At 44.1% G+C, this 71,317-nt stretch overlaps 1 protein-coding gene and 2 long non-coding RNA genes across 6 annotated transcripts; 1 reads left to right on the forward strand and 2 right to left on the reverse strand.

Annotated features, from left to right (window-relative positions):
* Positions 1-602: 602 nt before the first annotated feature.
* Positions 603-20,547, reverse strand: LOC116584605. 2 transcript variants are annotated; one of them, XR_004283252.1, is made up of 3 exons: positions 20,393-20,547; positions 19,811-20,279; positions 603-638 (listed from the first exon to the last, which is right to left on the reverse strand). It is a non-coding gene; the product is annotated as an uncharacterized LOC116584605 (long non-coding RNA). The 2 variants fall into 2 exon arrangements; XR_004283253.1 differs by lacking the exon at positions 603-638 and adding an exon at positions 17,937-18,453.
* LOC116584606 lies at positions 18,993-20,974 on the forward strand. The gene is made up of 2 exons (XR_004283254.1): positions 18,993-19,507; positions 20,185-20,974. It is a non-coding gene; the product is annotated as an uncharacterized LOC116584606 (long non-coding RNA).
* A 955-nt stretch (positions 20,975-21,929) lies between these two features.
* On the reverse strand, positions 21,930-41,840 carry PITX2 (paired like homeodomain 2). Of its 3 annotated transcripts, XM_032333154.1 has the most exons (5): positions 41,595-41,840; positions 37,757-37,812; positions 37,135-37,272; positions 25,690-25,895; positions 21,930-23,175 (listed from the first exon to the last, which is right to left on the reverse strand). In XM_032333154.1, the coding sequence occupies exons 2-5, from the start codon at positions 37,800-37,802 to the stop codon at positions 22,612-22,614; spliced, it is 954 nt and encodes a 317-aa protein (XP_032189045.1). In that variant the 5' UTR covers positions 37,803-37,812; positions 41,595-41,840; the 3' UTR covers positions 21,930-22,611. The 3 variants fall into 3 exon arrangements, with proteins under 3 accessions (XP_032189045.1, XP_032189046.1, XP_032189044.1); XM_032333155.1 differs by lacking the exon at positions 37,135-37,272; XM_032333153.1 differs by lacking the exons at positions 37,135-37,272; positions 37,757-37,812; positions 41,595-41,840 and adding an exon at positions 26,754-27,659.
* Positions 41,841-71,317: the final 29,477 nt, after the last annotated feature.

The raw sequence follows: 71,317 nt of genomic DNA on the forward strand, positions 1-71,317 counted from the left end.
TTTTAATATACATTATTCTAGTGGAAATACGATTACTCTCTTAATGAATTTGAGGATGAAACTGTTCTTTAAAAATATTTCACAATTACCAGTATCTTCATCTTCAAAGCACAATAGATAAGTCAAAGTTTGCATAACATTCTTATATGTTGTACATAAATATTAATCCCAATTTATGGATGGTAAAACTGAGAAAGACTTAATAACTTCAGAGACAATTGGTAAAATACTATAGTTTTGTTTTCCACATTTCTGCTTTAAAATATTATTACATTAAACACAATTATCTAATAAGTAAAGTATTACAGACACGTTTTTATAATTGTAAATATTATCGTAGCAATAATTCCTAAGATATTTTTAAGGATGAGAACATTAACTCATCTTCTGTGTATTTTATTTTTATTATTCAAAAAAATAATATAGCTCTTAGGAGACCCCCAAAACTGAATTAAGAATTAAGACTTAAGGGCGCCTGGGTGGCTCAGTTGGTTAAGCCACAGCCTTCAGCTGAGGTCATGATCCCGGAGTTCCAGGATGGAGTCCCGCATCGGGCTCCCAGCTCCATGGGGAGTCTGCTTCTCCCTCTGACTTTCTCCCCTCAGATGCTCTCTCTCTCTCAAATAAATAAATAAAATCTAAAAAAAAAAAAAAAGAATTAAGAGTTAAGAATCCTCTGCTTTTCCCCAACTCTATCATCAGTAATTATATGACTCTGATTAGCTGATTAAAAGCTTAACCCTTACATGCATGGCATGTAATGGACTCTCTAGATGAACCTCAGACAATAGATTATGAAATGGCTCCCAGTGGAGAAAATTATTTATGCTTACCTTCTTTGTATTTTATGATATGCAACTTGACTTTAAATGTTATAAATCATTCTTATCTACAGAGTTCTGCTTTAAAATGAGGCCAAAGCTGAGTCTAATAGCTTCAGAAAATACATCAATCTCAAAGAAGTCTTTTTTTTTTAATCTTCACACAAAATAAGGAGAACAAGAGGTATCTTCCTCCTGTAGTTGTCTTTCTGCTTTTTTTCCCAGATGGTCATGTAATTGAGAAAACGCTAACGACATTCCTTGGAACTGCACCGTGCTGTCCACCGTGCTACCTACGAGGAAACATCTGTAAGACTTTGAAGGTTTGTGTAAGGGAATACCGAAAAATCTGCTATTTATTGCAGATGACTAAACAAATGTATTTGAGATCAGATGGGAAAGCTGCCATTTTAAAGCATTTTGCATTTAAAGCCGTTTAAAGTCATTTTGCAAAGTTTACCTGACATTTTAGACCAGGATTTTTCTGTACTGCATTCTTTATAGTTAGCAATCTAGTCTGTGTTTCCAGTGAGGAAATCATTATTTTTTTAGAGAATTGGAAGCACCAAAGGATGCTTTCATATGCTATTTAAAATCTACCATTCTGGGGTGCCTGGGTGGCTCAGTGGGTTAAAGCCTCTGCCTTCCGCTCAGGTCATGATCCCAGGACCCTGGATCCCAGGGTCCTCTCTGCTCATCAGGAACCTGCTCCCCCCTACCCCCGCCTGCCCCTCTGCCCACTTGTGATCTCTGTCTGTCAAATAAATAAATAAATTGTTTAAAAACTAAAAATAAATTAACAAAATCTATCATTCTATAACTTTTAGCCTTTTTTTCTTTTTCTTGCCTTTGAAGGAACACAGTATATGCAGGAGGTACTCATTACATGTTTCCTGTATTACTGCTTTAAACACATGTACAGATTCTATGTCACCCCTAAGTCTACTCAGGGTATCACCACTTGTTCTCATATCCTCTTTATGTTATATTGTGTTGTTTTCACTATACTGAATGGCCTTTAGTACTCTCAGTGACTTTTCTTTCTTTTTTTTTTTTAAAGATTTTATTTATTTATTTGACAGAGAGAGACACTGCGAGAAGGGGGGAACACAAGCAGGTGGACTGAGAGAGCAAGAAGCAGGCTTCCCGCTGACCAGGGAGCCTCATGCAGGGCTCGCATTGGGTCTCAATCCCAGGACCCTGGGATCATGACCCAAGCCGAAGGCAGACACTTAACTGAGCAACCCAGGCGCCCCCTCAGTGACTTTCCCAATGGCTTTCAAAGTATGTGACTCAGACTATATACAGTATCTTAAATTGATGTAAGTCTAGAAATGGACAATCACCATAGTTGTTACGGAAACTTTATTTAATGGATGCAGTTGAAAAACATAACATTTTAAAGCAGTCAGTTCATATTACTGCCTCAGGATGAGACTGTAGTTCACTATATTAGTTACCTGTTGCTGCATAAAAATTACCTCAAAACTTAGCAGCCGAATGGGGCTCCTGGCTGGATCAGTCAATGGAGCATGTGACTCTTGATCTTGAGGTTGTAAATTTGAGCCCCACATTGTGTATAGATATTACTTAAAAATAAAATCTTAAAAGAGGCGCCTGGGTGGCTCAGTTGGTTAAGCATCCAACTCTTGGTTTCAGCTCAGGTCATGATTCATGGTTGTGAGATTGAGTCCTGTGTTGGGCTCTGTGCTCAGCACAGAGTCTACTTAAGAGTCTCCCCATCTCCCTCCACATCCCCTCTTGCCATGTGTGTGTGCTATTGCTCTTAAAAAAAAAATAAATAAATAAAAATAAATAAAATCTTAAAAAAAAAAACTTAGTGGCTGAAAATAATAACAAACATTTATTATCTTAAACGATTTCTGTGGCTGAGGAATTTGAGAATAACTTAGCTGGGTAGTCCTTGGTTCAATGTCTCTCATGAGATTATAGTTAAAATCTCATCTAGGCCTACATCCCCTGAAAATTTGGCTGGGGCTGGAGGATCTACTTCTACCACGGCCCACTTATATGGCAGTGGAGTTCATTTTGACTCAGTTCCTTACCACATGGATCTGTCCTTATGGCTCCTTGAAGCTCCTCATGACATGACATGATATCTGACTGCTCCAGAAGTGAATGATCCAAGAGACAGCAAGGCAGAAGCTGCAATATCTTTTATGTTCTTATCTTGAAAGCTACACATTGCCATTTTCATAATAGACTATCGGTTACATAGCTTAACCCAATCCAGTATGGGAGGGGTCTACACAGAGGCATGAATATCAGGAAGCAAGAGCTACTTGAGGGCCATGTCACAAACTGATACTAAAATCCATCCTCTATCCCCTAACAATTAAACTCCCTACCACAGGTAAATTAAACCCTCACCTTCTCAAGGTCACCAAACATTGCATCCCCTTACAACATCATCTCAAAGTCAAGAATCTTGATATCTTAAACCAGGCCCAAAGGTGGATGAAGCCACTGGATGGCTCTCTTGAGTCATAGCCTTAGATCTTTCCAAGGTCTTAGCAAACAAAGGATTTTACTGCTCTCCCCTCAGATTCATTTTCATACCATAATGGCCTGGTGGAGCCTGGATTTGATCTTTGTTCGGAAACCATTTCTTTGTTTTAGCATTGTTTCCTTTTCTAGCCTTGGAAGGCATATGTCATCATTTCCACAATATCTTATTAGCTATGTAAGTTAATTTTATTCATTGTGGGAGGGGATTGCAAGAAGATGTCAATTATAAGAACCTGGAATCATTGGGTTCGTGAAGCCTGGATACTACATCCACTAACATCTTGGATAAATTAATTTTTAAAAAATCCTGTTAAGCCAGCTTCATCCCTTTTGGTATTTATTGATTTTTTTAAAAATTCTAAAAATCACCCACATTTATCATTAAGTTGCCATTGTAGTTTCAATTCTATATTACAACCTTTTCAGATCTTTTTGAATTTTTTTGAAGAATTTTTTTTTTATTATTTTAGAGAGAGAGCAGGAGGAGAGAATCTCAGCAGACTTCCTTCCGAGTGTGGAACCTTGACTTGGGCTCAATCCCACGACTCTGAGATCATGACCTGAGCCAAAACCAAGAGTCAGATGCTTAATAGACTGAACCACCTAGGCACCCGATCTCTTTGAATTTTAATTCTATCATATGAACAACTCTGCACAGCTTTGAATTCTTGATAAGTATGATAGTTATGGAATTTTTAAAAAATACATTTACTGGGGGACCTGGGTGGTTCAGTTGTTAAGCGTCTGTCTTGGGCTCAGGTCACGATTCCAGGGTCCTGGGATCAAGCTCCACACTGGGCTCTCTGCTCAGCGGGAAGCTTGCTTCTCCCTCTCTCACTCCCCCGCTTCTGTTCCCTCTCTCTTTGTGTTTCTCTAACAAAAAGATAAATAAAAGTTCTCTAAAAAATACATTTATTGGGGGCACCTGTGTGGCTCAGTAGGTTAAAGCCTCTGCCTTCAGCTCAGGTCATGATCCCAGGGTCCTGGGATCGAGTCCCACATTGGGCTCTCTGCTCAGCTGGGAGCCTGCTTCCTCCTCTCTCTGCCTGCCTCTCAGCCTACTTGTGATTTCTGTCAAATAAATAAATAAAATCTTTTAAAAAATGCATGTATTGATAGAAATGTTGCTAAACATTTGTGTCTCTAGACCGATTTAGACCATTTTGTTGATAAAATAAGTACATATATCTTCACCTACACTATTCTAGAAATGACACATTAAATTCATTCTCTGTCATATATAAATAGGGGTCCATTTTTCCCATGCACATAAAAAGTAAACAGCAGGAAGCTCCAACTTCATCAGGAACTCTAATATATTTCAAAAGATTGATTAACTAAACAGGCAAAATCCTCAAGAAATGAGTACTGAAGACTACAATGTTTTAAATTCTTTAGTGTGAAAACTTGAAACATAACTTATTTACTAAGGCTTTAGACAAAATATCAGCATTTGGCAAAGTTAGGGGGTGGAATAAATTCATTATCCTTTGCTCACTCCTTAAGAATAGAAACAATGTTTTTCTCATTGTTTGTGCCCATTGGACTTAGCAAAATACTTTATGCTCATAGATCCTTAATAAATACTTTTAACTGTTGAATTGGTTGATAAATTATTGACAGATCATGAGTTCCCCCTTCTCAAATTTCTTGGTACCCAATTCCTCTTTGCCAGTGTCTGCTACACTACTGAAATCTTTCCGTAGTGTTCCAAGATGGGAATCTTTTTCAATCTTCCTCTATTCAATCAAAAGTTGACTATTTTTAATAAGAAAGAAGTTAGACAGTCTAATAACATTTAGGGACCATGGGCAATGCCTGACTCTATATTAGGGCATCTAATGATGTGGATTTCTGATAGTTAAACTAACAAATAAGTGAAAAGTTTTGGGCAAGCTTTAGGCTGCCTTACAACCATAATAGGTTACCATCAATTTGTGTTCTCAGTAAGATCAGTCTTGGTTGAACGTGTCAGTTGGTGAATTGTCTTCCAGGAAAATCTGGAATCCCTAATATTGGGATTCCAAAACTATATTCCTATGTGTTCCTTGTCATGATTCTTTTTCTCTGTCACCTAACTTAGGAATCAGTTCTTTAGATGAATAGCATCTCTCTATTTCTGTTAGTGGCTCATCATTCAGTCAATCACATAAACTCAAAAATTTTAGAAGCACCTGGGTGGATCAGTTGGTTAAGCATCTGCCTTTGGCTCATGTCATGATCCTGAAGTCCCAGGACTAAGCCCTGCATTGGGCTCCCTGCTTGACAGGGAGTCTGCTTCTCCTTCCTCCATACCCCAGTATAAACCTTTCAGTTTACCTCTCTTTATAGTTTGGTTTCACATCCTTGCATTAACCTATCAAAGTACGGCATCTATCCATTCATTATTTTGCTCAAAAACCTCACTTCCATCTACTCAGTGCCTATACAATTAACTACAAACTTCTTAGTCTGGTTTCAGTGTCTGCAACATTCTATCCACAATTTAGCTTTCCAGATTTACCTTCTACTACTTTGACACACTGTATTATTCTGTCTGCGAAACTCCTCCTACATCTACCCTTAAATCTGCCCATTTTTCAAAACCAAAATCAAGAAGTATCTTAGACATGCTTTAATCCTCCCAGCCCAGAAGTAGTCTCACTCTTTTCTGAAAGCCCAGGGTACTTTGTACTACTCCTAAGTTACTTACTGAATTCTGACTTAGGATTCAGTTATATGCTTACATGATTTATCTCTTCTTATATATTTTAAACTTCCTGAGAACATAGGTTATATCATTCCATGTATAGTAGTTAGCACATCTGCTTTACTTAGAGGTGGTTGTTCCTGAATTGGAACCATTATGAAATCAGTTGGGTAAGCATTCTACATTGGATTGTAGTGGTGAATAAGATCACAACATAGTGTAGTCAAGAGAAAAACTGTTGAAGGTCAAACAATCTCACATTTAAATTTTGTTTTACCAGTTTGTAGTTATGTGATTTGTTGCAAATTAGCTAATCTCATGGCATCTCAATTTCTTCATCTGGAAAATGGGAATGAATGCCTATTTCATAGATTTAATATCATCATTAGTGAGATGTTGGGTATAAAACACTTATTTTAATAAATCATTATTACCTTCCTATATTCTATTGTTCCTAGCATAGTATTTGATAATTTTTTTATTAAATAAATGAATTATATAGTAAACAAAACATATTATGAATTATAATTCAAACATGCATGTATATTTAATAATTAATAAAAAACATTAGAAGGACATAAAAGAAAGGATAAAAAAGGGAAGAGCAAAGTTGGGAATCAAGATACTACATTTTTTTTAAGTGAGCAAGAAATTTAATTTATGACACAGACCTATAGTCTTAACTCTACAGAATATGCTGGGAATTCCTGACAATTTTCTAATGGGAAAAACCTAATTACCTATTTTTAATTATTATAGTTAACATCTTAAATTACATATAAAAATGTTTAATACTGCAGCTTATGGGAAGCCCAGCCAGGCTCCAGATTCACAGCCACTGGGGAATTTCTGTGCCAGACCACCCACTACGAAAGTGAAAAGTTGGTACCTTTGCCAGTGTGGAAATTTCTTCAGAAAAGAGCTCTAAACTGTTGTAACCATTTCTCCCAGGAAGAAGGGGGGTGGGACAGCACATGAGAAATTACTGGATAAACACAAATTGCCCAGCTTTCAAAGTAATAATCAAAAGTGGAATTAGTGCTTTTAGCATCACAGCTCTCCTGAACTTAAGTATGTTTATATGCATTTGGGCTGACTTTTTCAGTCCGTTTCTTTGGAGGACACAAACTTAAATGAATAAAACTAGAATTTCAAGGCAAGTCACGCTATTTAGTTATAGCTCATTTGGATTTTTGTTCATTTTTTATCATCTTTCTCAAAATGTCTTTAAAAACAAGTCATTCAAATAGTAATATTGTAATAGTGTTTGCCTCTTGAAATCTTGTTTCAAGTTTCTTGGGATAACCTTTCATTATGAAAGCAAAAGAAATATCCAAATGGTGGTTAAACCTGGAGAAGTTATAAAAGGGTGCACAGGGTAGGCAAAGGGATAACTGGATGACGGACGCTAAGGAGAGCATTTGTTGTAATGAGCCCTGGATGTTATATGCAATTGATAAATCGCTAAATTCTACCCCCTGAAACTAACAGTGCACACTATATGTTAGCTAAATTGAATTTGAATTAAATATTTAAAAAAAAAAAAGGAAGGGTACACAAAATTAGTCTCTGCTCATAACTTTTCCATTTTGGAAAAATTAATATTTGACATCTTTTATCTTAAAGGTATTATCTCATCTATAAATAGGAACAGTGTGAAAATCTACTTTCTTGGACTAATGCAGAACAGATGTTTGTGAAAGTGCCTGAAATATAATAGACCTTCAATAAATATTATTGTGTTGGCAAAAAAGCTTAACAGGAGTTTGTATGTTTGTGTACACAACTCTACTTTACCCCCTCCATACTTCCCAGGTAGTATTAGCGGAGGACACCAGAAGATGAGATTTTTCTTCTGACAGCAGTGCCTTTGAGGATCTCAAAAGACGAAATCATAGTTTCAAAAGCACTTTCTTCTGCTTCTTCCAGGGGAGAAGAGTATTTATGGGGGTAGGAAAGGGACACTCTATTGAAGCAAGAACTTTTGGCTGTAAGTAACAGAAACCTGATTTTAACTACCTTGAACAAACCAGGAAATAAATATTGACCCAAGTAGCAAAATCTCAGGAAGGCCATGGACCTCAAGGATCACAGAAACAAGGACGCATGGCTAGAGTCACTCTCCATCCAACTCTAATCTGTGCTACTCTCTGAGTCAGCTTCCTGTCTTACTAGAGACTGCAACCTTCTACCCTGGAGAACCTCGCTTTAGAAATCTCTTCATGAAAAGGACTTCTCTCTAAAGTCCATTTGAAATTCCTAAAGAGGGACTGAAGGGTCAGCCCAGGTCATATCCCTCTTTTTGTGAATAGAGAGACCAATTCTATAAATGGCAGCCTCCACTAGACAATATAGTTTAAGTAAAGAGAAGAGCATTTCCTCCAAAAAGAAGACACTTCTGTTTCCAGAAGAAGGAGGGTGGTGCTGGGCAGACAAAAGAAATAGTTTTAAAATTATACTTCTAAAAACTCAGAATTTTACTTACTAGATATGAAATAAAATATATTTTTCAGTTGCTTGTTATTTTCTATAAATTTATTTTCCTCTCTCTTAGTGTTTGTCTTATATTTCTTCTATCTCGAATGTTTTTCTTAAACTGAACCACTAAGTCCTGTTCTTTCCCTCCTTCAAATCTGTGCTTAAGTTTGACTTCATTTGAGGGCCCTTATTGCATGGAGCACTGGGTGTGGTGCATAAACAATGACTCTTGGAACACTGAAAAATAAAATAAAATTAAAAAAAAAGATTCACTTCCTTGACTTCAGGTAAAATGTAGCTAATTGGATAAATTTATCTCTCTTTCCCCCCAAATGCGATTAAAATGGCAGGGGTGGGGGTGCCTGGGTGGCTCAGTGGGTTAAAGTCTCTGCCTCAGCTCAGGTCATGATCCCAGGGTCCTGGGATAGTCCCACTTTGGGCTCTCTGCTCAGTGGGGAGCCTGCTTCCTCCCCCCATCTCTCACTATCTGCCTCTCTGCCTACTTGTGATCTCTGTCTGTCAAATAAATAAATAAAATATTTTTAAAAATAATTTAAAAAAACAGAAAAAAAAAACAAAAAATGGTAGGGGGGAGGGGAGAGAGAGTAAAGAAAGAGAGGGAGAAAAAGAGAACCTTAAGTGCAAAGAATAACGGGGGACACTGCAACAGATGAAAAGTGACAAAAACTTATAGAAGTAGATACATAGTAGATTAGTTACCTATTGTAATATAACAAGTTTCTTAAAACTTATTTTCTTAAAACAACAAATATTATGTCACCCAGTTTTTGTTTTTGTTTTTGTTTTTAAGATTTTTATGTCACCCAGTTTTGAGGGGAAGGAATCTGGGAGCAGCTTAGGCGGCGGTCAAGTTGCTGGCCACAGCTGCAGTCATTCAGGGAGCTGGAGAATCCACTTCCAAGCTCACACACATGGCTGTTGGCAGGAGGCTTCGGTTTCTCACTATAAAGAAATACTTGATGCTTGTGAAATACTAACTACAATAAGAGAAAGTGTAATAGTAGAGAAGCTAGCTGACGCCACCTAAATCAAGTAAGCAATGTAACATCAGGAGATACTGTTAGAATGGACGTTGTGTGCCTAAGAACAGAGCATTGTTTCTATGTTATTCCTGAATATCACAGAAGATATGTAATTGGAAGCTAATCACATGAAAACATCACATGCACACCCCAAACTGAAAACCATTCCACAAAATACCTGACCTATAATCTTCAAATGTGTTAAGTTCATGAAAGTGTGTTATGTGTTTGGATGCGGCTATGGGAGCACACAGGAGGGGCCCCTCTATCTAATCAATGCCAAGATGTCAGGGAAGACTTTTCCAGTGTAAGGGGATATCTAAGCTGTTACTTAGGGTTAGGATAGGAAGGGACAATGGAGGGTGAGGAGAGGCAAGAAAGGAGGAGAGGCAAGAAAGGAGGAAGAAAGAAGTCATAATGTACAAGAACAAGGAAAAATCATTTCATTATATGTCAACTGATGAGTGTGTGCACTCTTTCGTTAATATTAGCAAGAGTTTGCTCCTTTTCCTGTCCAATCTAAAATGTCACATTTCAGGGGCTCAGGTGGTAGAGCATTCAACTCTATCTCAGGGTGTGAGTTCAAGTCCCACATTGGGGGTAGAGATTATTTAAAAAAATAAAATAAAAAATAAAATGTCACATTTCAAATTAGCTTCTGAGGTTATGCCTATTACTTTAGTCTAAGAAATGTGTCTTGAGACACATGTGAAAGAGTAGAACAAATTTGCCATTGATTGTCTCAGTTACTATAATCATTTCTTTTTCAAGCACTAATCAATCATCTAATAAACTGACTAGGCAACATTATTTTCAGAGCAGTTTTAATATATTTCCTTTATATGTCTTTCATGAATGGCATTTTCTAATTGTGTCAACAAAAGTGATACAGAAGACTAAATTCTTTCACACTGGCCGTTTATTTAGTGGTTGAGAGAACAAACCTCTTGTCAGATTGTGTCTCATTTGAGTCCCATTCTAGACCTGACTCTGCCCCATTGGCTGGTAACCTGAAGCAAGTCCCCTCTGAGCATCAGTTTTCTTATCTGTCAAAAACAGACAAACAAACAAAAAACAGAAACAAACAGACAAACAAAAAAACCAGTATCTATTTTATAGGATGGTTGTGAGAACAGATTGAAATATGTGAGCATGGGGTGCTTGGGTAGCTCAGTGGGTTAAGCCTCTGCCTTTGGCTCAGGTCATGATCTCAGGGTTCTGGGATCTAGTCTCACATCGGGCTCTCTGCTCAACAGAGAGCCGGCTTCCCCGTCTCTCTCTGCCTGCCTCTCTGCCTACTTGTGATTTCTCTCTGTGTGTGACAAATATATAAATAAAATCTTAAAAAAAAAAAAATACGTGAACAGCATTTATCAAAGTGCTTGGCACATAGAAAGATTCAATACATCAAATCTTTGCATCACCCTATAGTTATGTTTAGAAAAGATAATGCATAAAATCAGGTCTAATATAATGGCAAAATATATTTAGAGTGCTGTGAAAAGAATAATGGCCTGTTGTTTCTTGAGTTTGTAGATGATTTTCTAATTGATGATTACAGTGCCTGAACCAGTCAAACATAATTTGTCTACTCTATCTCATCTTGCAATTTCCCAGTCATCTTTCCCTTTGATTTTTTGAATCCCCAGCCTTATATAGAGGGGATTCTAAAAAACGGCAAAGCCAGGACGAATGCTTCTTCCAGAAGAGATGGGATTTTGAAAACCATATAGGCACTGCAAAACTCACCTAATTATAACTCAACCATTTCAGCTCCTGCATATATATACTTGTTCGTATAAGTATTCATATGTTTACTTAACATAATAAAGTAAAGCATCTTTTCTGGTATATAACAAGACTGATTAAATGTTCCATACATGTCTCACCAAAAGTAATATCAATCTTCCCTTTGTTCTGGTGAAATGTGTTTATTGTTTATGACAGCCTCTGGAAAGTGGGAGTGGAGAAGGTAAATGATCTAAGGAATATTTTGCTACCAGTAAATTAATCAAAAATATTTGAAGTTTGGGGCACGTGGGTGGCTCAGTGGGTTAAAGCCTCTGCCTTCGGCTCAGGTCATAATCCCAGGGTCCTGGGATCGAGCCCCACATCGGGCTCTCTGTTCCACGGGGAGCCTGCTTCCTCCTCTCTCTGCTTCTGCCTGCATCTCTGCCTACTTGGGATCTCTGTCTGTCAAGTAAATAAATAAAATCTTTAAAAAAAAATTTGAGGTTTATGGGGCAACAATTAGCACAAGTAAAAATAACCATGGTTTGTTTGGTCTATGACTTTACTCAAAGTCTGATTGGGTTAGTACTTTTTTGTTTTTTAATTTTTCACATGAAATGAAAAAAAAATTGTTCATCATTTGTTGTGAAGCACTATATTTTGCTGTTTATTATGAATAGTTAAATTGTTAGGAATGTAAAATTATGGTGAAGATTAGAGGTCTCTTAACTAGTAGAATGGTCCTAGGTTCTGACATTATAAACTTGGAACTTTTGTCATCTACGTGCCCCCATCCTCCAACCACCATGTACATGTCTCTTTCCTGTCTCTCTCACCACACACATTCTCCAAGCTACCAAGAAACGTTAAAATATGTCCAGTACCATATGAACCTAATCATCACCCTAAAAATGATATGATTATCTTAAAAGTGCTCTGATATTTTTAAAAAAATGATGGCAGTGACATCTGCTATGGAATTCTTTTACATAACTGATTTGTTGAGAGGAATTTAGGAAAACATTAGAATTAATCTGAGATTCAATTCATGCCAATTTGATAGATTTTAATATCTTAGGCCTTTGATTTTTGTGAACAATGTTTTTAATTATACCATTTGATCAACAGGCATTTATTGAACACGTACTACTTAGCAAGTGTGGTTCCAGGCTCCAACAAAAAAAACTTAAAATGAACCCAAAATCTTAACTCATGGTAAAACATCCCACAGGGTAACTGACAAGGGAGTAATATAGATTAAAAAAAAAAAAAAGTTTTCAGTTATGGAAACACCGAGTGTCCAGAAATGAAATTTTAAAAGTAAAAAAGAGAGAATCATGAGGGTAGAATTATCTCTAAAAAAGATGTTGGAAGAAGTTAGAAAGGAAAAGGAATCAATGAGGGTTGGAAATAGGGAAACTCTTCTGTGGAGGAAGATATCTTTCTACTAAATTCTAATCTGAAAATGCAGGATGACAATGAAGGTGTTTTCTAACCATGAAAGGAACAGAAATCACCATAAAATACTGCTGACTGAATAACAATAGGATATAACACAAGAAAAATAAGTAGCTTTGTTTGGAGAGATGCAGAAAGGAATTCATATTAGCACATAAATTCTACATAGGACTGTATCTGGGTTCTTTTAGAATATATAATTTTGACAATATGCGTAAGTGGTAGTTTCAGGCAAAAGGAACTTCCAAACTGAGAACAGTACACTGAACTGAGATGTCCCACTTTGGTGGTCATAATACCAAGGGCAACACCGCCTGGGATGAAAAGTTTGCTATTCACTGACCCCTCCTGGACATCCTGTTTCCAGCATAGCTTTATTAAAAGAATGTTCGCAGTCCCTCTGTTGCTGTGAAAAAGCATATTCCAATGTTGCATGCTTTACTGACACCTTTACTGGCCACGCAAGCACTCCATATTTATGAATACAAATGGTTTACAAGTAGACTGGATAAAGCAACTTTTCATATCTGGAAGAGTAAACACTAGGAAGCCTTAGTTCAAAAGAGGGGACAAAAGGAGGATAATCCAGCAGCAGCCAAAACTCTGGGGAGAATCTCCTGAGGTGAAGAAGAGCCCACAGAAAAGGAAGAAATGGGATGGCAGGAAATGAAGGGAAGGTAAAGAAGAGGGATGCAAAGAGAGAGACATAACTTTCTCCCATCCATGAAGTTGTGTTGGCAACAGCTCTTCCGAACCCTCTGTCCTCGACAAGGCGTGTAGGCATTGCACGTGACTACAGAGTCCAGCAGAGTCCTGGCTTGGCAGCTGCTCCAGCCTCTATGGCCTCATCTTCTCTCCACTTCCACGGTGGCACCTCACCCAGATTCCTTTCTTGTCAAACTTGTTTCCAATCACCCAAGCCCTCTAGTCTGTGACCTCTTGGTCAAACTGTCTGTTACACAGGACGCAAATAGGTTGAGAATGTCAGATAACATGGTAATTTTGTGGGGGGAGAAGACAGAGTGAGCACTGCAAGACCCTTTATCTAATCCCTTTCCCCAGCTACCTGCACCTTTAATAGTAAAGGCCCTTTCCCCACCTGTGTTTCTCTGAGTCTCTAAGTCACTGCAGGGCAACTGAGTGTGACTCATGTCTCTTTTTATTTGCGTTGATGTGTTCATTCCCTCTGGGGAGCTAACTGGTAGAACATTTGAGTCAATTCTATTTTTCCAAGGGAAGTGGAGTAACACAAAGTTGGGTGATGACAAAAGTGGGTTGTATTGCTCTACAGTGATCACATAAAAATACTGTGTGCTCTGAACTTAGGGCACTGACACTACTTGAAGTGATGAATATTCCGTAACCACATCTTACCCTCAAAGTCCTTTCTCCTAGAACTGATTAATATTCAACTATTACAAATACACCACATGCCTGATACCTGCTGAGGCTCTGGAACATTGTTCCCTGAATGTCCCTGCTGCCCTCCTCTACCTCCCACCAGAAATTCTCACAATCAGTTTACAGGCTGCAAACACGCTGGAGAAGTGGTTTCTGAAGAAGCTATGACATGACCATGAGAGTAATGGAATGCTGCACAGCTCACACCAAGTGCATAAGCCACACCAGATGCAAAAGTCACTTTCTCACACCCCTGAGTACAAAGATTTGGGTGAAGGTTTTCGGTAAAAATTATGCTGCTTCGGGGTGCCTGGGTGGCTCAGTGGGTTAAGCCTCTTTCTTAGGCTCAGGTCATGATCTCAGGGTCCTGGGATCCAGCCCTGCATAAGGCTCTCTGCTCAGCAGGGAGCCTGCTTTCCCCTCACTCTCTAGCTGCCTCTCTGCCTACTTGTGATATCTCTCTCTCTCTCCCCCTGTCAAATAAATAAAATCTTTTTAAAAAAAAAAATTATGCTGCTTCAATGACCAGGTCATAGATAGAGTCCAAGGAGGGGAGTCAGGGTGTTGCCTGGTCAATAAATCTTTACTAGAAGGTTATTATGGTCCAGGCACTGTGTTTTGAGTAAAGCAACTATTGTGGATAGAAATAAGCCAATCTGCCTTAGAAGTAGGAGAATTACTCTGCAGGTTGGTTGGCAGCTCCTGAAAGCTTTATATAACATTACATCGTTCTCTTGCTAGCACCTTCTTTATCTCTTTCCTTGAATAGGGGAGAGGGGAAGGGAGAGGTTCGACAAAGGGTGTGAGAGATTTGGAAACAGAATGACCTTTCTATTCAGGGATTTGCTGAACACCACGACATGCTAATGTTTCCAGGTAAGGGCAAAAGAACTCAGGAGGTGCACTAAACTTGAATTCTTTCCCAGTAGTTACCTTTTCATAAATTCTGTATATTTGACGGGGCAAGTGGGTCTAGCCAGTACTTACGTTTAAAGAAATAAATCAGAGTGGGAAACAGGCTGGACCCAGGAGAGGGGAGTCGGGGTGGGACCTGAGGTTCGGATTTCCGTAGGACCGTGCGTAAGGGTTCAGCCCGGGGGAGGAGCAGCCCCCACCCACTCCCCTTGCACCGCCCACCTTGCGCCTCCACTCAGGCTCCAGCCTGACTTGCAGAGGGCTCCCGCTCCACACACGTCCCACCCAGCTCTGCCTCCCAGGGTCCATCCAATGCGCCAGGGGTGGTGGTGGATTCCCGGAGTCGACCCATCAGCTTGGGTTCTTGACCATGTAGGCGGCCTCTCCTAGAACTTCAGCTACTCTCGCTAATTTTAAGATACGAAAGGCTGTTCCAGGACTTTCTGTGTACCTCAGGTGTGAAAGGAAAGGAAATTCGCTTGCGTTTGAAAGCTCAAACATCAGGTTACTCAAGGAGAACGGCTGGTTCGATGACCCCCATCTCCCCCGCCTCCACCTAAGCTCACGGGCCGGCAGGCGAATGATCCCTAGGAAGTGGATGCCAGAAGGGTCTGTGCATTGGGCCGGGGACATTGCCAGGGCAGCTCTTGGCGCAGAGCTCGCTATAGGTCGTCTCTCCCAGGATCGGATAGATGATTCATTTTTATATGTAACGTTTTACTCCACTCTATAGCTCTGGCTGGTTAATGTTCAACCCTAGGGCTTCGAGAGGCAGCTCTCGGGAGGCAGGCAGGGATGACCCATTCAAGGTATATGGCCGCTCGGGAATGAAGGCACAGAAGCCCGAGAGAGGGTGAGGAGGGTTGTGGCGGGGAGTCGGCGGGTGGGGCGGGGCGCTGCTCCGGCCTGGGCCTCCCTGGGCCGACTTCCGAGACTGCGGAGAAACCAAGCTCTCCGGGGCCCGGGCCGGCAGGCGCCCCTGAGGCACAGCCAACAAGCAAAGCTCAGCCTGGGCCCCGACCGCCCACGACGCCGCAGCCTGAGCCGAGAGCGGCGCGTGCGGGGGGCGAAGAGAGCGCGGACGCGGGGGCGGGTGCTTCGCCCCAGAGCGACCTCAGGGCGGCTCTGTGCTGCCCCAGCGACCCGGTGGCGATGCTAGCCTGGCGCTTCGGCTCGGGGACGCCGGAGGGAGGTGGGCGCGCGGCGGCAGCTGAGGATTAGGTTCGGGTGTTATCGCCCCGAGGGACGTGCAAACGCTAGTGCGGGGACACGAAAGGGGTCCTCGGAGGTGCGTGGGTTGCCTTCTGGGCCGCCACTTCTCCGGGCGCCTCTGAAAATAGCGTCAGGGTAATGCGAAGCAGCACGTCTTGCCATCGCCCTTCTCCCTCGTTGCCCGGCCAAAAAAAAAAAAAAAAAAATGTACATTAAGATAAAGCAGCTGTTCTGGTCAGTAGAAGGCGGTAGGACAGGAGTGTGCCCCAGCCACAGTTCAGTGAGGCCGAAGGCCAGGCAAGTTCAGGTGGAACGGCCGCACCCTGGGTCCTTCTAAGAGTTGGGCCGCGTGGCTCCCGCAGAACCGCTGGGTCCGGAAGATCCTGGTCAGATGTCCAGATTGAGGTCCCCTAGAGCTGGGAAGTTGAGAAGGCGGGGGTTGGGGGGATGCTGCAAGGGAAAAGAAGATTCCGGGCTGAGGAGGGGAGCTTCACGCCGCTGAGCAGCAGCCTAGAATTCGCAGGCGGGACTTTTTCTTTCCCCTTCTTCTTTCTTTCTTTCTTTCTCTCTCTCTTTTTTTTTTCTGTCGAAGAAACAAACAAGACCCTGCCTCATCAGATAAGACTGGCTCCTACGATTTCAAGGACTTTAAGCGAGGGCTGGAGGCGCTGAGGTTAGTAGAATAATGTGAATGAACATTGCCTGAGGCCCGCAGAAGGGTTTTATTTTACTTTCTTTTGTTTGATACTATATTATTTTCTAACAAAGTGACCTGTCGTCTGTAGCGTTGGGCTCCTGCAGGCAAAGCCCCTTCCTCGGCACTGGGAATGGCCTGCAGGGTCTCTGCCTCTGTCCACATCAGGGACCCCACCCCGTGCCAGCACACTGCCGCGTGAAATCACACACGCCGGTCATCAACCAAACGCAGGCAGTCGCGTTAAGTGAAGCCAGAGAAGGCCCGGCTAGTCCATCCCAGAGGACAGAGAAAGATACCATGAAGCTTCTACTGGGTGCAGCAACCCTCCCCAGATACCCAGAGAAGCAGAGTTGAGGGGGCTATTGACGCAAGCAGAATGGGGTAAGAGTTCAAGAATTGGGTTGTCACTAGTCTGGGAGCCAAGTGCCGTTTAACATGCTGCCCCACTGCCTTCTCGGGAACAGCTGAGACGGTTCTAGGTCTCACCTTCACAGAGTGAAGATAAATGTTCCTGCCCGGGATTGCGTGGGAGGGGTCCAGCACGGCTGCAAACTGTCGATGAAGACAGGAAGGCTTTGCTACTTCTGGATAGAGGAAGCATTGGTAGAGAGAGTCTTAGGGGCTCTAAGGAAACCACCTCAAACAAGCCTTAGCCCTGGTATATGAGGTCCCAGCATAAGCCGACCATTTTCTAAGCTGATAGAACAGGGGGGGGGAAATAAACCACCCCAAACCAAAAAACCAGAACAAACTAAGAACAAACAAAAAAGCTTTGGTGTTGATAAAGAAAACAGGAGAGGGGGAAGATATGAGGGGAAAGAGACAGGGCAAAGTGGAAGGAGGGGAGCACCTTAAACATGTTTGCAGGAAGAATGGTAGAACTAGGTCTGGAAAGATCCATCAAAGTCAAAGGGTGCAGACACATACCCTGTTCAGTGAGGGCACAATGAGTCTCAACTTAGCCCTTCAGAGAGAAGAAAAAAAAAATGCAGTCCCTCACACAGCTCTCAGAAATTAACACCTTTACCACACATTTATTAATTTTTTAAATATTTCTAAAAAGAAATTTATATAGTTCTTTTAGTCATTTTTTGACAGGAATTTAAGCTTCAACTCTCTCTTGTTTTCCAGTTGCCACTGAACTGTTAATATATTGTTACAAAACAAATAGCAATGATTTTTTAACGCAATTAAGTAGAATTAAATACAACTTTGATGGTCCTTTTATGTTTTCCAGGCCTTCTCTATTCTTCAAAATCTAAAATCAACATTTACATAAAATACATAAAATACTCAGCAAGAAATGAATGAAGTTATACATCCCACGCACAATAAATTCTGGATTCTATCTTTTCAGATAGAATGTCAACAACCAGAAAGCCTCTCTTCATGGGGGGCGGGGAAGAGGTGTTTGAGAAGCAGAGTGACAAATAAACTTTTAAGATTAGAGTAAAATTTCTCTGGTTTCTCTGCTAAAACCTGAAAAGGAAAATAAGGTTTCTATGTAACACATTCTTCTTCTTTTTTTTTTTTAAATCTCTTCTTCAGTTGTCACTTTCTCAAGTTCAGTGAAAATGCAATTGTCAGATTAGGGACGCTGGGGGACGAAAGGTCGTCTTAAAATATTTCTTTTGAAAATCTGCTATAAGAAACTTCTCCCGTTTATTTCTCCTCCATCAGCCACGTTTCTTGGTTCCCCATGTGCTTAGTTAACTGCTGCCTGCGGGGGTGGGGGGGTGGCGCTGGGGAGGGTGTTAATAAATCAATCAATAGAGACTATATTCATAAAGGCCTCTGATCTGATTACACCCCCTCTTTTTTTGGTTCCTCTCTAAAAAATTTACCTCGGCGAGCCAGGGACTCCCAGCGCAGCCCGCGTCAACGGAGAGCTTCGGGCGGGAGGCTGGGGAGCCCCGGCGACGGCGGCGAAGGCGCCCGTGGATTACGATGTGGATTGCAGGGCAGACCTTTGTTTGGTCACATTCGCGACGCCGGGCGGGGGGTGGGGGTGGGGGGGTGGGCGGGGGGCTCAGCAGTTTCTCCTCCTTCGACACCGCGCCAGGTTTTTATAGACTTGCCTTAAAAAGAGTTCTCTGCTCTTCTCAGGGTTAATTTATGGGGCTTTCGAGGAATACTGGGACTTTTAAGATGCTCTTCATTTTCCCCCCATTATTTTTGTTGTTGTTACACTCCTAAAGGCACTCCCGCGTTTCAGCACCTCACAGGACAAGGGTGGGGGTGGAAGAAAGAGCAGGGCCGGGAGGCGAAGGGAGGATTTGTCTCCTAATCAAACCGCCCACATGGCTCAGGTTGCCCAACATCGTTTTTAAAATTAAATTTCTAGCCAAGTTAAGGGCAGTAAAACTCAGATTTAGGAACTGGGAGGAAATTGAGACACAGGTGGGCCACATACACCTTTTCCCAGGTCTCCACCAATTTGAATTCTCTATTAGGGGAATGAAGAGTTTGAGGACTTAAGGGTTTTAAAAGTCTAAAAACCGGGGACAGGCGAGAGAAAGGATTAGAGCAACAGGTGAGGGGTGACTGGGGTGGGGTGGGGTGGGGAGAAAGCCCTTAGACCGCACATTGTGCGGGATTCCTGGTCCAGCACCCCCGCCCCAGCCTCTGGGCACGCAGAAGTGGGGGGCAGAGCACTGAGGCCTAGCCTAGGCTCCTGGGGGCCCGACCTCCGGCTCGCCATCTTTGATCCCAGGCGGGGGAGGTTGGTGTCCATGCTATAGATTACCTTAAAGGTTCCTTTAAGCACTTTAATACACAACTAGCTCAGAAATCATTAAGAGACCTAGAGAAGGAGAAAAAATACCCTCACACTCACCGGTAATAAGTGTTGACATGCAGCAAAAATCGATTGAGTGGAACCGAGGTGGTGGCAGTAGCGATGGCTGAAGAGGGGGACCCGCGTGGGAGCGGGAGGGGCGAGAGGACCGACTCCACTGGCTCGGGAATTAGGCTTTTCTCGCTTGAAAGGAAAAAGAGGGGCAGAAAAGTGTCGGCGGCCACGCGGGGATGGGTATGGGGAACAAGGGGGCTGAAGAGGGTAATTCTTCCTTCTGGAAGTCCAGGGAAAGGAGCTGAGGTGGGAAAAAGGGCTTCTCATCAGTCCCGAGTCTCCGCCCCCAGCCCGCACCACTCAAGTTGGGGATGAGACAACTCTTCCCAAACCTCGACTTCCATTTTTGTTTTCTGCAGATTGATTGATTGCCTCGAAATAGAGTTCTATTCCAGCCAGCAAACTAGGCCGAGGTCCGCCTCCTGGAGCCAGCTCTCCCAAGTCACTCTTGGACCTGCAGGAGAGGCAAATCCTCCCAGCAGGTCTCATTAGTGTTTCCAGCCCCCATCCCCAAATCCCCTCTCCCAGTCCCCTCCCTCCCCTCCCCTGCCGCCCCTCCCCCCATACCAGGCGGAGCTCGGGGAGGCCCGGACCGCTGGGCTCCGCGGCTCCAGAAGCCAAAGTCCGCCCGTGGGGACCGTTTTCCTCTCCACTGCTCTCAAGTGAACAACAAGGACGGAGGTGACCCTCGGCCAAAGGACTTTTATCTGCCCCCCACTGCCGCGTGATCCCTCCGTAGGTTAGAGGCAGAGCTTAAAAAAGAAAGAAAGAAAGAAAGTTAATGTGCATTGAGCACTGATCTTAAATCGGGGACATTATCTGCGATCTCTTTAAGTGGCAGCGGCAGTCCCATGCAGAACAAAGACTCAGTGTTTGAGCCTCAAAAGCTTATAGGTAAAGTTTCAGCCAGATAAAAGTAACCTAAGCGCAAAAACACAGGTTTTCTCGGCTCCAGAAAACTGCTGGCTTCTTTTCGCTCCCTACTCCCCAGGGTGTGTTTGTCCTCGCCCACTGGGGGGAGGAGGGTGACCAGAATAGCAAAGGACCTCAGAATTTACCCTTCATACCCCCTCCCCCAGCGCCTCGGTAATGAATTCCTTCGGACTAAGTCGTATTTGCTACAATTTGTTACGAAATCAAATTTCACATAAAAAAAAAAAAAAGAAAGCTGAAAACCACCAACAAAGGAAGAGCGGGTGCTTAAAGTTCTTTTAAACACTCACACCGACCTCATTCCCCGTTTAGATGTCAGAGGATGGGAGGGAGGGCCAGGGCTGTAATTCATCTTGATTTGCTTCATTGTCCCGCAGTTTGCAAACCATAATCCTGTATAATTTCAGGAACAAGCAGGTTTAGAATTAATGGGTCAATATTATTTAAAACAAAACACGGGGATCATGACCTTTGCCTCAACTACATATTGCTCTACAAGACTCAGGAAACTCCACTCTAACCTCTCAACCCCTGGGCTCTTTGGGAAACTGAAGGGCTGTAGTTATTAGAAATGGTCTTTGTTTCTTTTAATGTCTCGAAAGGATTTGGAAATAGAATGCAATATAACATGAAGAATCTCTCTACTTAAGCCTGAAAGATAAACGTGGCGGCCTAAATATTTTGAACTGGAGGTGTTTCCTTGTAAATTTATTATAGATGTATGCCTCTTGAGAGGAATGTATATAAACTGTACATGTATACATACACACATAATTCTCCAGAACAATTTACTGGATTTGGAGACCCCCCTCCCCAAAGAAGTCATTCCAAGCTGACATACTTTCTAAATTTCTCTCTCCTTTCTTCTTTTTCTCTTATATTATTTGCTAGCAATAATGGAATCCTCTGGTTTTAAGCCAAAGAAAAATCTGGGAGACAAGACCAGACTTTGCAGCCTCCCCCCCCCCCGCCCCGAGTGGCTTTTCTTATTTTCTTTTTAGTTTCTGATGAATGACTATAATTTATTTCTACCAAATTTAAATAAGTCCTGCTGCTGCCTTATGTGTTTAACTAGGCAGGCAGAGGGAACTGGTTTGTTTAGGAAGCAGTGACTGAGAAACCCTGGCCAGGCGACAGAGGAGGGCAGAAAGAATCCAGACCAAATTGTACGTAGTATATTTTACTCCCATGAAATAAAACACATTTTTCATATTTGCTGAAAAGTAAAACAATAATATTGTACGAAATGTTATACACAGGGTAGGTTGTACATAGCAGTTTCAGAAACATCATTGCATCCACCAGAGAAACTATTCTAAAACTGATATTCACACATTTTTTATAATAATAATATGTTAGAAACATACAGTGTGGCATTTAGTATATACATTCCTTTGCTCACAAGCGAAAAACCCTAATCGCTTCTGTATAACATGCTTTATTTTAAAGCCTAACCTTTAAAAACACTGTTGTGATAGTACTAACAACTGCTTTTTATAAAATTAATTTGACATTTCGATATATATACATCCTTTCAGTCATTTTAATGTTAACAATGCTAAACTTAAAAAATAACAAGCTTATAGTAATGTTAAAATGTCATATCCAGTCAAACATTTGTGTGTGTCCTTGCAACTGTTGGAAATACTTTTAGTGAAAGATGTCAGACATTGAGGAAATTCCTTTGAAATCAAAGGAGCTCTCTTTAATTCAGTGGTTTCCTTTTCTCTTTATATCTTCTCTTTCTCTCCCTTTCTTGAGTGCCCACGACCTTCTCGCGTAACTCCCAGTCTTTCAAGGGCAGAGCTGCCCCAGCCAGCACGGTCCTAGGATCCGGGTGCCGTGGGCGAGACTCACACCGGCCGGTCCACCGCATACTGGCAAGCACTCAGGTTGGACGCCGGGTTCTGCACGCTGGCGTAGCCGAAGCTGGAGTGCTGCTTTGCTTTCAGTCTCAGGCTGGCCAGGCTCGAGTTACACGTGTCCCTGTAAACGTACGGAGGAGTCGGCGGCGCGTAAGGACAGGCCGGCGTTGGCACCGCGGAATTCAGCGACGGGCTGCTCAGGTTGTTCAAGTTATTCAGGCTATTGAGGCTGGAGCCCGGGACGCCGGTCACAGCTGAGGGCACCATGCTGGACGACATGCTCATGGAGGAGATGGAATTGGGTGGGGAGAACATGCTCTGTGATGACAGGGGGTTGACGTTCATAGAGTTGAAGAAAGGGAAGCTCTTGGTGGACAGAGAGGCTGACGTGAGACCCTTGGCGGCCCAGTTGTTGTAGGAATAGCCCGGGTACATGTCGTCGTAGGGCTGCATAAGGCCGTTGAACTGCGGCCCAAAGCCATTCTTGCACAGCTCGGCCTGCTGGTTCCGCTCCCGCTTTCTCCATTTGGCCCGGCGATTCTTGAACCAAACCTGAGGGTGGAGGGTAAGGGGGCAAATAGATGCCACAGAGCGGATTAGTAAAACCTCGATCCCAGAAAGCACCAGAGGCCACCACCTCTGAGAGACAGAGACACATGTATGTGCGCATGCACGCATGCACACACCCCGGCCCCCCAAATTCTCCCCAACTGCCTACTGCCTCTGGGGCCCCAGCTGCCTGAGCCCTGTCCAAGCAAGAGAAGCCTGGCAGGGTGAGGCCTGAGAGCCCAGGCTCTGAGCTGTACCACAAACCCCAGTCCAACACCTGGCGGCCTGGCCTGTGGGCGGCTTGTTCACTAACCCAGGCCCTCCTCAAGATCCAAAAACACTTACTGTAAAATAAACGGGGGGCAGCGGCGTTTTTCGCCCAACCCTTACCCAGCGGCCTTGCAAACTTGCTTCCCTTCCAAAGCCACAGACACAGTGAAGAGGATAAGGAGCTCAGAGGGCACCAGAGGCCCAGGCTCTCTTTCACACAGCTCCTCCCTCCGTCTCAGACCTCCCCTGCCGCCCCCCCACTGCACAGAACGTGCTTTCACAACTGGTGCCAGCCCTTGACCCCCATCCTTACCTAGCAAAATAAGGTATCAAAAAGCAAAAGATCACCTTCCCTATGGTCTCATATACTCCTCGAGCTTGGCTGGCAAATCTCTGGGAACCCAAAATGGGCCGCTCTGTAGCCTCTCCCTCCCTTCGCCCACTCCAGGCTAGGCCCCTGTGCCCCGGTGGTGCTCCTGCTGGGCCCAGACCTTTTGCTCCGCTTTGCAAGCAGCCTCCTAACCCGGTCAGCCCCCACCCGCGTCCGGTGGCCCCGACACAACCCTTCTCTCAATCCACATCGGCCCGCCCGTCCCCGCAGACTGTGGCTTTTGTGTATTGGAGCGGGGCCTGGCCCCAGATTTCAGAGCTGACACCGGTGATGTTTCACATTACACATCTCAGCCAGGCCCAGCCGCCTAATCCTCTTTTTTTCCCCCCTTTTTCCTTTCATTCTCGATTTCCTTTTTATCCCCCTTCCTCTTTGCACCCGCCTGCTATAAAAAAGCACGCTTCACTCCTACTTGAAGGGACACACAGCGGGCCTGGATGGAGGCAGCCAGAGGGAGCGACAGCCCAGCATGGTAGTGACAGGGAACTTGGGAGGGATTGCAAAAAATCGGAGGGGGTGGAGGAAAGAGGTCTTTTCCGAAGGATTCCAGAGAACCTACTGATTGTGTTTTCATCTTCGTTACTTGCAATTTCCACCCTAGGCCGTCTAAACTTTGCCCAGGCAAGAAGAGTACGTGCAAGTCCCGTTCCCCAGATGCGCAGGAGAGCTAATGAAAGACTGACCTTGCGCAAAACCACGCAGTTGGAGAGCCAGAGTTCTAGCTCTGAGCAGTTAAACTAAAACCATTTTCAACTTCATCCCAGCTGTTATCCACCAGCATAGCCTCATATCCTACACAAATGCCACCCAGAAAGTCCTTCATTTCCTCTGCTTTGGGAAAACATTTTGGTCTTTTTTTTTTTTTTTCATCGTTATTGTTGTATAGTGTTTTCTTCTTTCTTCTCTGCTCTAACTGGGGGCTCTATTTTTCTATCCAGAGCTTTTTTTTTTTTTTTTTTTTTTCCTCCCTTAACAGCAAAGCCTCTGGATCCTGCTATGTGTGTTTCTGCTTCCAGAATCCTAACGCATTTGGAGTTACCCACTGACCAGCATAAACCAGGATGTTGCTACTGGGTAATTTATTTAAGTTCACTTTTGCCAATCCATAAAGTACAGATTTGCTACAAAGGTAAGCCACCCCTACCTTTAAGAAAACAAAACAAAACAAAACTATTATCATTGGGAAGAAAGATAATGAGTAACAATCTCCTAAGAAAAGATAAATAAACCAAACAGAAAAGTCTTTCTTCTTTTTTTTCTAAGAGGACTAACAGGATGGTAGATGGTGTATCAAAACTGCTTCCGTAGATCACAAAGACTAAGGGATATGGTGTGGGAGAGACCTGAATGACCCAAAACCCTCAAAGACTATGTAAGGAGGATGAGCCGAGTAGAGAGAGAGAAGTCCGGGGTTGGGCTGCCCGAGTTTAAGTCCCAAGGAGGACCAAATCTTGCATGTCTCTGGCGGTTATTTCTTGTTAAAAGCGCACAGGTCGGAGCCTGTTCTCGCCTCCCGGCCTGGGAGGGATTTTATTAGCGCTCATCTGGCGACTGCAAGCCGGGAACACAATGCCCTGCGCAGGGGAATGCCACGCGGCCCAGTTCGGGAGGGCCTGGGGTGGCGGCGCCGTGAGCGGGTGTCGCCCCGGGCGCCCGCGCCAGCCTTACCGCGAATCTCGTAAGGGGGAGCAGTAAGATCCCCACTGGAGCCGCCGAGAGGCCTTCTGCCTCTGCAAAGGCACACCACCCGCGCCCGCCGGGGGACGCCGCTTTCCACACTCCCTCAGCGTCTACGCGGCCGGCATCTCTACAATGGCTTCCTTCCCAGCCTTCCCAGGCTCCGCGAGGGGTCCTACCCGAACTCGGGCTTCCGTAAGGTTGGTCCACACGGCGATTTCCTCGCGCGTGGACATGTCCGGGTAGCGGTTCCGCTGGAAAGTGGCCTCCAGTTCCTGCAGCTGCTGGCTGGTGAAGTGAGTGCGCTGCCGCCGTTGCCGCTTCTTCTTGGACGGGTCTTCGGTGCCCACGTCCTCATTCTTTCCCGGCTGGCTCTTATCTTTCTCTGAAAACGAAACACACAAAGGTTCCCGTCAACATGTCCACCTGCTACCCGCGAACTCCGGCTGGACCGGGCGGCAGAGGCCGGGGGAGAAATGGGCTGCCATGCAGGGGAGGAGTGTGTGCGTGGCCTCTCCGGGCCGCGGGGAGCGCTGCGACTGTAGGGTGTGCAGACGTGAGTGTGGGTGTGAGCGCCCCATCTCCTCCCCTCCCCCAGCGCCGCACGTTTTATTTACATGTTTATCTCAGAGCAAAGGCACCTTCATTTTTATAGCCTCTGCTTTCAAGTATATTTACACGCCTCTGCGCAGACACAGCAAATCTCCCCAGACACCCGCACGCGCGCCTTTTACAGAGCCCCCGCGGATCTCGATGCGGTTTCGGAAGGCCAGTAAAGGTAGATTTGGGGATTCCGCCACCCACCCAAGTTCTTCCACGCTTTAGAAATACCGCTTCTTCTGCGGCGTAATTTCGGAAATACTTTTCTAACAGGCGCAGCTTCTCGGGAGCTGAAAGCCGAGAGAACAGGGACCGGGTTGGGGGTTTGGGGGACGGCCTCTGACCGTCTTCGAGTGGAGATGCTGGGATTTTTGTGACCCAGGAAAGCTCGGGAGGCCAGGATGGGAATAGGGAAGAGTAGAAGAATGGCTCGCGTCGTTCGCGCCACCTCGGGCGGTCGAAGTGGAGCGAAAGGAACGCGGGGCCAAAAGAATCCTGGCTCCGGAAGTTCTGCGGGAAGCAAACTAAACGACCACTCCCACCACGCCTCCCCCAGGAGGGGCCGACTTCCTTGGGGGCGAGAAAGGCCGAGTGGCAAGGGGCGGCTGGACCCGAGTATCTGCGGGGCCGCGCGGCGCCTTACCTGCGGCCTCGGGGCTGGAGGTGTCAGAGATGGTGTGCACCTCCAGCCTGTGCTTGGAAGAGTCCAGGGAGCGGGTCTGACCGGGAGCCAGGACTGAAGCCATGGCCAGTGGCTGGGGATGGTGACAGGAGGAAGACGAGGAGGTGGCCAACAGCTTGGTCCCTACTGCTCGGTGCTCCAAGTGCAGCGGGCCTTTCATGCAGTTCATGGACGAAGGAGCGCGCCGCCCTACGAGTCCCGGGTTGCCGCCCGGCCGAAACCCCGTGGCCGCCGCCGCCTGCTCCGCTTTGCGCTCTGGGCGCGGAGTTTCCCTGCTGTGGCCGCCGCGGGCCAAGCCAGGGAGCACAACCCCCGCTGAGTCTTTGAACCAAGCCGCCCCCGTCTCCTTCAGAAGGCTCTAGCGAAAGGGTCCGGCAGCGAAAAGTCAGCGGGCAAACGGAGACATGGGGATGTGGGTAGGAGGGTACAGCTCGGAGCGTCTTTGGGCAGCAGGCTTCCAAGCTCCAAAGCGAAACCAGAGTGGGCAAAGACCCCTTTCTTCCCTCCCTCCCTCCCCCAAGTACCCCTCCAATAAGGAAAGCTAACGGCGTTCGCGATCTGCCCGCCCCCCGCGCGGCAGCCCTGACAGCGAAGTGTCAAGAGTGACAGGGACAGGTAGCTGATATTAGATCCCCCGCAGCGGCGGCAGCGGCTGCGGCAGCGGCGCGGGCCTCTGGGCGCACCCTCCGCTGCGCGCACACGCACAACCCCTCGGGCCGTCGAGCCCGAGCACGGACTCGCAGCAGCTCAACTCCCGGCACCTAGGCGAGCGACGGACCAGCTCTGCGGCTCCGAGCTTCCCTGTTGGCCTAACATCTTAAAACCAGAGGCGGGCTTCCTGGTGTCCAGACGTCACTTTGCCGAGGCCCTCCCAGCCCTCCCAGCCCTCCCAACCCTCCCCGCCTCCGCCTCCTCCTCCGCCTCCTCCCAGACCCTTCGCCCAGCGGGAGTGACGTGGCTCCGCACCAATCAAGAGACCCTGAGCCGCGGCGGAGGGGCAGCCCTGTCTGCACCTATCAGCTTTGTGGGGCCGGGCTAATACCTCACTGCGCCCACCAAGTCTACACCGGCCGGCTCCCGGGAATTCGGCTCTGACCCCGGCCGAAACTCTTTTAGTTCAGCCGGGGAGGTAAGAAAGGCAAGGCTGGGAGTAAAAGGCTCTGGAGAAAGAAGCGGAAAGGTCGAGGGCTGAAAGGTACAAGGATCAACAAGCCTCCCCACCCCTTTCTTTTGTATCTCGCTACATCCAAGTCCAATTGAGAGATGTTTTTCTCTTCCTGGATGGAAAGGAGACATGCTACTTAAACCCAGAATATTTAAAAAACAGCAACAAATCACCTCTACAAGCTTAAATTTTCCAAACAGCCTGTCAAGTGAATGCTGCGCTAATCTGAAGAAGCTTTGCTTTAATTGCAAAGAAGACAAAGCCCTGAGAAGGCAGGCTAATAAATTAGAAATCGAGAAGCAAATGGACCCGTCAAAAGAAAATTACCTTGACTTTAAACGAACAACTGTTTGGTGGTTCACTCTGGATTTATACAAGAATAAAAAATCGCCTCAGATCACGTTTTCTGTAATGGTTATTAGTCCCCAGACAGAAAATACACAACAGAATAGAAACCCTAACCCAGCATTTTCAAAATGCTGAAAGCTTATCCATTCTACTTAGCGTTGATTAAGACACATATCCTAGATCTTTCAAATTCCTTGTACACTGTATTAAGCTTGTCCTAACCCTAGAGAGAGCCCGCTTTAAATTCGACTCTCTTGTTTACTTTATTATCAATCAGATTCAAATCCATAAAGCCTGCAGAATCAACAACCTTGAGCTAATTATATATAAAATATGCTTTAATGAATTTCCATACAATTAAGAATGTTGCCAAATAACCAATTTCAAGGATAACTTCTAAGTCATTTTCGTTTCCTAGGGAACTCAAGGCTGTTGAATCTTTAAAGTCCAAGCAGGCAGAGGCAGTGGGGTAGGGGCGAAGGGCAAAAGCCTAGGAGAGCACTCAGCTAGGAAAAGCAAATTCTTATTCATTTATTTTTTAAAAAGAAAAAAAAAAAACCCACACCTTTGGGGACATCCAACTCTTTACAATACTGCTTCAAAAAACTTAAATTTCCAAATAAATTAAAGAAATACAAATGTATCATTCAAAATAATTTTTGGAAGTTCTTTTGTCCTCTGCTTAGGTCATCAAGAGAGCACAAACTAATCTCCTTTGGATTTTTGCACTGGTGATTGCTTTATTGTGGAGTTAGTGTTATCATCCCTGAATGTGTATTTGTTTGACATTACAGTCAATGATTTGTAACACCAGTATGAGGTATCTTCAGAAAACTCCCCCCTTGTCCTTGTTCACAGGATTGGGAAACGTATGCAGTTTGGGGCAGAGTGGATGAAACAGAAGACGAGCACGTTTTGCCTGGCTCTCCCTGCCAAACCCTATCTGCAACTCCTTCCCCCGTTTTAAACACGCTTGAGAGCCATCCAGAGAACCAAATGAGAATTGTTCTTCAGTCTCTCCCCAGAAGAATCATCCCACTTTAAGAAAAATACAGCTGCAAGAAGGAATTTTCTTTATAGTAAGGTTTAAATCGGCATTTCTGGTTTTAACCTTTTATTCCAGTTCACCCCATTTCAAGCATACACACACCTGCTCAGTTCAGAACACATCCCCATGTGACAGGTCTGCATTAGCTAAGGCTCATACAACCAGCTATATTAGGTCCTGCAATCTTATCACTAAATTATACATATTACACCAGCAGCCTGTTGGTAAAGAAGGTTAAATTAATTTACATTCTGCTCATTATCTGGTGCTTAAATGACGCATTTTATCCCTGAGATTTGGCGGAGAATCTCCTCAGACCCCACAGCGTTTCACCGAAGACAATGCTCTTACATTTGTAGTGGTTTTTAATCTGATAAGACTCTAATTTGCTTAAGTCTTTTAAATAAGGGTTTTAAATGTTTCTAGCCGTTTTCTTATTGAATTTCCTCTGATTCCCCCAAGATCATAAAGTATATGTGTAAAGTAAATATTTCCTCCCATTGCACTGCCAGCCGATGACCTATAACTAAGTCAATATGAATCCAGCTCTTTTCTGCCCAATGTGTTTACTAATCATATTCCAGTTTCTTCTTTTTAAATCTCAGCATAGCTGCGATCCACAAAATACCAAACCCATAAGGCTTCATTTCATGAGGAAACTCCATTGCATGAAAGAACGAAAAACTCCCCACCATAGTGAGCATACTTTCTTTCTTAGTATTGGTTTCTTTGAGAATCAAACCCGGGAGTTGCAATTTTTGGCGGAGGCTCTTGGTGTTTCTCAAAACTCCTTACTCAGGAGAGCTGAGAAGCTCCACAGAGCGATATAGATATTGAAGCTCATCTCTCATTAAATCTACAGAATTTTAAATTCTGTGGCTCTGTTGACTAACCGAACTCACATCATGGGCAAATACACATATGAAAGACCTAGCCTCCAAATCAGCTTCCAAAGTAGTTGAAAAACTCAAGGGCAAGTGACAGCTCTTCATAGTACCAAATTGTGGGAGATACTGGAAGTACTGGTGATCTCCAGGCAGCCTAAAAGCCTAAAGAGTTGAAGAATCTTAAATTGCATCTATCCATTGCAAAGTCAAGTGGAAAATAAAGACAATTATCTGGAGATCTCTGGTTAAAGTGAGAACATAACCATATCTAACAATCAATCAGTCATCTATCTAGATATGCACATACATAATATATAATGCCTCCCCCCAACCATCAACTTAGCTGGAAAGACATTTCTTTGCAGTTTTCCAGAGTTTCAACTCTCTCCGGATGTCCTAATCATTTCACACTTGGCGAGCCTGGCTGACTCCCTTCTCAGGCCCAACAGAATCCATTCCACGGATGGTGGGAATACGCCAACATGAAAAGTCTAGATGGCAAAAACCGACTAGGAGGAAACCAAGAAACACTTTTCGATGGGAATTGTGGTGGTGGTGGTGGGCAACTTTGGAGACTTAATCTACAAAAACCTTGTGAGTGCACAGATATTGGTAGTAGAGACAAGGAAGGGGTTGAAAGCAATCCTTTGTATTTTACAGGTTGAGCACTACCCTTGCTTCCTCACGCACCCTTTCTTCTTTGACTGGTTCTAGAAATTTCTAAGATTTCCTAGACTCCGTCACTGAAATTTCCAATCCAGACAAAAAATCAGGATGCTCAGTTCAGGGAAACTGGAGGTACGCTGTAAGGCCTCCATGGAAGGAAGCCCAGTGCAGGTTTGAGTTTTCAAATCAAAAGACATTCAAGAATTCTCAGTTGGGTTTTCTTGCTTATTCTTTCAAGGCAAGACCCTTGAGGAGAGAAATGTGTGACACAGGGTCAGGTGTGTTTTGAGCTGCTGGTATTTGCCACCGATTACCAGTCTTAAGGTCTTATTTAATTTCACACTCTTTAGTGGTAGTTGCGCAAAGCCTGGTTGGCCCTTGCGGCAAAATTGGTTGGACGGCGAGGCCAAACTCTGGTGCAGTGGCCCAAGTATGGGCTGATATCCAACCAATTGAGCCACAACTTTTGGGAAAAAAAAATCTGTCCTCAAAGCTCACACGCAAGATGGCTCAATTAAGTGTCTCCTTTGGCTGTTAGGTCATATAGGGGTGGGGGTCTTGCTCTGGTTCAGGCCAGCTCAAGGCCTTGGCCTGCCCAAAGTCAGGTCAGAGAGTCCCGTGAAGGGCATGATTGTGTGTGCGTGCGCATGTGGTGTAAGGCACAGAGGTCAGATGGAGACCTTGCCCCCTGCCCAAGAAGTGGCCTTTCCTCCCCTCCTACTTCTGCCTGCCCTGTCTTCACACACAAATAGAGCTGGAAAGACCCTTTAGTTGCACCTCCGCCCCACCCGCTCCAGCCACAAAGTGGAAACACCCAGAAATTAAAAACTTTACTGTGACTGATCCCCCTCCCCAAACCATTCTCTAAATGGATTAATAAAGTGCTGGTTTGTGAAAAGGGGCAGATTCTTTTCTGAATCATAAATCTGTGCATGTACTGAGCAACACCCACATTCTCTGGGTCCCTGCAAACGGCATCCATATTTTTTTAGTCTTACACACTCAGTCACTTAAGGTTTGGAGTAACTGGCTGGGGGTGCTCAGGGTGGCAGGGGGAGGTACCCCCACAATAGCGCCTGAAGAGAAAAGCAGGGATTAGACGAGGCAGGATGGGTGGGGGGCATGCCTCTGAAACCATGAAACCCACATGCTATATGCCTTTTCACATTAGTTTGTTAACTCCGCAGCTTTATCATTTAATCTCAGAAAACAGCTAGCTGTGTAAAAGTCAAATAAAGGGAAGGGTATAAATTTGTGTAAGCCGAAGGGGGAAAGATAGGGATAGATGGGGGGCAGAGAGAGAAAGAGAGAGAGAGAGAGAGAGCGAGCGGTAAAAGAAAATGAGATAGACATTAATATCCAGGTCCAGAGAGGAGAACTGGAGAGGGACTGGCTAAAGTCACTTTTAAAAATTGGATTAAAACGCGCCTCTTTTTCTCTTTTCTGTGTTTCTCCCCTCTAGTTCTTATCCGTCTCCTTTTTCTATTTCTCTTGCTCTCCCTTCTTTCTGTCTTCCCTCTCCCAGACATGCTGGTAGCTAACATTCAGCATTAGTTGTCATGGTGACCATAAATCACATAAATCCAAAAATACCCACCTATAATCTGAGATGAAGCTTTTATTTCCCTAGCGAAATAATATTTTAAAAGCTGTCAGCTGACAAAAAAAAAAAAAAAGGAACCCACCTCATCATAGTAACCCAAGTAATATATTACTTCTAAAGGTTTAAATTAAAATGTCAGCCTGTTAAAAACATGCCGCAAGAATTTTGGGCACTCTTCCTGTCAGATTCTTACAATGAAGTTGACTCCACCACTCCTGATCACTCTTTAACACACATACACCATTTTGCTGCTCATTTTCCTTCTATTAATTTCTTTCCTCCCCTCCCACCTATCTTAGTCTGTCCAGACTCTGCCTTAGCTTGTAAAAGAAGGGAGTCTCCGTCTGGATCAGAAAGAGGTTGAATCCTCTGCCCGATCCTTTTGAGGACCTCGTGTGTTGGTCCTTTCATCAATCACTTCCCCAAACGAAAGATGGGGTTTGGGGGAAGAAAAGGTTATCGTCGGGATCCAAATGGGGGTGAATCCATAGAGGAACTGAGAAGAAAGAAATGCAGAGAGGGGGACTAGGGGTGTGGGGGCAGGGGCAGACAGTGTGGTGAACTGACCTGGACGACCAGTTTCTGCGGTTAAGTCTAGCCTAGGAAAGAAAGGTACTTATATTCTCTCACTCCTGCCTTTTTTCTCCTAGGAGGAAACTTTCCTATTTGGAGACCCTGGTGGGGGAGGGGGGTGACGGCCACAGTTGGGCCTTTTGTCTTCTACCTTGGGCTTGTTGTCTTTTGCCTATCTTTGGATTATAGGGTATTCGCCTAGATGAAGAGCCATTAATTACCCATTCAGTCAATATTAGGAAGACGACAAAGCTTTTTACATAGGATTAAGAAGACATCAGATTGTTCCATTAGTATATTCCTGCTCACGAATAAGCTTTCGTTATACATTTCCTTTTCCCTCCCGAGTCGCTCTAACAACTGCTGCATATATTAACAGCGGGCGGTGAGAAGTAACAGCCCAACCAGCCTCGAGAAAAACTTTGAGCTCGCCTGGTGTCGGTAGCAAGGAACACGACGACCTGTAAAGCCTACCTCCGCGGGCGGGGATCCGCAGGGACTGACTACCTATTGCACAACTGGTACAATTTCCCCCGACGGGGAAAAAAACCCACAAAACGCAGAGGCAGCGTCTACCAATAAGCTAGAGTTGGCGCGGGGTGGGGTGGGGTGGGGTGGGGCGGTAGTAAGGAAAATGGAAATCTCTTCATAACCCTCTTCCTCTCTCTGGTCGCTTCTGCCTCAGATTCATGCCCCTTCCGCTTGCCCCGGTCGCCTGCTCGGGCCTCACCTCTAAGAGCCCTGGACCCTCTGAACATCCCCCTTCTTTCAGACCACGCTCTGGCCCCGGGCACTGCAGCCTGTCCCACCATTTCGCGTTTCTCTAGAGATGATCCGGGCTGCGCTCTCGCTTGGATCCTTGTTAGCATGAAAGCTGCTTCACGATGGCGAAGGGAAACCCTCTTATTTGCTTTCAGGGGGTACATTAGGAATCCACGTAGTATGTGCTCGGCAAACATTTGCTGATTGAATGAATGCAGGCTTTGCGGCCGCCGAGGCGGCGGGGGTTAGCCCGGGTCCTCTGAAGAAGACTGGGATCTAGCTGCTTGCTGAGGGTGTGTGTGTCGCAGCTGGGGGCGCCACAAGGGGCCTTGGAATCCCCCTCCCAAGGGAAGGAGGTCTGAACACACCAGAGACTTGGGTGAGACTCTTGGCAGCTTCCACTGAACCAAAGCTATTTAAAAATTAATGGCGTCTCTGGGGAAGGCCCGGCCAAGGTACCCGCCCACGTATGGTCGCGGAACCTGGGCGCCGGGACCGTGGGGCGGCAGCTCTGTCCGATTTCAGCCAGCAAACCAGAGCCACCGCCCCGAAACTTTAAGGGTTACTGACAGGGGAGGATCACTCCCTCCCCTTCCTGAAAGTCAAGAGCACTCTTCGACTTCAGCGAGGAGGCTTCTTTCCACCCAAAGCAAGAAGTCAAGGATCTCCGTTCCTTGACTCCTAGGGGACGTTCTCAGCAGACTCCCGCCCCTTCTTTCTGGGGGTACAGTTTAACTTGCCAACTCTCCCTCCCTCCACCTGGGTGCCTAGCCATTCCTCTTTCAACCCTCTCTCCTCACCGTGACCTTAAGGGTCTCCGCAGACCTCATGCCTCCTCTAGTTTTAGGGTTCCAGCCAGGCTGTGGGTCAGCTGAATGGCTACTAAGGGGACGAGGGTTCCCTTGGGAAGGAAGGCAGAGTTGGAGCCTTCCAGAGGTTAACCTTGTCTACTTAGAGACCGTTTTCAGTCTTCAACGAGGACACACTGGTTTTGGGGGGTTGAGGAGAGGGTTATGCCAATATAAAGTGTCATAATTCCTTTTGAAAACTGCATATCATTGCAAACATTTTTTTCTTTTTGAAAGCAAAAAAAAAAGTTTATAAAAAATAAAGGAGAAAACATTTTCTTTTAAAAGCAGGTTGTGTCCAGTAGTTTGCATATCACATAAGTTAAACTTACTTGTATTCAGTAGAGGGGACTCTGGCAACCTTCCTTGTGAGGCACTGTAGTTTTGGCTATTCGTGTGTGACTTTTTTTTTGTCTACCACATCCCTAAAAGCCAATAAAATCAAGATTTTCGGCATTTCTCCCTATCACATGCCTCTTCTTAATTAATGGCATTAAACATGTTTAGGCAGCAATTTCCCTCTTTGGCCCAAAAGGTAGAAAACAGATTGTTGCCAGTGTAGAGCCTTTCATTTACACTAAAATAATCCTGGCCTGAAAGTAATGGTTAAAAAAACAATCGTTCACTATTTCTAGTTCTTTATTTACCTGCTAATTATCAAAAGTGGATGCCCAGTGGCCCGAGTGGGAACTGTGACAGAAGTAGAAAAGAGCAGCTTTCCGCAGCTTCTTGCCCACCTAGGTGGCCCCCCCATCCCATTTCAAGCCTCTCCTCCAACAGGCCCTACCTCCCTAGTTTAGGTGGAGACCACCTGTCCTCAGAAACCATGCCTGGGCTCTAGAAGCCCTGGGTTGGGGTAGGGATAGAAGACATTCTGTATCATTCCCGCTCCCAGTGCGTCAGGAAACATCAGTCTCAGCTTGGAGGCTTCCAGCCCACCCTATGCAAAGTGCAATTGGGGAGCTCCCCCAGTCTGGCCAGAGCCAGGACTGAACCCGCACAAAATATTTCCCTGAGGGGAGACATTGCTGTTCTTGATTTTTAACCATATCCCAAACATACTTCGGTCTAATAATTTATTTTTATGACCGATTATCAAACAGAGGAAGAATTTAACACAATCTTAATGACAGAAATCACCCGACGTTATCTCTGCATGGCCCCATTTAACCCCATGGGGTTAATCCCAGACAAGTGAGCGTTTAACTGGCCCAGCAGGAGGACTCCCGATATTGTGGTGTCCGGAGTGCTCTGCTCCAGACCACTTTAGAAGTTTTATTTAGACAAATGATAATTTTCTCAGATTTACTGGGAAGCCTGAATGTAGGGCCTTTGTTTTCTTCTTAGTAATATGGTTTGTTTACTTGGCGGGGGTCCCAATTCGCCCCGCTCCGGCACACATTACATTTGTATCCTTACACTTTAATCCGGAAAGAGGGTGTTAGGGGCTGAGGGTGATGGGGGGCTTTATCTCCTCACACTATCAAAGGTCAACAACTCCCTAAGGCTAGGCACTTATTATTATAGTAACCTGGAAAATCCGGAGAATAGCAGAACAGTTAAGTTTAAGTTTCTCATGAATTCTGAGGGAAAGCGTGTCCCCTCATACACACACACACACACACACACACACACACCTAAGTTTCAGTCCAGCAAAGATCTGTGCAGGGGTTGTTTCAGTCCAGCAAAGGTCTGTGCAGGGGTTGGAGACGTTTTAACTTTTACACAAGTTTTAACTTTTAACGTTTTAACTTTTACACAAGCCTGCAGACTTTGAGCAGCAGTGTCCCTTGACTCGTCCACAACGAAACCAGCTAATTCAGCAAGGACACCACCAAGACCCGAGGCCTTGCAACCTGCACAACAGGTAAGTTCGCGTCGACAGGGGCACACATTTCAGCACACCCTTGACTGCTGCGCACAGTCTCTGCCCTCAGGCTCAGCGGGGCTCCAGTGAGCTCTTCCACCCCTCGGCCAGGCGAATCTTTGCCAACACAAGCCTCCGGTGCTTGCCTTCCGCGGTAAACCCCGCACCCACAAGCCTGGGCGGGGCTCGGCTAAGAGCCGCAGGGGCGGGGTGGACCCTTGGTGGTGCTGCACGCAGTGGGACATGGCCGGCGACAGAGGTCGCTGTTGGACTACTTTTCGGCGCCAGCTCGAGGCACAGAAGTAGGTTGGGGTGTGGGCAGGAGATCAGGCCGCAAGGAGAGAACGAGAAAGAGCAAGAGGAGAGGTGTTGGGTCTCAGGAGTGCAGTATAATTTTGGGAAAGGAATTAACGTCCTTGGGACGGCTATTTCCCGTCCCACCCAGAGTCCAAGTGTCTAAGTCAAGGAGCAGGCACGCCGAGTCAGGCGGCCTCGCCAGCGTGCGCCTTACCCGAAGCCTAGAGGCCCGGAGGCGGGTGCCCTGCGCGCGGCCTGCGCTTCGCTCCCGGCCTTACCAGTGGCGCCGGGATGCTGCCGCGGGAAGAGCTTGCTGCTGGCCGCCTCTTTCCGGCTCTCGGGAGAGTCTGTGAACTCGACCTTTTTGATTTCGGAGTCTTTGGAGAAGAGGCATTCAACGGCCGCCGGCTGCACGCCTGGGCCACGCGCGCCCGCCCCACAAGCGGGTAGAGAGACGCCCGGAACCGCCGCGGAAAGAAGCGGGGTTGTGGGGAGGTGGGGCAGGAGCAGGACGAAGAAGAGAAAGAGGGACAAAGAGCAAAGACCCAGTTAGAGGAAAGGGCAGAGGGCACTCCCCTCTCCCGGACCCTCTGGCAACCCGACCCAGGGCAGCGTACTGTTCTCTGCGCCTCCCTGGGGCTGCCAGCGGCTCCCTCCGGGAGAAGTAGGCCGCGGGCGTCGGGACGCAGCGAGCAGCTCCCTCCCTATCCGCAACGGCCCGTCACCCCCATACCCCGGGAGAGGCCACCGGCGTCCCGGTTCTGATTCCCTTTCTGTCCCGGCCGGCCCCTCCTGGAAGAGCCCCTAGCCGCTGCCTCGCCAAGCGGCCAGTGCCCTCTCGCCGCCCTCGCGCGGTGCGGTCTCCCGTCGGGTGCCCGGGGCAGGAGGAGCGACTCTTACCTAATTGCACACACGCCGACACTAGTTTGCGGCAGTTGGTCTCCATTCCCCGTTATCTGCAAAATAAAGGAGGAGGGCGGTGAGAAGCGGCGGTCGCCAGGCGCGCCGGGCTCCGCGGAGCGAGGCTACCTGTGGGGCGGACAACCTCAAATTCGCTGTTAAGTGCCCACTCGGTGCTGGGTTTCAGGCGTGTTTCTCTGACCTGACAGCCTCTGGCTGCCCAGCCTCAGCCCTACCCTAGCCCCTGGCCCAGGACATCTGGATGGACCTTAGGGGGACATCGCCCTCCAGAGTTGCGGTGAATGGGCCCAGGCCCTCTTGAGGGATAAATCCATCGTGTTCTGGGGAACTTTGGCTGTGCAGGATCTTACAAGATGTTTGTGTCAGGCCTTAAGAGCCCTTCGGAACACGGGGCGAAACTTAGATAAAATTTGGGGGTGAGTGAAGAGGACTTGCCCTTTGAGGAAGTTGTGTGGAAGGCCACCTTTAAGCACGGCGCTTTCCGTGAGTAGGAGCTTAGTGAACCTTTGTAGAATATCAGCGTCAACTTGTAACTATCCTATACAACAGGCTGTTCTCGATTTTCTCTAATTCTGAAATGAACGGGACTCTAAGGTTCTTGGCCCAGGGTGCTCCAGGAGCCAGCTGGCTTCGGGCCTCTCATCCATCAGGAGCCACTTTTCCATATTTAGCCACACTTTTCCCTGGAGATACTTACCCGGCCATTTATTTACCCTAAAGTAAGATTTAAGATCGCAGAGGAGGGAAACGGTGGTGGATTGAGACAGAGGGGAACAGGGCAAAAGTCCGGAGGGTTTTCTTTCCACCAAGGATGTAGAAATAACTCGTAGAGAACGGCTCCCCCGATTCTCCCCGGAGAACCAAATCTTTTTCAAATTCCAACCACAGCGCAGCGAGCCAAGCCTTTAACGCGCGCCCCCTTTCCCGCCACAGGCAAACCCGGAGAGGTGGATGGCGAGAGACCCTGTCGGGGTGGGTAGAAGAGCCGCGGCTGCTTTAAAGACCGAAGAAAAGAAAGAAGGTCTCGGGCTCCCCAGGCCCTTCGGATCTTGGCGCCTGCCTCTCTTCACACTAACCAGGGTACGCCGGCGGCGGGAGGGCCCACTTCGCTCGGGTCCCGGGCTAAGGGTAGGAGCGGGCGTTGCCTCTTTGGCCCAAGTGCTGAGGCGGGGCAGGGAGCTGCCGGTCTGGCTCTAGTCTGGGTCGTATTTCCCGGCTCCTCTGCCTCTCCTGGAACAAGCCGGGCCTCGGGGGCCTCTGGCCAAGGTCGCTGCTTAGAGGAGGGGCTGCCCAGCGCGGCCTCGTGGGGATCCAGGGGTTCCCCCCACCCGCTAGCTGGGACGTGGGCGGGGGCTCTGCGGATCCTTGCAGGCCCGGGGGCCCAGAAGTAGCAGTTTGGCGGCTCCAGATTTAGTGATTCTGCAGTAAAATCACAGGATTAGTCCCTGATTGAGATGTCTGTTCGTGAGATATTACAAAATTCATTATCACAGCTTTCTACTAACTCGATATGAAGTAACACAGATGGGATTTTATTAGTCCAGACTTCAAATGTTTACTTATGATAATTTCAGGGGAAATTTGCATGTCATCATCAATTCGATAATCTTTTTTTTTTTTTTTTTTAACATCTGAACTGGCTGCATTATTAACGGGTAGCCGAAGCATTGCAGATGGTAACTGCAAATCATTTTTATTTATTTATTTTTTAAGGAATGAAATATACAAAAGAAAAAGATGGGGTCGCTCAGTGTAAAGTCAGTGAATTATTACACATTCTCCCCCCACTCCCAAGCTTCAGTGCTGAAGACCAAACAAAGCAATACAAAACAAATCTTCAAGAACTCTGTTCTAAGGACTGAAAAGAAGGTCAAGGCGTGTTCCTTAGCTCACTCCTAAGTGTCCTTGTGACTTGGGGATTTATTTTGCAGTCAAAATGAGCCATGAGACCTGCATTATTTATTTATTTATTTTGCTTCATGTAATTACCAGGCCTACTAGATGAATTGAATCTGACTAACTAGGGAAGATAGTTTTTAAAAATAACCTCCAATACCCGCTTGCTGATCCTTAAACCTGCCCTGTCAAGGAAGACAAGTCTTACTAGACAAATTTGGCTGTAGGATTTAGGGACTAGCTTCCACTGCTAATCTCACAAATTAAGATGCACAACTTTTTTTGATGGGAAGTTGTTCTCACCCCAAAAGTTCATGTCCTGGTCTTAATGTTTATGCCAGGCAATCTTGTTTTGGCCAAGTTGAGTTTTCTATTGTGAGTGTGCTAAAAAGCACCATATAGTTAATGAAGCACACTGAAGCACACTGGCCAAGACAGGCAGTAAAGCCGTAAGAAATAAAACAATTTTCTTAAAAATAATTTCTGATTGTAATAATTGGAAGTTGCAGGATAAAATAGAGTTCTAATAATTCCAAATCCTTTCACAATTCTCCCCTTTCCATTTATTTTGTTACCCCATAACAAAATCTTTAATGGAAAGTTTAAAAATAAACAGCACAAGAACATATGTTTTAAATGAACTAAATTGGTGAGATTAGCCAGTAAATTAATTTGCAGTGGGTAATCATTTAAGGAAATTAAAATACTGCTTAACACAGTTCTGTATTTTACCAGTTTAAGCCTTCTTTTAAACCAATTAATATTGATGCTTTAGGAACACTTGAAGACAAACATGCTCAACTTGAGGAACAAAGCACCTGAATAATTTAAGTGGAGTTTTGCTGAGGTAAAGTAAAACATTCCATAAATGAAGTAGCTATTTAATTTTTAGGGAATGTTTGATTATTAAAATCTTGTATGCTTATTTTATGTTACACCAATAAAAATCTTTAATCTATTTTACTTATGTGCTTTGTTTCCTTGACATAACTGGTATTGGAATTTTAGATAAATTTCTCCCCAAATTATATTAAAACCATGTTTAATTCTTATTACTGGCCAAAAAGTGCACGGGAATCTCTTTAAATCAGATAATTTTTTTTTCATACAAATATTTTAGAATGTATGCGTGACTGTTTTTATTTTAATTCATAATAGTAAAAGTTTTTTTCATTTAGTTTACTTTAGTAAGACATAATACTCACCCACAAAAAAATAGTAAATAACATATTACCCTATGATTTCTAAATTACTTAGGAAAGTAAAGTCACTGAATTGGAATTAAAAGAGAACCGTATGTCCCAGCTTTAGAAACATAATTTTTTTCTTATTCGACACTTGGAAAAATAGTCCTCTCCTCTTTACCATTTAAAACCTATCTCCTCAAGTGCAAGATTGGAGTTGACTGGTGATCAATTTAAAGGATTTATAATCCGAAGTAATTGTGTGAGCTTGGCATCCAGGCCTGGCTCCCAGGTAATTCGCTTGGGCCTGAGAGGTCACTAACTGCCAGTTAAGATGGAATCTTTTTTCCAATTGGTAACAATGGGAAGGGGGCTAATCTTCCAGTAGCTGAAACTTTGTACCCGGCCCTTTATCTTGAGAATGCTAATCCTCAGCCTGAGGATTTGTCCCCGCAGTGTTGGCACCGAGATTTAAGAGAAGATACTTCGTTTTAAATGCCAGCCGTGGTCTTGCTTCCCACTCGACTTCGGCAACCCCATAGATTGTAATGTCAGCGACTGGGGACAAGAGGAACGGGGCTTTGCAAGGTCTGTTAGCTAACTGAGTTACTTCGAGGGGTGGGGGGAAGGCAGCCCCAAGAACCACAAATCACCTACGGTGAAGATTCTCCAAAGTGGAACAAATTTCCAAACTCGCATTATCTCACACCCCTGCGGAAGAGACGGCCTCCACTTACCGGCTACCGGGAGAGAGCTGCTGTCTCTGCGCCCCACCGCTTCCCGGGGAGATTTCCAGCGAGCCGAGGCGCAGGCTGCACCGCAAGCGCCTGAAAACCGAGCCCGAGAGGACTGCGGGGCTCCCGAGGGTGCCAAGTTCCGAGGGAGTCCACGGGTGCGCGGTGGCCGCAGGAATCTAGCCGTCACTGGCAGTTTCTTTCTGCTCCTCTCCAGCTTTCTCGCTGTCTCGCACTCTCTCTCCCCTCCCTCGCTCTCATCCCTCTCTCTTCCCTCAGCTCGGTCTCCGTGTGGGGAGTGACGTGACGTCAGCAGAGATTCCACCAAACTCCACTGCACAGTGGCGGGCGGGCGGGCAGCCGAGCCCGGCAGCGCGGCGGGCGTTCAAGGAGCGAGCAAAGCGTTCGGGCGAGCGCGGGGGGGAGCGGGCAGGGGCGACGAGAAGCGAGTCAGGGCAGGGAGGTGAGGCCGCCAGGCCGGAGAGTCGGGAGCCGAAGGAAATGCCCCGAGAGCGAAAGAGGGGCAGGGAGCCGGGCAGGGCTCTGAGACGGGAGCAGAGGAGTAGCAGGCACAAGCAATCCCACTGTGGAAAGGAGGACAGGAGGGGAGGATGGGGTGGAGGAGAAGAAAAAGGAATCTGCGCCGGACCGGGAGCTCTAATAATCAGAGGGGGAGGACCAGGGCGTCCGGGAGACGGGAACGTACTCCTGGGGAGCAAACCAGGACGGAGGAGAAGGAAGGGACAGGGAAAGTGGCCCAAGAAATGGAACAAAGGACAGAGTGCATGTGCATGGGTTTGTTTGGGGCGAGGCATGTGGGGTGTGAGTATGAGAGTGCCTGTATGTGACCTTCTTGCAGGCCTGCAGGATTGAGAGAAGAGGTCACGGAAACGAGGGGTGGCGGAGTGGGGGTGATGGGGACGTAAGGGGCTCACAGGAGGCTGGAGCGAAAGTAGGCGGAGTGGGGGGTGAGAGAGGATGACTGAAGAGAAATCTGGAAAAGTGGGGCGAGCGGGGGAAGGGTGGGGAAGAGGGTCGGGAGGGCGACAGCCGGGGCGAGCGAGACTAGTTAACCGGAGGAGGCCGAGATGCCTGGCCCAGCACTGCCTGCCGGGACACCGCGCCCGAGGTCAAGGCGGGTGGACCAAGCACGCTGTCCCTGCGCAGGTGGGAACGGTCGCGCACTGACCAGCATACACGAAAGGATTGCGCTGGGCAAGCCTTGGGCGCTCATTGAGTCTAGAATTTCCTCTGCTGTACCTACACTCAACAAGTTCACCCCGGGTCACGGATATCTCATTTTTTAAAATGACGAGGTTAAGGTTCTTGGCGAGCATGGTATTAAATTGCAAAGGATGGTGGTGGGGGTGGGAAGGGAAGCTACCCTCAAACCCACATTTGCTCCTGAAAATCGAAGAGCACGTGAAGTTAGAGGAGTCATGTTCATTCGAAAAGTGTGCCTTACTTCTAAACCCTGATTTTCCGATTTCTTCACCGGAGCAAGGGCGTGTAGTTTGGTAGCCAGCAGGATATTTTTGCTCTGTCCTGCCTTCGGGTATAAGGACTATAAATATGATTCGTCTGGAAGGCTAGGTGTGAAGGCTTCTGCCAGGCATACTAGACCACGTTCTTTCAATTTCAAGGGCATCCTGTTAATGTATGTTTTTGGAAAGCCGCGGAAAGCAGTCATATCCTCCGGTTTGGTTTTCCCATCAATATTAATTTCTGCATAGGAACAACACTCTCCCAGGCCCGCCATTAAAGAGCCCTCTCCTTTGGTCTTCAATGGAGAATAAAGTTCCCTCTAAAAGTTGTATTGCTCTTCCTAAATCAGTATACCAGTTCTCTCAGTTTTAGGAAAAGATAATGACTTGTTGGGAGAATCTGTGAGAAATACATGCATTACAAAAAACATGGTGTTTAAAATAACCCAGGTCACCACATAGGTGCTGGGCTTTCCCTACATTTGGGGGCTGTCTGGAACATGTTATGTGTTTTCTTGAATTACTCCGTGTTTTGAATTCATTTGAGTTAGCAGTAAAAACAGGCAAACAAACTTGCTCAATTTGTTTTGAGTGCTAAATCCCTTCACTTTGAAATAGCTAACAGTCGACAGATGGACTCATTTTATGGAAAGGGTTAGCCTCTTCAGCCACGAAGAAAACTGAGAGATCCACATTTTAAAGCCATTTCTAACTTCCACCTAACATCTATGAAAACTCGAACTTTCTCTCTTTACCCATTGGAAATTCAAGACAATTATATTTAAGGGAGAGAAAGGGGGGGGATTCCCAAGTACTGTTTTTATTTTTATTTCCCCTCTGTTCCTGAGAATTGTTATTTCTGGTTTTTGAAATCGTGCTGAATCAAGACAATCAAATTTCTTCAACAAGACCCACAACTGAAATCTAATGTCATAGCAAACCAGAGAATGTAGTCAGAGAAAGACATTTTCGTCTCTCTCCATCATCGAATTTTCTGTCTCCCCATCCCCTGAGTATTGGGTTAATGCCTTCCCCCCTTTTTTTCTTTTCATTTTATAGAGATTAAGAGACGCTCATAGCAGAACGACCTCCATTCATCTGGTGGCGAGGATGAGGAATCTCATGGAAAAGTGGGAAAAGAGTGAGAAAAATCAGAGACAGGGAGATTCAGAGACTCGCGGAGAGACACGGGAAAGAGAAAGGGGTAGCGCTGGAGAGACGCGCAGATAAGCGCGTGCAACCCCCTCCCCCTTTCAAGATTCAGAGGTTTGCAAACCCGGGCAGGGATGAAGGGGCTCCTGGAAGCTCACGTTCCCCTCACCCCACCTTCTGTCTGGAGTCTCGTCCGCCGGGGGCCGGTTAACCCCAGTCCCGGCCGCCTCAGACATCGCGCTGAGCTTTTGGGTCTTCGCCTCGCCCAGCGCCAGTGCAGCTGAAGTGAGCAGCTGGTGGGAAATGCTAATGGCTCCTGGAGAAATAGAAGATACAGAATGATTCTCATTCCCTCCTCGAGTGTGTGGAAGGAGCTGGACATACGTTTCACGCTCCTAATCCTTCTTTTACATTTTTAGTCATACTCCTATTAAACAACTAATTAATGCCCAGAACCACTAGGGAATACATTAGGCATGCAGCGGAGAGGCAGGGTGCTGGGGGGCTACAAACCACCGAGCTGATTTAAGACATGGATTTCAGGTTTTTCCCTCGTCAGAGCAGAAATGGAAGAGTGGGCCGTGGCGATTGTATTTAGATTCCGATTACTTCAAATTAGAAGGGGGTGGAGGGAGCGTCCAACCAAAGCAAGCAATTCCCTGCCCTGCAGATGTAAACAAGATTGTAGCATCAAAGGTACCAGCTCCTTAAGGGCCAGATCGCCTGGGCTGGGAGCCTGGGGGTGGGGAGACACTGACCTTATGTATCTGTGAATTTCAAGGATGTTACACTTTTACGTAAACAACTCCGGTGGATCTTCTGGTAATCCCCAGTGAGACTCACTGTTCTAGAATATCTCAAATTTTTGTTTTCCCCGGAAGAATACATTCTCTTTATGTTTCCCAAATTTTAAGCTATGTCTAAAGATAATAACCTTCCAGTAAGCCAGTGCACTGGATCATTTCCCACAGTCCTTTTTTTTCCCTGTCTTTTTGGTTATCTAATTTAATGTGTGGGAGGACACAGGGAATTAAACATGACCCCCTCCCCCCATCAACATAAGAAGAGCGGTGCTGGCTAAATGGGTTCAGAGAATTTTTAGGGAGATTCTGAGTTATACCCCTCCCTCTAATATTTTGAAGCAGGTGACAACTGTTAGTACAGGAATCAAGTTGTGGAGCTTGGGGAGGACATACAATTTTGTGATTAAAGCGGGGCAAACCCGAGAACGAATGTGGAGTGACCTCCACCAACTCACTCTCACCCAAAAGTCAGCATTTGGGAAAGGTACAGTATTATTTTAGAGCCCGCCACAACGAGGTGCGTCCTATCATTTACTTTCTTCACTCTGGATTATGATCTCAACCCTGGCAAGCAATTTCCCCAGCTCCTTATCTGACAACAAGCTGAGTATGTAAATACCAATGGCTAGAGATGTTTAACTGCCTCAAACATTATTGATTTGTTGGCTGTTCTAAAATTTCTCCCTAGTCCAGGTCCGGTTTCCGAATTGTCCATTCGGGCGCTTTGATCTGTGTCCTCAATGCTACCATACAGTCATTGTTTTTTTAATTTTGTTTTTTTTTTTTTTAAAGGCATTAAGATGAACCAATTGATTTGCATATAAATTAAAATTATTGTGCGTTGCCTATTCCGGTGTTTTATAATCATTTCGAAATTAGTACTTAACCACTCGAGCTAAAAGAATATATAAATGTCTGTATTGACTCACTAATGAATTACCTAATTAAAACATCCCGGGGATGTTGGGCTCTGGAAAGATTGTTAAATCGAGACATACTCGGGGAGGGATGAATATTGGAAGGGTAACAGAGCGGAGTCTGGAACTCAGAACGGAGTTTCCTGTGATTCCGAGCGTTAATTTTGGAGCATTGATTCTTTCCTGTTGTTAATGATTTTGTGCTTGCTTGTAAATAAATGAAAGAGCAGGAGCGCTCTGGTGGCGGCGGTCGCTCAGGCCCTTTGCTCTAGCAGAGACCGTTGGGGTATAAACCCGCAGCGTTAAATCGCGGGAGAAGCTGGGCCAGGCCCGGAGGTGTGCGGCCCCCCTGACAGCCTGGCCAGTCTTCCCCTCTCCTCCTGCCTCGCCGGCCGGCGGACGAGCTGCGGCCGCGCTTTCTCGGCGCGCGCGGGGAGCGGGAACTAGAGCCGACATTTAATAGATATGCTAACTGAGCACTTACCTTCGTCCTGAGAATAGGAATAAAAGGTAGCTCTTCTTAAGAGAGGCGGTGCAAAGGCACGCTAGGAGTTCAGAAACGGCTGGCGGCGGGAAATCTGTAGCCTGGGGGCTCGCCAACAACCCCTTTCATTTCAAGCACTTATTGATTTGCTGTTGTCATCTTTGGCGACGCAGAAGGACACTTGAAAGAATTTCTGATGGGGCTCTGATCTGAGAAAGGAGGTGACCTGCCCAGGCTCTCACCAAATTCTTAATTACCACATCAACTGCTTTTTTTTATCCCCCACCCCACCTCCTTCCCCCATGGCAACTGAGTTTGCTTATTCTTAACTTTTTAATTATTCAGAAACTTCCTTTCCTCTCATTGGCTTCCCTTTTGTAGCGATTTTCTATTCTTATCTTCCTCTACCTCCTTCCACGGTTAAGGTCTGTATATTGATCCCTCTGACCTTTGGCACATCTGGGCCTTCCAAAATCTCTCAGTCTTTTTAGATTTGAGGATGGAAGACTCCCCCCTCTCCACAGTGTGCACACACTCAGAGATACCAAGACTTACACAGACTGCCCTCCAACCCAGGGGATCTAACAGATGTTCCCTTTTCAGTTGTCTCTTGAAATCTGAAATGCCTGCCTGATTTTTAACTTGGATACCCACTCTTTTGCCCATTCCATTTGCAAAGCAGTTTGAACATGTGTGCAGCTGGGCCCACAGCATCTTTACCTGCATTCTTTACCAAACTGTGAATCAAGAGAAACTAATGTAGTGGATATAGATTGCATCAGGATTTAGAATCCCCAATTTCAGGATTTCTCAATCAGCCCTGGCCGTAGTCTGCACTGAGTCATCGCAAGTGGGAGGCCCACAGGTAATGCCACAGTAAAAAGCAGAATAATTTCAGGATCATTTCATTCAAATGCAAATTATGTCTTAGGGTTTGTTTTGTAACCGCCTAGTTTTAGTACAAGCAGAATTAGGCAGGAAAGGATATGTCAACATGGTTATTGGCATTAGGGAGAGTAAATACCTTGGGATCATCAGTGAAAAGAAGACCCCCAATGTCCACAGTGGTTTAGCTTCATTTATAATAGTGGGAATTAAGACACAAGCTACTTTATCTATTTCATGTGGTTTGACCAATCTAAGTTTTCATTATAAGTAGCTATACAGAGGGGCACCTGGGTGGTTCAGTTATTGGACGTCTGCCTTCAGCTCTGGTCATAGTCTCAGGGTCCTGGGATCAAGCCCCATATTGGGCTCCCTGCCAGCGGGAAGCCTGCTTCTCCTTCTCCCACTCCCACTGCTTGTGTTCTCTCTATCACTGTGTCTCTTTCTGTCAAATAAATAAAATCTTTTTTAAAAAAGTAGCTCTACAGAATTTAATTTCTGATGGCAACTTCAGAAAGTAAAGCCACAGAGACACCCTGAACTGGGTAAACCCCTTAAGCTGACAGTTCCCGTAAGTTCAGGAGTATAGTATTGGTTCTGTTTTGGTTTTGGATAAACTGTGAGGGTTTGCAAATCTTTACCAGACTCGACATCATTGTCTATCTACATTGTTATAGGAAAAGCTCAACCTTCTTTTTTTTTTTTTAAGATTTTATTTATTTATCTGATAGACAGAGATCACAAGTAGGCAGAGAAGCAGGCAGAGAGTGAGGAGGAAGCAGGCTCCCTGCTGAGCAGAGAGCCCCATGGGGGGCTCCATCCCAGGACCCTGTGATGATGATCTGAGCCCAAGGCAGAGGCTTTAACACACTGAGCCACCCAGGCGCCCCCCCCTTTTTTAAAAAAAAATATTTTATTTATTTATTTGACAGACAGAGATCACAAGTCAACAGGCAGATAGAGAGGAGGAAGCAAGCTCCCTCCTGAGCAGAGAGCCCTACGTGGGGCTTGATCCCAGGACCCTGAGACCATGACCTGAGCCAAAGGCAGAGGATTTAACCCACTGAGCACCCCAAAAGTTCAACTTTCTGAGCTGATTTCAAAATGGTCTTTCTGCCAGCATAATCTTGATTTTCAAATAATAACAAAAACAATTTAATTTAATATACAGCTCCCAATTTTCACTTCAGAACTTCCATTTTGATTGTTACAAGTAATAATTTGTAGTACTATATCTGTTCCCTTTACTTTTGGGGGAAATGGGGTGGGTTTCATCAACACCACCACCTCAAACAACAAAATCGAAAAGATAAGTTTTTCCTTGTCTCATAACTGGTGCTTGAAATGCTTGACTCCACATCATCCCATAAATGTACCTGGTAAACTTTCTGGGAATTCCTAGCAAGAGTTTGCACCAACTGGCACAGCTTCTCTCACAGAAAGTATTCTCTTTGTTGGGCTCTCATTTGTGGAGGAATGGACTTTGAGGGAGGAGACTTTGGAAGTTGTTGCTGAAACTAGCCAGAGTGAGTGAACTGACTGATGCTGTGGTCAGATCTCCCACCCGGGGTCTCGCCTTAATTAAAGCCTGCCTCCCCCACTGTGGGATCCCGAAGCACTTGAAGGATGTGTCGATTCTCCCACTGTGGTCTTCACCATGTGGTTTTATATAGAAAGTCTCTGGTTCAATGATATTTTGTAGTTGCAGGTCTCTTACTTATTATCATAATCTCAGCGTTTAGGTTTTGGTGTATTTAGGTGAAGGCTGCTCAGTTCATAAGCTGTAGCACACAGAAGAGATGGGCCAAGAGAAGACCTGTGAAAACTCAGATTCAGATGTGTTTAAATGGCTCTGACTGTGTTAAAGTCTGGCCAGGCTTGGAGCTCTCCCAAATTTCTACTCTAAACTTCATGTGGACCATGAGGGAAAGCCTCTGGCTAATGAGGTATGATGAAGTCTGGGTTTAAGAAATAATAGCATTTGTATCGAGGACAAAGTAAAGATAGGAAACTTGGTATACACATTATGGATCTACATTAGTAATAATGGTAATAATGAATATCTATAGGGTGCTTAGTTTGTTTAGCAGTCATGCTAAACAGTTTTGTATTGATCATCATGTTTATTCTTTACATCAACGTTATAAGGTAGGCACTGTCACTTTACAAATAGGGGCAGTAAGATTTGGGGTGATTATGTCACTGGCCCATGGTCACCTAGCTTTTAACCACTGGAGTGCAGAGTGAGTGGAAATTACTTCAGATCACATAGACGTTAAGTGGCACAGTGGGAATTTGAATCTAGATCTGTCTATCTCCGAAGTGCCAAATGTTAATTAGCACACTGAACGGATGGCGACCATAACGAGGGTTAGAATCCTCTGGGGGAAAGAAATAGAGAACTTCCATGTAGAACATTTGAAAACACAAAAGGAAAATGCAAAGATAAGAAAAGCAAATATATTACATGGGGGACAGAGAAAGTCAGAACCGTTTTCTGTGCTAGAGAGGTGGGAAAAAGAAACGATTGAATTGAAGAGAACAGAAAAACCAATCTCTACTATTTGTCCTGTGCAGGTCATTCTAGGAAAGAGACAGATAAGTTCAGGGATATTTCTGAACAGTAGGAATATTAGTGCTCAGATTGTCAGGTTGACCTAAGCCTAGTATATGATCTCAGAAAACTGGTTTACAAGAACTCTTTCCTATATATTCCAAGGGAGAAAAAAAATGTCGAAATTGAAGGTTGAGTAGTTTTATCCTAAAACCAAAGAGAAATGCAAGTAAGGACTGAGTAATAGGGACATCCACATTGCAAGAACATGCACATGGAGTGGGGCAGGGTAATGTAGAAAAACCTGTTAGGAATCTGGTTATTGGTGCCAAACCATGCCAAACTCAAGGGAGAAATGAGATTTTACCTATCATTACCCACCTTACCTATCATTACATTACTTACCTACCTGTCCAGTTTGCACCCTAATACCTTTATTACTGCAGTAAAATCATTTGAAATTTTAAGGAAGTTGACTCCCTGTGCTGAAGAAGAAACCTTGGGCAGATGCGAGTCAGGAGACAAATGAGGGGGAAAGGTAATGATCTCAAGGACACAGTCATCTGTGGGCACCAGTGCAGGTCCATAGACTGGTTGTGTGGCAGAATGTGAGCCATGAGAGAAGGCCAGTGAGCCATCTACAAGGTCCGTTTCATCACAGCAGAATGCATACTGGCCTACAAGGTTGTTCCCAATTCAAGTTTGTTCCATTATCAAAAGTGACTTAAAATGGGCTCATTGTAACCTTTTCCAGAAGGGATAGATAAATGTAAGTGTATGTGTGGCTTCCCAATTTTAAGAAGCACAGGAGAAGAAGAAGATGAGTAGATGAGTACAGTTAGATGAGTAGAGTTTCCTGTTTCCTGGTGAAAATTCTCTCATTCCTTTGATCTGTGTGTAAAGGAAGGTGAAGTGAGGAGAGGTTCATCTAATGAAAACCGGTAGCTGAGTTTATTTCAAAGGGGATCCCCACCTGTCCTGTCACAGAAATCCAGACTATCCCTTGCAAATTTTGTGATAGAGTTTGAGGGCAAGCATAGTCTTATTTTCCATTTCTATCTTGTGGGTCTCTTAGTCAGCATTTTTCTAAATGGGCAAGAGAAATTAGGATCCGTAGACAGCAAGAACTGGAAAGGATCTAGAGGGTGACCTCCTCAGCTTACATTTCAAATTACTCCCAGAAATATAGCCAGTCACCCTTTTCAGCAAAGGACCTTCTAAGGTCCCTTTACAATGCATTCTGATGCTTGATTGTCGTATATACACTGCATCTCTATTTTTTTTAAGTTTTTAAATTTTTATTAACATATAATGTATTATTGGCCCCAGGGGTACAAGTCTGTGAATCACCAGGTTACACACTTCACAGTACTCACCAGAGCACACACCTTCCCCAATGTCCATAACCCCACCACCCTCTCCCTACCACACTGCATCTCTATTGGCTGAACTCCAGTTACTGAAGAAAATCATGTCCTATCAAAAAGCTCCAATTAATAGAGGGCATTTCTCCCAGAGTCTTTCAAATATTTCCTATGTGTTTTACCCTCAAAAAAAAAAAAAACCAAAACTACATGAAATATTATTAGCCTCATTTAAACAATGAAAAATAGTGTCCTAGAGACTTTTAAAGACTTATCTTCAGTTATGCAGCATGACCCTGTGAGAACTAAATTGAAAACAAGGTCCGAGAATTCTACGTTCAAGGCTGTCCTAGCAGACCCGCCACTTTTTGGGGCTAGTTATTATCTTTCCGTCTGAGTAAAGTGCACGTTTGATTGTAACTCTATCTGTCCTTCTGTTTGTTGGCCTGTGAGTAGTTTATCTTTTAATCCATCAGTTTAACTCCTTGCTAGTTTTCTAATACACCATAAGTTAACCAATGTTGATAAAATTTCACCCTTACCATGAAAGCTACTTGAGCAGGTTGAAAGCTATTTGAGCTGGTTGAGACGGTTGTCATATTTTTCAAATATTACCTGTAACTAACACTGCTGCTACTGTTCAAATGCCATGATTTCATACTTATCTGGGAATTGTATGCATACCACACCTTCTGTCTCGAGGGTGCTGCCTCCGCTCATTAGCGCTTCTGATATTTAACACTGTCTCTTGGGAGGATGGTGATCATTTTGTCTCTGTGAGGTTATAAAAACTGCCTTTCTGCTCAGCAGTGTGTTTTCTCACAGGTATGTTCAGTACGTTTCCCGAAGTCTGATTTCAAGAAACTGAAATCACTGATTCACTGAAAGATGTTTATATGTCCTGAAAGAACATGTTGGAGTAATCCCGGAGCAAGTATGATTTTCCATTATTGTCCTTATCTGTGTGTAAATGTCTATCTCCTTTCAAATCCTCGTAGTCCAACATTTTTTGCTAGACGATGTGAAAAAGTTCTCTTTCCTGAATGTAATGTATGAATCAGAAACAATAGGATTCTTACTCTTTTTTTTTTTTTTTTTTTTTTTTGACGTTTGCTCTCCTCATTCTCCCCTGAAGTATCAACTTTATTTTCTAAGAGATGTATTTATGGAGAACATTTTGTACTCTTTTTTTAAGTTAAATTTTTTTTAAGATTTTATTTATTTATTTGATAGAGAGAGATCACAAGTAGACAGAGAGGCAGGCAGAGAGAGAGGAAGGGAAGCAGGCTCCCTGCTGAGCAGAGAGCCCGATGCAGGGCTCGATCCCAGGACCCTGAGACCATGACCTGAGCCGAAGGCAGAGGCTTTAATCCACTGAGCCACCCAGGCGCCCTATGTTAAATTTTTAAAAATTTATTTATTTGACACAGAGAGAGAGAGCACAAGCAGTGAGAGCAGCAGGCAGAGGGAGAAGCAGGCTCCCCACTGAGCAGGAAGACTGATGTGGGGCTAGATCCCAGGACCCTCATAACTGGAGCTAAAGACAGATGCCCAACTGGCTGAGCCACCCAGGCATCCCAACATTTTGTATTCTTTCCCTCTCCCATTGGAGAGCAGCTGCTAATTGTAGGCATTAAAGCTGTATCCTGTAGTTCTTTATCCTTTTCACTACAGTTGACAACTCATTCCTTTTTTCCAAAAGCATTAATGTCATTCTACTGGTTTCTGATTTACAAAAATCAAATAGGATCTGCAAAAATCAGTAAGAAAGAAAGAATGCTTTTTATCTTGAAATATTTATTTATTGTCTTCTTATGTGTTAAAAGGGCATACACAAATCATAAATGCTTTCCTTATTCTCTACCTTTGCCAAGTGCACATGACTGTGTTGAATAGAGGGGAAAAAATCAAGAAAGGAAAAGGAATGACAGAACTAAAATGAGAAGAAAAAGGCAGACTCAAGGTCTAGAATTGCGGTTCAACCAGGTGATTCAGTTAATTTAGTAGATTTACCTTGCAGTAGTGTGTGAAGCTGAGTTCTGGGTGATAGAAACAATATTTCTAGATCTTCAATGAGCATAAACTGAATTTAAAAAAAAAAAGACTAACCAAATCTTTTAATTATATGCAAATGATCACAGAAAAAGGAAAGAAAAAAGGGATGGTTGTGCTGATGTGGTAGGATGCAGGGCTGGGGAAGATGAGAGAGTAGGGAGCAGAATGGTTTGCAGATTGACTTTAGAAGACTGTTCTTTGAAGCTTTTGTTGTCCAGATTGAATTTAAAGAATATTATATTTTTAAATTGAAAATTTACTTTTAACCACAGGTGAAGTTAACTTCTCACCTCCCCAATCATTTTGTTATAATGATTTATATTGTAAGAAATACTGTGATTTAGCTTTAATGTTGCTCTCTTAGTTTTTTCCTTTAAACATATCTTTAGGAAGTTTGGAAAAACTGGGCAAGAACATTATCTCCAGGACCCTCCAAGGATTATTTCATTGAAAAACTCTAAACCAGTCAGTGAGCTTCTCCTGATCAGAGTCAAATCCTGACACCTAGGACTTGAAGGAATGCAAGGATGAGGATTTAAATCAGGTTTAAGGCTGCTCTCACTTTGCTTTACCACCAAACCAGCAACCAGGAATCTCCCACAGGTAAGGACATTTGTGAGAGTTCCTCAAAAGAGGCTACATCCTAGAAGTTCCAAGTTGGGTGGTCATACAACTCACGTAGACTGAGGAGCCTGCTAGGATGGAGGAACTGGAGCCACAGTTGCTGGAGTAGAAACAACGGAGCCCTCCAATTATCCCTCTATAACCGCGTGATAAAGTCCTTGCTGCCCCCCAGGAACCTACTTCTATATTCTATTTATTACTGAGTCATTGGCCTCTGCCAGCTTGCCTATGACCTATAGATAGTGAAAGACAAAGACATAATATGTGGAGTTGAGGAATAGGTAGAAACAACAAAAAACAACATTTCTTTGTGAATTGCAAACCTTTAATAATCTCTAAGATGATGAATTACTGATTTGGGTAAATTTCATTGATTTTAATTGATTTCATATGTCTGACTTCCTACCAGATATCTGAAAACTATGACACTGATACGAATCTAGACCTTCAAAACAACTGATAACCAAGGGGACTATGATATAATAGTTACAAATTTTTTTTTTTTAAACTATTCGGTGTTAGTTGATAAACATTACTGTTGAGCTGAAAAATAACCCATTGTTTTGGAAGTTATTGATTGTGGTTTTCATTTTTATTTTGAACAATGGATTTTTTTTGAGGGTTTTATTCTTGTCAGATTTTTATTCTTTATATTTGGTTCATACCTATTTTAAAAAAGCTTATAACAAGTCATCATAAGCTAAATCAGAGCTACTTACTTAGAAGTAAAATAATTAAGCTTTATGATAGTGTTTTGTTTCATTTAATTTTCCACCCTTTTTAATGAAGAAAGACAGTTTAAAAGAGTCTTGTAATTATGAATATATTCTATCTATATTGTTTTCCAGATATAGAGAAATTAGTACTGTATTTCTTTTTTTTTTAAACATTCTAGATTTTTTTTTCTAAGATTTTATTTAATTATTTGACAGATAGAGATCACAAGTAGGCAGAGAGGCAGGCAGAGAGAGAGGGGAGGAAGCAGGCTCCATCCCAGGACCCTGAGATCATGACCTGAGCTGAAGGCAGAGGCTTTCACCCACTGAGCCACCCAGGCGCCCCAGTATTATATTTCAATATTCCCAATAGGAGGTCCATGTAAAGCATTACGATTTTAGATAGGTCACCCTGTATAAATGTGTGGATAAATATTTATGCACATATATACATATTCTGTATATCAACATTTCCTGTAAGTTCTATCTGCTTATAATTTTGACAACCAAAACAAATAAAGAATAGGATAAATAATAACCTCTCCAACTTATATAGAGGACTGAAATGTAAATCCTTTAAATACTTCTAATTTATTTACCAAAGATGTTTTCTCATTCCCTAGTGAGCTCAGGAAGACCTTAAGCTCTGGCACCAAGTTTAACAGCACACTAAATTCGCTATAGGATAATACTTAAAACGTCAAAACAACGCTTTATATTTTTACGAAGTGTGCTCTGAACTGTTGATGAATTGTTAAGAATAAGCAATTCAGTTCAGACTCTCCCTGCCTCTCCTACCCCTAATCTCCTCATTCATAGAGGTGATTTTCCTATAATAGTAATAGCTAGTTAGAATATATTTAATAAAGGATTGACTCTTAATTTAAATAAGAGCAAAGTCCCCATGGTAAGATTCTTAGTAAGGGTTATGAGGGAGCTTTTTATTTTTTCTCCCCAAGAATACCTTGGCATGGTTACACATAATTAAAAAAGTATATGGCTTTATCTGAAGCTGACTCTTCTTTGGAATAATGTTGGTAAGAGTTAATGAAAACCTCCTTGCCTCAGACCAATTAAAAAAAATAAGTGACATAGTCTTAGTAGCATAAAATGACGCACTAAAATGTTTTTAGATGACATATCCTGTGCCAGTTCTAATCACTAGATTGTTTTGGCCCTGGGAAGGTAAAAATAATCCCTTTTCATTCATCTAGTACTTGATGTCAGAAGGACTGGCTAATTATGTTACTGTATTGAAACTGTATTGAAAATACAACAAATTTAGAATTTATGAAAAATTTTTTTCCTTATGAATGCAGTGTTCCATATAAACATTAACTGGTCTGAATTATATTCAGTATCTTTTGCCACTTGCTTTTTAAATGTATTTATATGGGGTGTCCAGGTGGCTCAGTTGTTAGGCTTCTGCCTTTGGCTCAGGTCATGATCTCAGGATCCTGGGATCGAGCCCTGCATTGGGCTTCCTGCTTGTCAGGAAGCCTGCTTCTCCCTCTCCCACTCTCCCTTCTTGTGTCCCCCCCTTTCACTGTGTCTCTCTCTGTCAAATAAATAAATAAAATCTTTAAAAAAAATAAATGTATTTATATGAAAAGAAACAAGAAATCTGATTTATTGTCCTCTTGGATAAGAGCTGTGGGGAAGGTTTGGGCATTAAAAAACTTATCAGATATTAACACGACCTAAGTTTCTTTCAGAAAACATTCATTATATGTCTTGATATCTTGGGGGAAAAGGAAATGGTCTCAATAAGCAAATGTGGGGAAGGTGAATGTGACAAGCTATAGGCTTCTTATTCTTATGAATATGTACTGTCATTATTTTATTTAAATCATAACAGATTAGAATGAGTTTCTAGCTCTCAGACTGACTTCATAAGCAAGAGGGGAGTCTATGTGCTACTGCATTTAGTCCTTGTGTGCGGTTCTAAAATATCAAAGCGAGAGTCCTCTTTTGGGTCAACCAGGGTCCGAGTTTCATTTCAGAGGACTTCAGAATCTGCCTCTCTGCTCCCACACCCTGAGCTGTCACCTTCTTGCTCACATCCAAACATTCCACAATTAGAGACAAAATAACTGGAAGTCTGCTACAGGTAGCATTTTGGTATAATTTCAGATCGTCCAATAAACATGGATAAATGACAAATTCCTTGCCTGGAAGGGTTACCATGAAGAGGGAAAAGACAAGTACAGGCAAGCAGGTGAAAGTGAACTTCAAACACTTTACAGCTTTGTTTAAGGTCAGATCTGTTTACTCTCTCCTGGGCAGGGCAAACAGAAGGAAACAGCACATGCTGGGCAGCTGCCTCTGAATGACTTCCATACCTTCTCCACTTGGTGTTCTCACTATTTCCCCCATGGCATTCTTGTGGTTTCCCCCATTTTCCACATTTCCCCCATCTCCCCCATTTTCCACAGATCCGGGAAGGCTAAATGACTTTTTCAAGATCTCACAGAATTGGGATCCCTTTCAGATTGAACTAAATCTCCAGAATGCACGCATTTTCTTTTCCAGCACACTGTCTCCCCAGCTTGGAACAAAATCAGGTATGCCTAGGGAAAGCCAGGCAGCTTTGCCTCCGATTAGTTATCCTAAGTCTTTTCTTCTTGTCCTTCTTCCTCCCACTCCTTCTCCTCCTCCTCTTCTTTCTTTTCTTTTGGGTAAGAGAGATTTTGTATAAAACAGTTTAATTTTGTGGGGGCTTGTTGATTTTAACATTACCGAGATTCCGGTGATTGTTTTAGTTAGTGCAATAGCTTAGGTATTGATGTACCGAGGCCTCTTCCTTTTCCTGGCACAGAGAAGGCAGTCAGAGCATTTGCTGAATGAGAACATTACTTTTCTCTGTATTTTTTAGCAGTGTGCATGTGTGGAATTTCTTGTAGGATCATAAGATGTTGAGATTGGAAGACACTCAAGGAGCATCCAAACAACCTCTCTTCTACAGATTAGAAAACTGAGGCCCTGAAAGCGTAAATGAATCATCTAAGATCACACTCCTGGTGGTTAAAATTGTTGGGACAGGTCCCCAGTGCTCTTTTCTGGGAGGCTATTTGGAGCATTGCTGTATGATCTCTCATTTTAGTATTTTTCTCGATGAGGTGGCTGGGGGACTGGAGGGAAGGGGCGAGGTTCTAAAATAGTGTACTCCTCCATTTATTTCCCCATTTTTATCCCCACTTGTTCCTCTGTTGGAATATAGTAGGCTGAATGGTAGTCCCCTGAAATATATGGCTCCATCTTAATCCCTGGAAGCTGTGAATGTCAATTTTAGTTGGAAAAAATGGTCTTTGCAGATGTAATTAAGTTAAAAAAAAAATCTGGAGATGATGAAATCATCCTTGATTATCTGGGTAGATCCTTAGGCTAATAAAGTGGCTTTGTCAGAAAGGCAGAAAAAAACAAACAAACCTGAGACTGAGTGAAGAGGAGAAGACATAGCGGAGAATTTGGTATGAACATGGAGACAGAGATTGGAGTGGTGTGGCCAGAAGCCAAGGAAGCAAAGGAATGCATACAGCTTCCAGAAGCTGGGAGAGGTGAGGAAGGATCCTCTGCTAGAGCCTCTGGAGGGGTATGTATGGTCTTGCCAACACCTTGGTTTCTGACTTTCGGTTCTGAAACTGTGAGAAAATAAATTTCTGTTCAAGCCATAATAATAATTTGTTATAGCAGCCACAGGAAACTAATACAATGAAGGGAAGAACTGGTATTATAAAACTGATGTTATACACACACACACGTATTTTACATATATTTAAAAATATATATATCCCATCAGAGAACTGATGTCTTTTCTGTCATTTTTTTAAAAAAGATTTTTATTTATTCATTTGATAGACAGATATCACAAGCAGGCGGAGAGGCAGGCAGAGAGAGAGAGAGAGAGAGGAGGAAGCAGGCTCCCCACTGAGCAGAGAGCCTGATGTGGGGCTCGATCCCAGGAACCTGGGATCATGACCTGAGCCGAAGGCAGAGGCTTAACCCACTGAGACACCCAGGCACCCCCTTTTCTGTTATTTCTGACTTCATAGACTCTCAGGGTGTCTGGTGGTGGCAGTGGACAGTTGAAGAGTTTCAAGGACAAGTGAATGTTCTCATTCTATAGCAATAGATAAATCAACCTTTTGGCAAATGATAGGGATTTTATAAGAAAATTTCCCCCTCAAAAAGCTTGGGAACATCAAGTCAAATAAAGTGAAGGTATGAGAAAGGCGACCATTCCCTGTTTTGTGTTTACGGTCTCAATCTTGGTGGCCTCACCACTGCCTCCTGGACACCTGTGAGCCCTTCTCACTGAGCTCCCCAGCCTGGGAACTGTCTTTCCTTCTTCTCACCCTTCTTCAACCCATCTCCTTTCCTCAGGAATCTTTTCCTAGAGCTAATCCCCACCTTCATGTTAATATGTTGCAAGGAGATAAAGGCTGATTGTAACTTACTGTCGCCTCGTTGTAATCATGCTTATTTTTTTACAACAGGTTTTGGATGCATTAACCCCCAACAGAGAAGTCAGTGGGGACTTCCTGCAGGTTCCACATCGGCCTAAGGGGGAAACATTTTGAAGAGAGAACAATTCCTCCTGTCCTTCCTGTCATACACATTGAGGCCAGCCCAGTTCAGGAGTAGCACTGTGTGTCCGGATTTTCTTAGCCATGGCTGTATTGGGAATAGAATCCCTAAACATAGAAGAAAAGAAACTTTTCCATCTGGGCTGGACGATCTATGAATTTTTATAGGTGATATAATGTTGCTTTTCCTCCCAGTGAGCCTTCTATTTGGATATAATTTTCTTTTCTCTCATTCAGTTACTTAACCTTTCTGTGCCTCAGTTTCCTCATCTGTAGAATGGAGATGACAATGGTACTTTCCTTATAGAAAAACCTTGTTATGAGGCTCAAATGAGTTAATTTACATAAAGCCTTTAGAGTAGTACCTAGCACACAGTGATAACTCAATAAATGTAAGCGATTAGTATTTCTTAAAGAGAAATATCTCCTTTGATTCCTGCTTTCTGTGAGGAGTGATCATCTCTATGTACTCCAAACCTTTAGACCAATTCCTTCCTCCTCTGATGATGTGGTTGCCTAGTGATATCCGTTACTCAAATTTCCTTGATTATGGGAACTATTCTATTAAAAGTCTTCAGCGTGAGGGGGGCTGGTATCTTTCCTTTCACTCTCCACTTGGAGCAGTGTAGACAGTGACTGGGGTAAGTGCATCTTTCTCATGGTCTCACATTTTCCTTCAGGTGGGCTGTTCTGAAAACAAGGCTGAACGCTGGGAACAAACAAACTCATTTTGTTCTCACAGTAAGCTAAGTCATCTTACCGAGTCTGCATCAGTAACAAAGTTGGTATTTTTGGTCATTAGCTGACTCTTTTGTCTTACTCCTTGGTTTAGCACTCAAGTTGAGAGCTCTCAGAAAAACCAACGTGATTATTATTGTCAGGAAAATCTTAGGCCAAGGTGGATGGGGTCTTGTTTGAGGGGAAAAAAATCCGTGTCTCAGTATGTACTTCAAGTGCTTCTCAGCGTTTGAGGGCACAGTGCAAGGCTGAGGAGCCATGCTTCCCTCTTCTGCCAATTCCTCCACAGAGCTAACTTGTTCTCTTGTCTTTCTGAAACTTGCTAACTTAATCAGCAGTGAAAGAACAACTGAAGTCATTCCTTATTTAAGCCTGTGTGCGCCCCTGAAAGAAGCCTTTAAAGACACACCAACAATTCCATGCTGTGGAATGAGAAAACCGTGCAGTGGAGGGATCACAAACAGAAGATTTTTATTCCTGAGCAAGCAAAATGAAAATTCAGCAAACAAATCAAAGAATCAAGATAAAGACCCAAAAGATGAAATGGGAACACGAACTATATAACAATGAACATAAAACAAAATCCTCTCAACACTCTGGCAATTACACTGGCCCTGTGGTGAGTCAGAGTCCGCAAAATACTCCTAGAGGAAAGTGTTCATTCTTGTAGAAATATGAACATCTTGCATCTGTATATTACATTGTCCTGAACCAAATGCCCTCACATCTGTTTCCTTATATGATTTTTATCTGAACTCTGTGGTGTTTGTAGGGGATTTGCGACCCTTATTATAGATGTGAGGAAAAAAGGACATTCGGGAAGGAAAAAATCATCTGACCTACAGCTGGTCAGATGACGTGTGTTTGATCCACGAGAAGGCTGTTCTCTTTAATCACACAACCATTTTTTTACCACTTTGGGTGATGGCTGGAATGGTACTTAAGCTATTTTTCCATTATTTTTATTTTTAAAATTTTATTTAATTAATTTATTTTTAAAAAGATTGTATTTATTTATTTATTTATTTATTTATTTGACAGACAGCGAGAGTACAAGTAGGCAGAGCAGCAGGCAGAGGGAGAGGGAGAAGCAGGCTCCCCACTGAGCAGAGACCCTGGAGTGTGGCTCAAGCGCAGGGCCCTGGGATTATGACTTGAGCCAAAGGCAGCCACTTAACTGACTGAGCTGCCCAGTTGTTCCTACTTTTTCTTTTTTATGAAATCTGCCTTCCAAATTATGACACTGAAAAACATCTTTCATTCTCTACCGCTTGGGAAACACATGAATTCTTCTCCCAGTGCCTGCATTCAGAGGATTTCCCTTCATAGGTTTATAGATGGGAGATATGGATTTTCTCAATTTAGTAGTGATTCAGAAGAAGAGGATTGTCTCTCTAATTAGACCTAAGGGAATAATAAAAAATGATTTCATTGGTAAGTGCAGAAGTTATATACCTAGGAACGGAAAAATTAAATATCTGAAATGATTTAGCTATTGGTTTTATTACAAAAACAACCTTATTTTTAGGATGAACACTGGAGTCCTTGGATGTAGGTCCATGAAGAAAGGAATATACTACATTAAACACAAAAGTATATGTATTTGAGAAAGTAGTAGTTAATTTTTGTCTCGTTGGGACTTGTCCTCACTATTGGTAAATGGATGTCACCAGCAGGTTGTGCTGGAACTTCTCCTATTAAGGTATTAAGACATGTTTTCCTCACTTACTACTTGGCAAATATCCTCTGCTTGCTTGTTCCTGCGGGCAGAGTTCCAGAGGATACTGTATTCTGTGGCTGTGGTTGGCAATACCTGACAAGAGTTTTCTGAATCTATCTTTGGTAGAGCCTTCTGACAGTCTGTCTCCCCACTTCCCAGTTCTTTTTAAATGAAAAAAAATTTTTTTTTTAATTTTATTTACTTATTTGACAGAGAGAGAGATCACAAGCAGGCAGAGAGGCAGACAGAGAGAGAGGAGGGGAGAAGCAGGCTCTTTGCTGAGCAGAGAGCCTGATGCGGCGCTCCATCCCAGGACCCTGAGATCATGACCTGAGCTGAAGGCAGAGGCTTAACCCACTGAGCCACCCAGGTGCCCCTCCCAGTTCTTTTTAATTTCTGAATTTCTTTGTCTTAGCTTTTTGGTGTCTAGTAGGGATTTAGGGCAACCTACTACCCTGGCTGGCTTACTGGGATTTGTTTCTGATCTCATTCGAGTACATTCTATTTTGTAGAATAGATTTACCTCCTCTACCCCATTTAGATTACATGAAGCTAACTCCCCCAGTTAATGCCATGGTCTGTAATTCACTCTGATTGTTACCATTATAGGAGCTCCTGAAGCATTTCTTTCTTCCGTCATCCCAGATGAGATGTCCCCTTACCACTCCCATTGCCAGTCCTAAGTTTCTATCGTTGGAAAGTTGTTCATCTTTTGGTGCTGTTGGCCACCTTTGGAGATGAAATGAACTGTTTATTTCCTGTTGGGATGGAAGCTACTGCTGCTTCTTTTTTTTCCCCAGCAAGTCCACTTATTTCCTTCTTTAGGATGCAACCTCCTATTACTTGAGTCATGCTCCTTTGCTTTCATTCATGCCATTTTTGATAGTTACTCCAACTAGATATAGGGGGATAGTACCTCAATAAAGGATTAGCAATCAAGGGAATTGGATAATTGTAATAACTTCTTAACTGGTAAATTTGGTGGAGACATCACAGCGTTCTATGGAGATCAAACAAGCAAATAGGTAGTAATTATGGAAAAAATACAAAATAAAGGGGAACTATTATAAAATGTGATCATTTTAGAGATAAGAGTAAATCTGGGTTCTATGTAGGCTTTGATTTTTTACAGAACATGCCAATTCAGGATGTTTAGTTCTCCAAGAACAACCTTGGGAGGTTATTTTGCCTTTGGGGCAGAGGGGTTTAGGTATTCTTCAATAGCACTTTCTGTTTCTTCTTCAGTAATAGAATCATTAAATTTTATTGGGGCAAATGCTTGCCTAGAATAGAAACTAGAACTCCTAGCTTCCCTTGCAGCTAGTTTTGCTGTATGACTAAATTCTGGCCAATGAGATGTACATAGTAATAACATGAAAAATTTTCAGTAAGTTTTGTTAGAAGAAAAGGTATTCTTCTCTTTATCTTTTTACCTTCTGTGTATCTGGGCTGCAGAAGTAGTGAGTGGATATGGAGCAGTTATCTTGGTCCATGAGGCAGATTTAAGAATAAGCACGGTAGAAACAGTTTGAGTCCTTGACAGCATGGGCTATGTATGAGCCGTATCAACATTGTCCTCCTACTTGAGCTTTACCAGGTGAGAAAAATAAATTGTTCTTGTTCAAGCTGCTATTATTTTGAGAGTTCTTTTAATTACAGCCAATCATAACATTAACTACAGAGCTTGCAAGAGTGTAACTGTGTGTTGAACTGTGTGTTCTAGAAAGATATATTCAAGTCCTGCTCTCGGTACCTATGAATGTGACCTTTTATTGGAAACGGGGTCTTTGTAGATACCATTAAGAATCTTGAGATGAGATCATTTTAGATTTTGGATGGGCTCTAAATCTAGTGATCCGTCCTTATAAGGTGGAGACTTGAGACACAGAGACTCAAGGAAGAGGGCCTCATAAAGACAGAGTGGAGTTATGTTGCTACAAGTCAAGGAATGTCAAGGCCTATAAGAAATCAGAGGAGGTAAGGAAGTATTTTCCTCTAAAGTGTGCTAACATGGTGACATTGGACTTTGGCCTCCAGAATTGTGAGAAAACACATTCCTATTGCTGTAAGCCACCAGCTTTGTAGAATTTGTTATGAAAGCCCTGGGAAATTAATGTAAAAGATCACACTTTTTTTTAAAAAGGAAGAAATAGAAGGTTCATCTAAGTCATAAAATGATAATTTAAACACACACTTGGTAACTTGTTCTTGGGCACCATATTTATGGAAGGAAAGCTTGGAGAAAGTCATTAAAACCATAAATCTGTTATTTAGAAAAAAAGCCATTTGTTCCCAGAGTATATTTTTCTCCCTGGGATTCTTCATAGGACCAATTCTATGAATGTATCAAAAATCCATCATACTTATAAGTGGGTCTAAGTTTCTCTTTGAAGGTTTATCAGCTGTCTAATGTTCATCAGTGAAAATCAAAGTAACATTTTGCTTAAAATGATATTGCCTTTCCTGGGCAAATGGATGAAGTGTTTCATCCTCTTCAGAAGGAACTCAGGTTCTACTGTAACAAAGGCAGCCGTTAGGTTTGGCAATAAAGAAGAATGATTGCAAACACCGTTCATCAATTTTTCAGAGTAGCCAACACTGTATTAAAAATTAGTTATTAAAAGAAACAGTACAGCTGAATATTTTTTCTTTTTTTTTTTTGAGAGAGAGAGAGAGAGTGTGCACACATGTGGGTGTGCAGGGGGAGGGGCAGAGGAAGAGGGAGAGAGAGAGAGAATATTAAACAGGTTCCACAGCCAGAGGGGAGCCCCACATGGGGCTTGATCTCATAACCTTGAGATCATGACCTGGGCCCAAATCAAGAGAGAGTCAGACACTTAACCAGTTGAGCCACCCAGATGCCTCAGTATGGCTGAGTATTGATGTGAACTGATCTACCACTAGTATGAACAAACTTTATGTGACGATGGTGTGTGTGTGTGTGTGTGTGTGTGTGTGTGTGTGTGTGTGTGTGATTTACAAATAGGTGCCTTATATTCATAAACATTTTATTAAATGATTCGCTAGTTTGTGAGCATTTGACTCTTGAAGCGTGTCCTGGCAGATTAAGGAGGAGCCCTTTAACTGAGGTAAATTGGATCTCGTTGCTGTCCCTCACCTCCTCTCCCTATTTCTGAATACCTGAAAGCTTCCTATTGTACTTAGAGTATAAGATCCACTTCCTAACACAATAGGAGGATCTAACTAGGTGGGCCCCCTCAACCTAGCCCCCTCTCCCTCCTCCCACTGCCCCAGGCACAGTCTCCTGTCTTCAGTTCCCTGAACAAGCCCAACGCTCTGTCTCGGCACTTTTGCCCATGCTGTTCCCTCTGCCTGGAAAACTCTTTCTCTGGCTCCTTGTCTGGTAAACTCCCATTTGTCCCCCAAATCTCAGCTTCCATGCAGTGCCCTCAGACATGCTTCTACTTCATGGCACTTATAATTTATAATATTTTGGTTTACTTTTTAAATAGCCTTTGTTTACTTGTTAAATGTTTGCTTTTTGTTCCATAATCTCCCTCAAGAAAGGGACTATGGCTCCCGCTCAGTACTCTTTACGTCCCCTCTGTATGTAGCAGGGGGCATGTAGCAGGCACTCAGCAAATATTTGTTGAATGAGTGTATTACAACAACATTTTCAGTCAGGATACTGGATATACCTTAACATCTCAAATAGCAACTTCAGGCTAACTAAGGAAAGAAACCAAATTATTACAAGGAAAATCTAGGTTGATGGTTAGGAAGAACAGTGTTTCTCAATCCTAGTGGCCCTTATAATCATCTAAGAAGCTTTTATAAAAGGATGATGTCCAGAGCACATCCAGAAATTCTGATTTATTTGGTCTATGTGGCCTGAACATTTTTTTTTTTTTTTTTAATGAGTTCTGAACCTGATACGTAGCCAGGCTAGAAAACCACTGCAGAGTCTGGGTGGTAACTAATAATAGGACAAAACCTTCTTTTCCTCTGATATCTTCTTTCATTTCATTGCTATTGGTAATTTCATTCTAAGTATTTTGAACAAAGATGGCAATGATTGGGAAGAAGAAAGATAAAAATATAAATCATAGGGATGCCTGGGTGGCTCAGTCAGTTAAATGTCTGCCTTTGGCTCAGGTCATGATTCCGGGGTACTGGGATGGAGCCCTGCATCAGGTTCCCTGCTCAGCGAGGAGTCTGCTTCTCTCTTTCCCAATCCTGGTCCCACTCCCCCTGCTTATGCTCTCTCTTTTTCTAAAATAAATAAAATTATATATATATATACGTATATATGTATATATATATGCCACTTGGTGGCTCAGTCGGTTAAGCATCTGCCTTTGGCTCAGGTCATAATCCTGGGGTCTTGGGATCGATCCCAGAATCAGGGTCCCTGCTAATCAGAAAGTCTGCTTCTTCCTCTTCCACTCCCTCTGCTTGTGTTCCCTCTTGCTGTCTCTCTGTCAAATAAATACAATCTTAAAAAATATATATTTATATTTATATAAAAATCACAATATTTTTCCAGTTACCTTGACATAAACATCTGCAGCATATTTTGTGTTGTGAGATATACAAAGCCTTGCCATAAATTGAAATTATATTGAATAAACAGCATTGTACTTTCGGATTAAGAAAAGAATAACTTTTGTGATTGTTATCACAAGCAGGTATATAAGCCTGAATTCTGGGAAAAAGAAAGTGTGTCGGGAAGGTCTATATAATTTGATTTCTTATACAAGAAACTGATCTTAATTGGGGAAGGAATGTCCACATTTCTATGTCTCCATAAATAAAGCCTAGGACATTCCTATGGAGTCAGATATTACCGTGCTGGAATTTCTTAGCGTTACCAGCACAAATGCTCTTAGGGTGGGTAGGAATGCACTGTGCTGTGAAAAGAATAGCTCGGTATGGTGGGGAAATGTGAAGACAAGACATTCTGATGGTTCTGGGAGTCCTGGCTAAGATGCCCTGTCTCCCTCCCACGCTTGCCCACACTTCCTTACAGCAATCACCTGATTATGTTGTCCTTGTATAACAGTGTGTCTTGCCACTAGTCTGTAAGCTCTTTGACGTCAGAATGATACCTCTGATTGACTTCGGTATTCCCAATATTTTACAAAATTTCCGGCGCATGGTGGACGCTCCACATCAATTTCTGAATAAACAGACTTTTGGGTCTGATAGACTTGACTTGTGTTAGTATCCTGGCTCAGTCACAACTGGAAACTTTGAGAAAGTTCCTTTGTTTCTTGGGATGATTATTTCTTTATCTACAAACTATAGGTACCTTTTAAATTTGTTACAAAACTGCTTGTCTTGGCCAGATCTGGTAAATTGCATCAGTGGCCTAATTTCTTGACCTGCTGCCTGTACCCAGGCCCTAGGCCATGTAACTTTGCAGTTCCTCACTAGGCGTGCTTCTTCCTCTGTTGGATTCAGTCATGTGGTTTGCTTTGGTCTATGAGATGTTAGTGGATGTGACTCGGGTGGGGGCTGTGGTCCTGCCTTCTTGCACTGCTGCCACCCAGGGAGGAACGTCCCTCCCTGATCCTGATGTCTGAGCTCCATGATGAATGCACAGTACCGGTGGAGCTGGTTTGAGCCCAGCCTGCAGTCAGACCGACAGCTAGCAGCAGAGCTGAGCAGAGCTCAGCACTCAGAGCCTGAAGCGACGCTGCCCAGCTCACTGGCAAAGTTGTGAGGGAGAATCAAACACGCTTGTCCCATGCGACCGAGGTGCGGTAGCGTTGTATTATGCATGAACAGTTGACTAGTGTACCAAGTTTCCCTGCAAGGAGAGCCATGTGCCATCCCTCTCACACAGAGCTGTGACTCAGGAGTGCAATTCTAGGCAAACAGGAGTGAGGGGGAAAGGGTGACAAAGGAGGCAGGACAAGTACAAGCGGAGGCTACGAGGCCTGTGTCCGGTTGGCCTAGAGACTCTTTCGTGACACTGTCATCTGAAGGGACATGTGAACTGTTGCATCTTAGGGAAATTCGTGGGGATGGCAAAGGGAAAACAATTTTGTTTTCCTAGTTTCCTGTTTCTTAGCCTCCATTGGTCCAACGTTTACTCCACGGGTCTTAACCCCCTTTCACTCCAGGTTGGGGTTGGAGAACGAGTCCCTGGGGACCTGGTGCTGAGGGAAGAGGGGTGAGAGGTGTGCAGCCAGAGAGGGGAGGAGCTGTGGGTGGTGCTGAGGCATCAGGAGCCCGGGCAGCTGGGAGGAGCCCGGGAAGAGGGGTCGCCCCCAAGAGGCCAGGAGGAGGCAGCTGGATCCACTGCATTCTAGGGCCACAGAGGCAGCTGACGCTCTGGGGAGACATAGAAGAGGTGGTGGATACTCTGCTTTAATTAATCACAGCCATTATTGCTCATTCTCTTTGGGGGAACTGATTGAAGTCGATTTCAGTTTTCTTTTCTTTTCTTTTTTTTTCAAGATTTTATTTGTCAGAGAGAGAGAGACGATGAGAGCACACAAATAGGGGGAAGGGCAGAGAGAGGAGGAAGCAGGCTCCCCACTGAGCAGAGACCCTGATTCGGGGCTGGATCCCAGGGCCCAGGGCTCATGACTTGAGCTGAAGGCAGAGGCTTTAACCCATGGAGCCACACAGGAGTCCCTCAATTTCAGTTGTAAAGATAATCCATGCAAAAGCAGGTTTTTATGTTTTGCTGTTTTCAAAAATGAAGTTTCGGTTAGAAACCAAGTAAGCACTGGTTATTTCTTCTCTCTCTTCTTTTGTTTTCAGGTATTCCGGTTCTTTGCCTTGTAACATCTTTAATGTGTCATCTTATTTTGTAAATATACTTTTTTTTTTTTTTTAGATTTTATTTATTTGACACAGAGAGATCACAGTAGACAGAGAGAGGGGGAAGCAGGTTCCCTGCTGAGCAGAGAGCCTGATGGGGGACTCGATCTCAGGACCCTGAGATCATGACCTGAGCTGAAGGTAGAGCCTTAACCCACTGAGCCACCCAGGCACCCTTAATATACTTCTACATAATGTTCCAGAGATTCTGCAAATGTTTCATAAGTGAAGTAAACCCTTGATGTTTATATCGTACTAGAACTCCACAATGAAATAATTGACAAAGAAAATAAGAATTTTGGAAGATATTGGAAATCAAATGGTTTCCTAATAATTTTGGTAGAGGTGAGATTTAGGACAGTGGTTGGAGATAGTGATTTTATTGGAATTTTAAAGAAAGATTTAATTTATTTTTTTTGGCACAGAGAGAGAGAGCGAGCACAAGCAGGGCAAACAGCAGGCAGAGGGAGAAGCAGGCTCCCCATTGAGCAGAGAGCCCGACACAGGACTCCATCCCAGGACTGTAGGATCATTACCTGGGCTGAAGTCAGCTGCTTAATCTCCTGAGCCACCCAGGCACCCCAGGAAATTTCTTGAAAGCCCTAGTTTTAATTAATTTATAATCAGATCTGTTAGCTGAGTTGTAACAACAGGCAGTGTGATAGTAAAGTTAGGGAGAAGGAAAAAGAAAATATTCATGGTAAATAAACTGATAAGCAACATTTTTTAGACCCAATGTTCCTGCTGGTCATATAGATCTAATTAGTGTTTCTCATCAGCAGGGATTTAGAAAAAGAAGGTATTTGAAATACTAAAATCTAGAGGACATAGATGCCTACTTCTGAGAAACATTAATGATATCACTATGGGGTCGATTACTAAAACCCAAAGATTATATAAGCCTAGAATAAATAGGAGACAATAAAAGAATTTTTTAAAAAAATATTTTATTTATTTATTTGACAGAGATTACAAGTAGGCAAGAAAGGCAGGCAGAGAGAGAGGAGGAAGCAGGCTCCTTGCTGAGCAGAGAGCCCAATGTGGGGCTCAATCCCAGGACCCTGGGATCATGACCTGAGCTGAAAGCACAGGCTATAACCCACTGAGCCACCCAGGCGCCCCTGACAATAAAAGAATTTAAGTGCCAGATACATCTAAGACTTACATTGCGGGTTCCACACCAGTTTCTTAAAAAACCCCACCCCACACCAAACTTGCCAGCTGTTATTAGAAAACAAGTGTACAGGAGTGTTGCATCTTGTATACCAAAGGAGAAAGATAATACTTATTTACTGACATTTATGGATAATATAATCCTTAGAGCACTTAAATTAAATGTTAAAGTTAATCCCCTTTACACAGTAAACCTCATCAGAATTCGGATGAGAGGACTTAAGGCTAAACTAAAGTCTTGGGCACTAAATTAATATCATTTCTTAGAATTTTTCATAAATGAATAGCCTGAAAAAGAGAAAGAGAAGTTTCCATAGGATACATGCCTTTGAGCCTTCTTTTGACCAGAAATTCTTTATTAACAGCTTTGGAAGAAAGAGGTATGTAAAGTGGACTTTTTCCATGCTGAAAACTATGGATACTTACATTTATTTAAATAGTAACATTTTCCTGCTTAGATCTTAAAATATCTCTTTTCTTTTATGTTTATTCTGACTCACCAGTACTGCCATGAATGATTTAGGCCCTGGTGTGTATTCCACAGCTCTGAGAAGGTAACTTGCAAAGAGTTGGCACTTAGAGGCGGTTGGTCCACTACAAGGCACCGCAAAGTGGAGGGGAGTGAGTGATCCTGTGGTCAGCCACTCCTCCCGTGAAAATGTCATAGTGACACAGACAAAACCAGGTTCCTTCACTCCCCTGCCGAGCAAGCAGGTCTGGGGGCCTGACTCAGGCTGGGCTTCCAGGAACTTCGATGACTACGTGTGTAGACCAACTGTCCCGAGAACGCGAAGCCACGGGGCAGTGGGGTCAAGTGTGGAAAGGGGAAGTAAGGGAAATGGTGAAATTCCCTCCAGCTAAGGGAGCTGGCAGAGAATGAAAACGGAGAGCTGGAGAGAATTGCTGGGCGTGGATCAGACAACAGGCAAAACTGAATGAGCAGGTTTGGGAGGTGGGGGCTTGAAAAAGGTTTTGAGGCTGCATGACTGTGTCTGAGCCTGCTTCAGACAGATAGGTCCTGTCAAGCAGGAGTTTATACTCTGTGCTGGACTGCAGTGTATCACATGTTTCTTCCTGCCTTCCCCTCTCTCTTGAGTAGCCAAAAAGTCTTGAAAGAGAAGGGTGGGGATGGTCAGTCAGGAGGGCCCTCCTGGTTTGTGACTCTGCAACATAGCTCACCCACAGCCTCTGGGACCCTCTCATGGGGAGACCGTTCCTGACAATATAGCAGAAATGAACGTTTTGAAATGAAAGGCAAAAAAAAAAAAAAAAAAGTTTTCACATTCAAGCTCTCAAGTTTGAGATTTTGTTGCATTTTTCTCCCCCAGCCATTGAGTGCCCCTTTATATGCTTGGTCTGATGGGAGAACAGCCTTCCTCAGAGTTTCGTGGCCCACGGCGCTCTCTGGTTAGATGTGCACAACGGCAGAAGCCAACGCAAGTGGGATGTTGGAGCAACTGTGACCGTGACTGCCACCGCAATGACCACTGTGAACACTGCCGATGATGCCAGTGCTACTGTTAGGAACAGGGCCCCTTGTGCCGGAATCGACCTCCACTTCCAAAAACTTATATATGCTTATGGGGATTTCATTCAAGTACAGAGAGAGACACATGGTGTGAAGTTAAAATAGTGATATGTTACATCACCTGAAACTCTGCAGCTGCAAGTTTGGG

This window comes from Mustela erminea, chromosome 2 (assembly GCF_009829155.1).
Source record: "Mustela erminea isolate mMusErm1 chromosome 2, mMusErm1.Pri, whole genome shotgun sequence".
Lineage (NCBI taxonomy): Eukaryota > Metazoa > Chordata > Mammalia > Carnivora > Mustelidae > Mustela > Mustela erminea.

Excerpts from the sequence above, each read along its gene's own strand:
- PITX2 (XM_032333153.1), bottom strand. The coding sequence starts at position 26,961 with ATGAACTGCATGAAAGGCCCGCTGCACTTGGAGCACCGAGCAGTAGGG. Across the intron at positions 25,896-26,753 it reads CTCCAGCCCCGAGGCCGCAG|AGAAAGATAAGAGCCAGCCG; the intron begins GTAAGGCGCCGC and ends TTTCGTTTTCAG. Across the intron at positions 23,176-25,689 it reads TTACGGAAGCCCGAGTTCGG|GTTTGGTTCAAGAATCGCCG; the intron begins GTAGGACCCCTC and ends CTCCACCCTCAG.